Genomic DNA, 72,089 nt, shown 5'->3' on the forward strand with positions numbered 1-72,089 from the left:
GGAGAATGATTGAAGAATGGATGGAGAGAAGAGGACTTATGGGACATATGGGGAAGGGGGAACGGGGAAAGGGGAAAGCATTTGGAATGTAAACAAAGAATATAGAAAATAAAAAAATATATATAAAGAAAAAAAAGAATCTAGTCTGGAACCTACAATGGCAGCAAAAAAAGGTAGTCTCAGATGAGGAAAATCCAAAATAGCTTGAAACTCAGCAGGGCAACCCACAGAGATACAGTATTCTGAGTTAAGAATCCAGATTGTGATTAACGATGCTACCATAGAGTAACAGCATAGGATAGATTATATGGTGCATTTCGTAGAGTTTGAAGAATTAAAGCATGTACATATGTTAATGAGTCATACATTTGATTCATTCTTAGGATATCAATATGCTTTTGCCTTATGTTCTAAAAAGGCTGTTTCTGAGAGTGCACATCTATTAGAGATGATGGCAGTCTTGGACATGCCTTTATGGAATAAAGCCGATGGTGCTATGACATATGTATCCAATAAAATACAATAGTGGTTTTAGACATTATGGCATAGAAAATGCTACAGATGCACCTTACAATCTTATAGAAAGTAAAATCAGAAAACATTCTGATTTTAATATTTTTTGATCTTGTGTTGATTTTGATTTTTTAAACAATAGTTTCTATTTTTCAAGCATGTTAAAGAATTATTTGTTTTGAAATCTGAGTGTTGGTGCTCTTAATTTTTTTTTGTGCTGACAGCAAGCATCTTTTTTGCCTGACCTTAGGATAGACTCCATGTTTCATAGAAGGGCTGAAAGCCAAGGATGCTAAAGGATTAAGTCACAGCCTCAGTGAATATGCACCACCCTTGGATGTGTTTTCTTCATTAGCTAATGATCTCTCCATGCCTGCCATTCTCCTTCATATAGTTGCACAAGAGGGAAGGAGTTGCATAACCTTCACATCTTTTATTAGTCAAGCAAGGCACAGCTTATCATGATTAAAGGGGGGGGAATTAAATAGCTAAAACAAACACGCTGAAAAAAATGAGAAACTTTGTTCCTTGCCCTTACTGTAGTGTCAAAGGAAAGAGTGCGTTCATTGATTTGAGATTTTTTTGGGGGGGAGGTATTTTCTTTCCTTCTAAATGTCAGAAAATCAAGGAGATTCAGTCGGAATAAGGTCCAAAGTCAAAATAGCTTGTTAAAAATTATGTGGAATCTATTATTCAGTTTTTTCAATGAAATTTTAATTTGAAAGCCATCAACAATTTCCCAAGATTAATTATCTTTCTTGAGGGAGAGGATCATAAAAGTCAATTGTAGGCAAAGTTGCAGAGCAAAGAGTTATGATTTTCCAATTATTGTCGCATGTGAATTTTTTTTTTGCCTTTTATTTGACAATAAGCTGTATTTAATGTGATTTGGCCCGTTCTCTTGACACTTTAAAAGTCTATCAAGTACTTTTGTCACCCTCCTGCCTTCGCGTTTGCCTTTGGATTGCCTACTTGTGATTAACAGGGGCTTGGAAGTGTCTTGTTTGGGACTCAATCAGAATGCAGCTGTTAAATAATGGTACAGCAAGCAGCTGACACTTTGCCGGGCGCACAGCTTTTCGACAAAATGATTACATGCATTGCACATCAATCACCTGAAGTAACCAAAATAAAGCCAGCCTAATAGAACAATATCTCATGATAAATACCTTTCCTTGAAACTTCCCATCTTTGCTTCCGCACTTATATATTGATAAATGAGGCTCCTTCACCTTGATGAGCTGCTTCTGTGAGGAGGAGGCCCAGGATACTGTGACAGCTTCCTGCTGAATTCAGGATTATACCTAGATGTTTGAGGCAGTTTTCAAAGCAACATCTTCTGCCTTGGTATATTAACTGCAAAATCAATAAATACCAAGAGCTAGCTCAAAGCTTAGAAGGATAGCTGTCTGCCCTCATCAGACGGAACGAGGTAGCCAGCTACCTGTTTTGTGCTTTCGGCCACTCTTCCGTGTTTGAGTACAGTACAGGCTGTTCCTTGTGCATCCTTGCCTTTCTGGGCTAGGCTCATTGGGTTCAGAGAGTAAAGCTCAGCCTAATCTTCCCACTTCAGTAGCTTCTTCCCTCTCTGCAATGAGAAGATTGATGCTTTTTCTCGAGCTTGCTTTTTAGAAAGACAGCCCAAAGCAGCTATTGTAAACCTTCACCCAAAAGCTAGAGGGAGCAAAGCATTCTTGGCCATTGCAGGGGGCAGATGGGGAGCTGCACGTTTAAGATAGCCACATTTAAGGCCAGCTGGCTATATGACGAAACAACTTAAGAGTAAACGAATGCTTAAAAAAAAAAACAGCCTAACATAATTGCTTCATAATATACATAGTTATGTTTATAATCTCACTAGTAGATTTTTGTCCATAGGAAAGCAATATTACCTATAGAAGACTCTGCTTAGGACAGATAGGACAGAATGCTGAATTTATATGAAAAATGTAATTAAAATGTTAATGACATTAGGAATTTGGGATTTGAGTTCATTATCATTGAGAAAAGCAATAGAAACGGTATACTTTCTATTTCTTTTTTAAAATTGTTTTTATCTTTAATCCTTTTTAAAAGTTCAGTCTTCATCTCCGTCACATAGCATTTTTCTTGATATAGACTATAAAGTCTCCATATATGCTATACTGTGAAGTAAACATTGTGTCTGTTACTCAAGTCAGCATTCAACTACTTTTGGTTTGTCTTATGAGGAGAGCAGAAACATATTCAAAAGTTTATGGTGATCTCATAAACAGTGCAAAAGAATACAATTAACATCAATGAATTTAGCACAGTTAATATTAGCAAATCATAAAGTGATTAGTTTAACATGGTATAAATTCCAAAAATGTATATATAAAGAATTGCCAGGGTACCTTACCTCATCACTCAACAAATGTAATTATTGTTTTAGAAATTAGCATAGGATAGCATTAGTTTTCAGAGGGCAACATATGTTTGAGTAAATTCTGTGTAAATTATTGTGGTCCTCTGTGGTGTTCATCTTTAGTCAGTAAATATTTTCATATTCTGCTAAGATAAGTTTATATTTGGACATTTACTGGCCTTTATTCTTTAAGTAAGATTCATTACTTCCTGTCAATTTATCCTTTAATGAGAGGTTATTTTTAAGGAGAAATTACAATGCTAGCTATATTAACAGGTAGAATGAGTGTAAATTATTATTTAAGCTGTGTATTGAGTATTAAACATGAGTGAATCATGAGACGTGATACTAACCCAATGCACCCCCAAGTAAGGGATCATATCTAAATATACTGAAAAAAGCAGAAACAGATTTATTTCCTTAAATAAATGCTTAAAGACTAATTACCAACTTTCTGAGTCTCGGGAATTGTTTTTTTTTTTTTTTTTTTTTTTTAATTGTTGTTCAGAGTACTTGTAGAAACTTCAAATGTTGATATTCAGATTTCATGGTTCACTACCAGGAGGAGCAATCCTGTAAACTCTGTGACAAATTTTTTGTTTGTTGTTTCATTCTCTCCTCTGAGATCAACTCATCAACAAACCGTAGAAGAAATATTTGACAAGGTCATGGAGAGGGATTGCAGTCAGGAAAGATATGCTGAGTACCACCCTCTCCATGCCCACCAGACACAATTCACACAATTACAGCTTTAGAGTAAAGGAAGAAAATAGATCAAGAAAATATGCCAGAGAGTCATTTGCAGCTTGAAAATATGGAACCATATTTTTGATATTCTTTTTTGGTAAAATTACATAAAATTACACTACAGCCTGCTTAAAATAGTACGCTCCAATATGCATGCTGGAACACAGGGTCGTCACTGTCATTGTTAACATCATTATTACCAAAGGCATTGTCTATGAAATGTTGTGATTAAGACTTTTAAGATCTTTAGTGCCTCGAAAAAGTGCTGCGAAAGCATTGTAACTGAGCTCTCTAAACACACAGATGGCTTAATTGAAGTTTACTTAAGGGAAGCACTTCCTAAGCACAGGATCCTAGAAGTATATATATATATATATATATATATATATATATATATATATATATAATATGTAAATATAAATTTATTTAAATTTATATTTATATATAAATTATATTATAGTATTATATATAAATTTATATATTTATGTATATAAATTATATTATATTATTATAATATACAAATTTATATTTATGTATATTTATATAAATTTATATTTATATGTTATATTACATTATCACAATATATAAATTTATATAAATTTATATAAATTTATATAAATTTATATATTTATATAAATTAGATTATATTATATAAATGTATATATTTATGTATATTATATTTATATATTTATATAAATTATATTATATTATATAAATTTATATATTTGTGTATATTATAAATTTATATATTTATATAAATTACATATATATATAAATATAGCCCTAAGCTAGGCTGTGGAATGTAAGGACTATCACATCTTCAGTGAATGTTCTCCATGTGCTCAACAATGTCTGAAGTGGCATTGAAAACCTTCAAGCTTGACCTAGAATTAAAGTCCCTCCCAAGCCCCTGCCACCCACCTCTCCACTAGTTAGTCCTTTCACATTTCTGGTGTTTCTGAATGCGTAGAACCAACCAATTGTGCATGTACAAGCAATGTATTGAAGCATACACTTGGTTTCTTGTCATTACTCCCTAAATGATATTTATGACTTATGTCACATTTACATTGTGTCTCTAAGTAATCTAGATGATCCACACAGGAGAAGAGTGGAAGGATAATGGGCATAAACTTAAATGCAAATGCGACAACATTTTATATTAAGAAATTAGTATCCATGGCAGGGGCCTGTGTCCAGTTCTGCATGGATATGACTCTGCTCCAAAAATAACTACACTCATTACCTTGCTAGTCTTTGCCTTCTTTTGGATTTGATTAGAAGACTCAACAGCAGAGAAGCCATGGATCTACTCTTTAACTCTCTTATCTCTGTTCTCTTTCCTCTTTAGCTCAAGAACAAAAACCATGTTCAGGAAGAAAGATGGAACATGTGCATTCTTCTATAGGTCTTTTTCAGAGTTGATCATGTGTGTGTGTGTGTGTGTGTGTGTGTATGTGTGTGTTTAAAGGCTTTTTAAAGGAAAAAAAATTGTCTTTACTCAGTTGCTTTGTATTTTGTCTTCCAAGAATCAGCTCAGAAAGTTAATCGATTCTGACTAAGGCTGATAGTTTGAGACGTGAAAGGAAATCCATGGGCATTTATTTGGAAAAGCCTGAACCATCAAAATCAAGCTTTAGAGATTAATCTGTTGTAACAGATTTGTAGGAAAATAATTTTTTAAAGTATTCTATGATCATGTCATCATGTTTTTACATACCAGACTCATCTGGGTACAATGATTGTTGTTGGAAATGCAAATACCATTAAGGGACTTATTTTGCTCTGGAAGACGTTCTGTGGTGGGCTTTAGTGACATTTTCTGGGATATTTATATTTCACTGTATTTATGTAGAGAAAGAGAAAATGGTTCCAGCTTAACACATAAAAATTTAATCCAAATAGCTTCTATTTTAGCTCAACACAATTACATGTAGCAAATCCATTCAAAAACATATTTTTCTTTTACAATTTATGATCAAATTAGAGGCTTTGAAATTAAGGATTAAAGAGTTAATACCAGTTATCAAATATTTGTCAATTAGGACTTTATTAAATTAGCAGAATATGTATTACACATTTCAGAACTATGATCTGTAAAGTAGTCTATGTGGGACGTCCACAGATGGACCATCCATTTGTTTCCTTCTACCGGTCTTTTTTTTTTTTTTTTTTTCATATCCTGATGCTAAGGTATCTGCAGAATTTAGTGATATAAAGATGTTAGCCTGTCAGGCAGGAAATCCTCTTTTAGGTTTCTCGTATCTACATCTTAGAAAAAGTGGGAGTTTGCAGCAATTTATATTTCCTCAAAAGCATGGTCCGTTTGCTATGTATTTTATGAGGGAAGATTATCTAGCTTATCTGTTTTACTGAATATTTGCTTGTGTTTGAGAAAATTCAAAGGAACACTGATATTCTCTCTCTCTTTCTCTCTCCACACACAGGTATACTCAGATGTTCACATGGATAACTATGTATTAATTGTGTTAGTTATTTTCATATGAATTATTTCACTTAATGTACATACACATTGTACTGAATAAAATAAAGGATGTGTTTCAATTACGATAAAATTGAGCATTGTAAAATAACAGGAATAAGAGTTAATTTTCCCCACCTTCATAAAATTAGTCTGATTAGAGCTAATCTTGGATTTGCTGATTTCACTGAGATAGACCACCTGCTGATTTCACTGAGCTAGACCATCTGCTTAAGAAGTAACAAGAAACTGAGTCAAAGAAAGAGCTCAGAGAGACAATGGTTGATTCTGCCCCAATAGTCTCCATTCTCACCAAAGAATCTCTATAGAGAAAACAGTGATTACTTTGTAATTTATTGGTTCTTTCTTTCTTTTCACATTTCTTTCCACACAGCAATATCTGTGCTGACATAAAAAAAAAAAAAAACTTATTGTGTGCTATGTGTGAAAAAAAGGTGTAAGACAGCTGCATCTAGTACAGAGGTACTTCCCCTCATACTGGTGTTAATGGAATAAATGAGTATGAATAACAATAGAAAAATAAAGGCAAAAAATGTGTTATGGTGTTATGACTGAGTGCTAGGCATCACACTGCCTGAGATCACAGGCAAGTCAGTGGTCAAAAATTTTAATTCCAATCCAGGAATTAAATTAATTTCAACCCACCTTTAATCCCAGGGTTTCTACCATGCCTTTAACCATTTAGTTCACAGATAAAAGACACATGCAACCTTTATATTTACAATAAGCCTTAATTAGCACTAAAACTGGGCAAATATCTACCCTCTATGTTACTAAAATCTACTTCCTATTGATAACCTCAAGTTTTTACTTACTATGTTTCATCTGGGCTATCCTTAACTCCAATTTCGCAGCCATCGGGACCATGTTGTTTTGATTCCTAGCCCTATCTTTCTCTTCCTCCTCACCTTCTTCTCTCCCCATGGTTGTCCTTTGACTCCTAGCCACTCCAAACCCATCTACCCCTAATCCCTCCAGTAATTGGCTTTAGCTAATAGTCAATTTTATTTAACCAGTCGTTTTAAATCAAGGAACAAGATTTGCACAGCAAAACCTTGTAAACATTAGAAGTCACTCATAGGCCTAAACTTTCAGATATAGAATTTAGCCTTACAACATATAGCAATAGACCAAACCACAATACAACTCTAGCCTAGATTCTACTGATAACCTAGAAACTTGGATTAGAGACTAGAATGATCAGGATTTGCATGAGTAAGATCATGAACTGTGAGTGATTGACTAAGGAACAATTTACATAACAGCTCAAAGCCACAGGAACCAAAACATTTAGAAATCATAGTTTAGTGAGTACTCGGGTTTGTATGTGGTTGTCTCTCCAAGGTTCATGAGTGCAGGCTTTGACCTCTGTGTTCCTATGTTGGGATGGCAGGAGATTTAAGAAGTGATGCTTACTAAGAGGACATTAGCTCAGTAGAACACAGGCCCTTGAGGGATTATGGAATCATAGCCTCTCTGACTTCCAATTTGATGTAACCACTCCTTCATATGTGCACACCTGTGGTCTGTTCACTATGAAGTCCTCATGGTGCGGGGGGTGCTGAAACAGTAGGATTGCTCAGTCTTACAGTTTGAATCTCTGAAATAGTTAACTAAATAGACTGCTTCTAAAAGTAGAGATAGCCTGTCTGAAGTATTTAGTTATAGTAATGCAAATACAAATTAATGAGATGCAAATGACGATTTCCACACCAAATGTTACAGAAGACATAGTGACAAAAATGCAGAAATATAAATAGAATGTGCTGAGCCACTTTGTTTGACTCTGTGTTTTAGAGTAATAGCTATGCATAGGTGCAGCTGAAAGAATGTCTCTCAGTTTTGCTAGAAATAATTATTGTTTCAAAACCGGTAAATAGCAGAATTGACCCACTATGTAAGCCCCTTTATCCACATTCTCTATTTTCTCCTTTTCAAGTAGGGTTATCATATTTTTTAAATGAAAATTTAATGTCTATGTGGAGAAGTATCAAAACTGTGTCTGTCTAGACAAATGCAATTTTCTATTTCTGTGTTTATTGAAAAGCTTAGTTCACAGGATATGTTTACTGTTTGAAATCATACACAGGACTTGCCATCACTTCTAAATTCAATTTAGATAGTTTCTAAAATAATTTCCATATCTTTAATGAGTTTTGTAAATCACCTCTGAGAATGCACAGGCTAATATTCTTTGTGAAGCTCCTGGAAGAACAATACTCAATAAAAGAAAGCTATGCTAATGAGTGAATCACATTGGAATCTTCTTCTCACTGTATGTTTTCTGTTACTTTAATCAAGCAAGTGACAAAGAGAATCACCACACATATTGTGCAGTAACAACAGCAACACCTGCAGAAAAATGAAGATTGTGACAACTGACAAATAGAAGACACTGAGTATATAAAAATGAGCCATATGTTATCAACACCAAAAACTTCCTCAACCTACAAGAGAAAAGGTTCCTATTACCATTCACAGTTGTTCACTGTAATAGAGCCTGAGTCCAGTCAGTGTAAGGATGGCCCCTGCTTTGTCTGGCACTGAACAAACATGGGTAAAAACCTATGATTAGAAAATAATTTTTCTCAGAGAATTATTAATCAGAAAAAAATGTGCTGTTGGAAGAAATATGTTCTTACTAAAGTGGAATAATTTTTCTATTAAATACACCCATTGAGACTTCCTCAGCGACACTTAAATGCATATGCTCATGTGCCAGATAATTATAATGTCCTTTGAATGAGACATCAGGAGCCTCCAATATGCACGTTCCAATATCAAGCCATCAGTACTGTCCTGAAGAATCTTTGTTTTTAAGGCAAGAAAAGAGATGAAAATTTGACAAGAACGTAACCATCTCAGAAAAATCACTTTCAAAGTGTGAATGGTGCTTAATAATTTTGACATGAGAAAGATAGTTAAACTCAGATTTTTCTCTTCTGAATTATGTGTCATTAAACCAAAAAAAAATGTCAAAAATTAAATTAAACCACATGTCAAAAAACTCTTCAGCTCTTCTCAGATACCCTTTGTCCTCTTGATGGACATATAGAGCTTCTGTAAAATGTATCCTTTTACATAATGTCTTAATTATTTCAAAGAGTTAAAATTAAACTGAGTATCTGACTGTTTCATAGACCTACTCAGGACCGATGATGTTTGAAATCCTTAGATTAACAATGACCTTGCAGACCAGACTTCCATTACTTCAAAAGCAGACTTGAATTATACAAGATATGAGTGGGAAAGAGAAAGGGGGAAGCGGGAAGAGAAGAAAAGGAAGACTGGTGACAATGGTCAATGCAATTGAAGATGTGAACTCTGATATAGAGGAGGTTGCTGAATTATTTTAGGGTGTAAATCTGTTCAAATATAATAAGCTGTGTGAAACCTGCTCAACAGAGAGTTGATACTCAGTGGGTGGTTTTGTGGATTTTTTTGGGGGGGGAGCATTTAAAAACTGCTTAAAAAAGGTTTTTTGATTAATTCACATTATTAACATATTCACTTTGCCGTTTATAGTTTAGTTATATTTAGGAAGTGTGTTACAGCACAAGAATGAAAAAATAACATACACAAAATAATCTCAAGAGTTCTCTGAATTTTACATGTAGAAAAATGCCCCAAGGACACATTACTTTCACTCTCCTTCATCTTACCATATATCAATCTATCTTTAAAAAAAGTGCAATCGCCGGGTGGTGGTGCAAGCCTTTAATCCCAGCACTTGGGAGGCAGACGCAGGTGGATTTCTGAGTTCGAGGCTAGCCTGGTCTACAGAGTGAGTTCCAGGACAGCCAAGAAAACATAGAAAAACACTGTCTCAAAAAAAAAAAAAAACAAAAACAAAAACACAAAACAAAAAAGTACAATCAAATTTTATAGACGAACAGGATTTTTCCTGTTATACATGTGGCAAATGCGTTAGAAAAAAGAAGGAATATTTGATAGCAAATTAAGTACATCACTGGTTTCATCTATAAGAAGAGAATTAGATGACCTCTGCCACTTCTAGTTTACTAAGTATTAGAATCACTCTGAGGATGACTGATACTTAGCAATGACAAAATCATATGTGTTGCCTGAAGTTTGGTAACAGGTTTAAAAACTTACTATAAAATAGGATACCTATGATAATTTTTTCTGAGAATTTAATATTAAATATTCAACGAAGGTGGGATTCTACTTAGTCAGTTTACATGGTTTCAGTGTTCTAATAAAGCTAAGTTGGCCTACTTTGTGCATGTACTAAAATGTGCCTTGGGATCTAACTAACAGGAGATGAACACATAATTTACTTCTGTGAATTTTCACTCACTTCTTCTATATAACTTCTACTCATATCACTCTGTGAATTTCATTGCCTAATTTCATTGCCTGTCTATTGCTGGGAACTGGTATCCAGTTGCCAGTGTTCCTAATTAGCACCACAGTCAGTTTTGACACACATGTAGCTCCTCCATTTTATTGGGAGACGTCGGTGTAATCAATAGCATTCATTATAAATGAAACTGTCACATCCAAGTCCTCAACTTATGCTCTTAACACCTTCTCCTTCATACTCCATCACTCTTTTTGCTCAATGTTCAGTGTTGTGTAGCCCTAGGAGAAGTCATATGGTAAAGAACAGAGGCTTTAAGCCAAAAGTCATGAAGGAACTATGGCCTGCCAACAGCCATGGAAGTGAGCTCAGAAATCAATTCTCTGGTTGCAATGGGGCCAAAAAATTTAACTGGAAACTTGTGAGCAATCCTGAGCCAGAATCACAGAGCTAATACGCTTGGTGATTCCTCAGTAACAGAAACTGTAATAAAATAAAACTTTCCACTTTTAAAGTAACTAAAAATATAAAATGTTAGAATCATTTTGGAAATAATTTTTTTAGGGAGCAATAGCTATTGAATATGGCTATAATAATAATAATATTTAGATACGAAAGCAACCTTAGAATTTGGAGGTGGAATTTGACACAAAAATGAGTAAACCCTTGTCTCTTAGAGATGTTATTGGAAGCAAGATGGTCTCTGATAGAACAGCAAGGGAGCTCTTTCAGAACATGAGAAAAACACCATCAGAAGCCTAACTGGGGATTCTTGTATCATTCATTACAGAATACTTAACAATTCTGTTGCCTGGAACTTCAGGGAATGTAGATTCTGTACTTAACACACAAGGGATTCTTTCTGAAGAGATCTCGAAACAGGATGCTGCATGTACTATTTGGTTCCATCTTGGGTGATCACAAGAAGATTAAGAGAAGAGAGAAAGTGCAATATAATAAAGAAAAGGCAGTTAAACAAAAGATATCAAGCAATCAAGGTTTTAGATTTTTCCCAGTCTTTGTGGAGAACACAATAGACTTGAAGGTATGACTATAAAATCTCTGTTAAGACCTAGAAGATCAAAGATTCTATCTCAGAGCATTCTTAGGTCAGACCAAAGGTCCCCCCAGTGGAGTGGAGGTTGTGTAAGCACCACCCAAGTAAGATGGCGCTTCTAGTAATTTTAAGAGCACTGTCCTTTCCAACATCATCAGCCTGTAAAGAGAAAGGATTTTCATTGAGCTCTCTGTGGATGTGAGAGTTTTCATGCTAATGAAGTAGATTCCAAAAACCTCACAGACCTTCAGTAAGGTGTTTAAAAGAACTCTAAGGTAATAAGAACCCAGTTTTGACTAAGGAGGGTAGAGAACAAAGTGAGATGCATGCACAAGATACAAATTCTATTGAGAAAGCGGGCTGGGAAAATGGCTTAGCTACAAATAAATACTTAATAGTTTCCACAAAGAGGGGGGTTTGAGACCCAGTCAAAGACATTCACATGCTTGGAAGTCTGCAGGAGTTCTTTATCTCCAATGCATGAGAATATCTTGGATCCAGGGATGAAGTAACTTTTCCTTTTGTTCTCACAGGTCTGAAAGGCTACATGTGAGTGATTGTACTCAAAGAACCATACCGGGGAACTCTTTCTCACTCATAACTAATTAGGGGATATTTACATATACATGTATTTATCACTTGTAGAGGAAACACCGCTTTGGAACCAGAGCAGCAGAGCATGGTTTCCAGACAGCAAAAAGAAGCTCTAATGACTCCTGCCAGTCCTCATTGCCTTGTGCTTGCCCTTGCAGATCTTCACAGTTCAGTTCTGTCTATGACAAAGAGCATATGCAAGTACTGATAATGTCAGACTTAGAGAGTAGGCCTTATAAGATGTCAGCTTCCTTACTGGGGACTCTTGTTTCATCCTTACTCTCTGTTGCTGTTGAATCCTGTGCTTTTTTAAAAAAAAATAAAATGAAATGAAAATAAATTCTTTGCTCATACAATACATCCTGACTACTCCCTCCACTACTTCCATATCTATACCACCTCTCTTCTTCTGTTTGCTGCTAGAAAAGTATAGGCTTCTAGAGACAACAACCCAACATGACAAGACAAGATACATTAAGACAAGGCCAAGATCTTCATATTAAGGCTGTATTAGGCAACCCAATAGGAAGAAGAGTCCCAAGAGTAGGAAAAACACCCTCCCCACTGTTAGGAGGCCCACAAAACTACTAGCCATAATATAAAGGTAGAAGACTTGGTATAGACCTTTGCAGGACCTGAGCTTCAGTCTCTGTGAGACATGTACACTCTTGAATTGATTCAGCGGGCCATGTTGTCCTGGTGACCTCTAACTCCTCTGATCTCTAAAATCTTTCCATCCCATTTCTACAGTCCTACCTGAGCTCTAAGGGGAAGAACCTAATGGGTATTTGCAATTAAGACTTTCTTTGTGCATAATGTCTGGCTATGAATCTTTGTATCATTTCCCATCTGATGCCAGAGAAAATCTCTCTGATGACAAGACACCAATCTATGAGTATAGCAGAATATAAATGGGAATTATTTCATTGATTATTTTTAAAAAGTTTCTTGCCCATTATGCTTGATTCCACCCACTTTGGACTATCTAGGCTTGGATTCCTGGGCATTCAGAAAATATAGGTCATAGGCTCCCTCTCATGGTGTGGGCCTCAAGTTAAACCAGAGATTATTTGGCCAGTCTCACAAGTTCTGTGCCACCATTGTCCCAGCATATCTTGCAGGCAGGAAAGATTATAGGTTGAGGGTTTTGTGGCTGTGTTGGTGTCCAGTTTTCTCTTTCCAAAGCCTGCAGGGTACCTTCCCATTCTAAAGAGACGAGAACACAGGGATAGTGGCTTCTGGCAAGTACTCACTCAACTTCTCTATGGCTAATAAGCTGTGTGGATGGTGTCCTGATTAATACAGCTACTCTCTCAGGTTGCCGAGAGCCTTCCTCTGTCTTAGTATCAGCCTGTGTTGTTTAGAGCTCTCCATGGGATTCCCCTCCCCTACTTTATCAAAAAATTAACTGAATGCCCACCATTGGAAGTCTTGCCTGGCTACAAAAGGAAGCCAGTTGAGGTTCTACGTTATCAATTTCTAGGAGATTCACTCTCATGGATTCAAAGAAATTTCCCTGTACTAGGTTTTCAAGGTGCTGCCAAATGCCTCCCAGTTGTTTTGTCTCTCTCTCTCTGTACTTTCTCACTCCACCCCATATCTGATCCCTCTCTCTCCCTTCTCCAACACTCCCCAGGCCCCCAACCCCCACTGCAAAATTGGTTCTATTTTGCCTTTCAGGATAATTCTTGCAAAATGCCCCACAAAGCTCCCCTATTTACCCAAAGTAACTTTTCTGGGTCTCTGAATTAGAGCCTGACTGTCATTAACTTAACAGCTAAATCTTACTTATAAGTGAATATATAGCATAATTTGTCTTTCTGGGTCTGAATTAACTCACTCAGGATCATAGTTTTTTCTAGTTGTACCATTTGCCTGCATAATTCAAAATGTCATTTTTTAAACCACTGAGTATTACTGTATTGTGAAAATGTACCATGTTTTCTGAAGCTGTTTTTTGTTAGAAGGACATCTAGGTCAGTTCCAGGTTTTGGCCATTATGGACAAAGCTGTTATAACACAATTGAGCAAGTTTCCTTATGGCAAGATAAAATTATGTCTGGAGGGAGATAGTGTACTGGCTGGCTTTGTGTGTCAACTTGACACAAGCTGGAGTTATTACAGAGAAAGAACCCTCAGTTGAGGAAATGCCTTCATGAGATCTATCTGTATGGCATTTTCTCAATTAGTGATGTAGTGGGGAGGGCCCATTTTAGGTGTTGCCATCCCTGAGCTGGTAGTCTTGGGTTCTGTAAGAAAGCAAGTGGAGCAAGCCAGGGGAAGCAAGCCAGTAAGAAGCATCCCTCCATGGCCTCTGCATCAGCTCCTGCTTCCTGACCTGCTTGTGTTCCAATCCTGATTTCCTTTGGTGACGAGCAGCAATTTGGAAGTGTAAGTTGAATAAACCCTTTCCTCCCCAACTTGCATCTTGGTCATGATGTTTTGTGCAGGAATAGAAACCCTGACTAAGAATGATAGATCCCCAGTTTTCTGAGGAATTGCCATATTAACCTCATATGGAAACAAACAAACAAGTACAATATAGCTAAAACAATTCTGAACAATAAAAGAGCACTGGAGGTATCTCCATCTTTTTCAAAATGTACCACAGAGCTTTAATAATAAAAATCACATGGTATTTGAAGAAAATGAGACATATTGATCAATGGAATCAAACTGAAAACCCAGACATCACCCCAAATGCATATTAACACATGATTTTTGATAAAGAATCCAGAATTATACAATAGAAAAAAAAAGTATGTTCAACAAATGATGTTGGTCAAACTGGATGACTACATGTAGAATAAAGCAAATAGATGCATATTTATCACCATGTACAAAATTCAAGTCCATGTGGATCAAAGACAGATATACTGAACCTGATAGAAAAAAAAGGTAAAATTGTCTTGAGAACATTGGCACAGGAGACAGCTTTCTGAACAGAACACAAATAGCACAAATAATTCAACAATGACTAAATGGGACCTCATGGAAGTGAAAGCTTCTGTGAGGATACCATTAACAGGACAAAACAGCAGTCTACAGAATGGGTGGTTGTTTTCACCAACTCTGCATCTGACACAAGTCTAATATCCAAAATATATAAGAAACTCAAGAAACTAGATAACAAGAGAAATAATCCAATTAAAAATGTGGTACAGATCTAAGCAGAGACTTCTCAATAGAGGAAATTCAACTGGCTGAGAAACACTTTGTTAGACATCTTTAGCCATCAGGAAAATGTAAATCAAAATGACTTTGAGATTCTATCTTACACCTTTCACAATGGCACAAGTGACAGCTCACACAGGGGAGGATGTGAAGAAAGGGGAATACGCAGCCATTGCTGCTGAAACCTTTTCAGTCACTCTAAGCACCCTGTGTTTTTAGGATGCCAACTACAAAGTTATGTATCTCTATGACTGGAACAATATAAATCATCCATTCAACAAAGAGAAAAGAGTTAAGGCTTGCAGATAGCAACAGATGAATGCTTGGGACATATTTTCCAGTTGTGTTCTGTGATGACCAAAGCCTTAAACAACTTTGACTAAAATCTCCTTTGAGGACTCTGGCCATAACTTCCAGTTAAGCTATTCCATGGTTTTGATATATAAACTATGCAGTAATTAGTAGCTATGTTTGAGAGACACTTGCTTCTCATCAACTGACAATTAATGCACTGTTATTATCGGGATTTTTTAATCATTTGTTTAATGTTTGGTGCTATGTTTGGACTATGGCCAAGACAGGTTCAGGGACGATGGAAAGAGAAGAGCAGACAGCACAAGTTTCAGTAGAGCATCTCCCAAAGGCTAGCAATCCTTGGCAAATGGCTTCCTCTAAATTGCTTTAGGCTCTGTCCTCAGAATTCGAGTAGAATTTTTGTTAAAGAAATAGTCCAGTCTTTTTGAGAAACTGAGAAAAGATTCTCTTGACTTGAATAACTTTACATATTTTTGAGGGAATAGGAAATGCCATTCCAAAAAACCCCTAAAAACAAACAAACAAACAACAAATAAAATCATTTGTCTCCATGAGGTTTGGTTTCTCCATGGAATTGAAGTCAATTCTGATCCTAGATGGAGTTGTAATCCTTGGAGTAATGCTATTCTAGAGTTTAAAACTAATGACATGAGGAGAGTTAAAACTGAATTACAAGGCATCCAGGAGATGGTTCAGTTGGTAAAGTACTCACTCTGCAAGCAGGAGGGCATGGGTTTGAGCCCCACAACTTGTTCAAAAAGGACATACACATGGGAGCATGCTTGCAATACCAGCAGTGGGGAGGAAGGGACAGGTGGATGACTGGGCTAACTGCCCAGCCTGCCTAGCCTGTTGTTGAGCTAATCACTGATTGGTCTCATCTCACAAAGCAAGGTGAGTGATGCCCAAAGGTGCAACAATATTCATGAATATCTATGTGTGAAGACACACACACACACACACACACACACACGAACACATTGCACATTTATAAAAATGTATTCAAATCTAAAATACCCCTTAAAAAGAGACTGAGCATGAGCCTTTCTCATTGGTTTTGCTTGTGCAGATGTAAGGCAACTACTTGAAATAATGAAAGATCAGGAAATGACCATGTTTTGTAAGGAGTCTACAGAAATTTTAAGAGAGACATGATGAATTTTGTTTGTAGAAATAAGTTTTCAATAGCATTTTATCTGTAAGAGTATATCCATTCATATTTACATGTGGACAAAAAGTCTTTTATGTTTGTGTCCATTTTCATGTGTCACCTCCCATCTTCCAATTTATATTTTGTGATTCTTGTAATGCAGTACAAAAATATCTAGATGAAGGGCCCAAAAACTTGAATTCAAATTCTGTTCTTTGGCTTTCCACTTATATACATACATAATACATAGAGTGACTTTCTTAAAATTTTAATTGTTACATCTGAGAATTTCTGTGTCTTGACTTTGGGAAGAATCACTTAGTGTTCTGAGCTTCAGATTTTAATTGAAAAGTACAGAAATTACCCTTTGTGCATTGAGTTTTAAAAGCAAACTTTTATTGCTTATAAATCTCTTAAGCCATGAAGTATACTCTGTACTGTTCCTTCCAAATGCTGAGATAATTATTTTTTAAAGAATAGGAGTTCATGCTAAAGGGCAAAGTAATTAAGATAAGAAAAGTGATATAAAACCTAAAGTGGCACTTGGGTAGCAAGATGCAGTGCTGGAGAAGGGGTGCTGTTAATACAAACTGGGGTGTTAGTGCTGGTAGTGTGAATGAGGGTAGAACACATATAGGAGTCTTTGTGTTCACTCACAACTTTCTGTTCAATTTGAACCTGGGTTACTATCCTGCCTATAATTTAGTCTATGATGTTACCCGAAACAAAGCTCACACTGGTAGTATTCACTGGAAAGGTGAAACTTGGGGGGGGGGGGAAGATATAATTGTGACGTTGACATTGAAGTATAACCAGAGTTTTTATATTTTTCCGTGTCCAAAGCAAATGAAGACTGACTTTTATGTCTGTGCATAATACATTCCACTGATAAGAGAATTCTCACTGATGTGTATGCTACCTATAGCTCTTATTTTTATCTCCTGTATCAGAAATTATATATGGATAGAAATGGATGAAGATGACATTAGAGGTCTTGCTTTTGTTCTTATTTAGTGCAAGAAGAAATAATCTTTTAACATTCACCTAATTACTAATAACCTCAAGAGCCACATCATTTACAAAGTCATGTCAAGGTTATAAATCTTCAAGATTCAAAGGAGGCAATTCTGTTACACTTTCAAAGACATTGATAAAGAAATGACCACTGGGGTGGCAAGATCAGAGAACTCAGTAGCAGTTAACATATTGCAAGATCTAGCACCTGTGACAGAGACTGGATGTTAGCTGTTCAAAGTGAGAATTAAGTATGGATTCATTATATACACTGAAGGGATGTTGATCATGATGCCTAGCACTGGGTAGGAGTGGCAGATTCAAGAACTGATAATGGAAAGCTGGAAAAAAAGATCTGCTATTCCCATAGCAACCAATTCTTTCGAAAAGTAGAGAAACCAAGCCTTGTAAACTATTACCATGAAAGGTTTATGTCCTTAGTAAGCCTCTGGAACGGCTTGACCACTCATTTACTTAGTGCTTGGAATGATTTAAACAATTGGAATCTGTCTCTGCTGAGCACAGACATACAGGATCTTTAAGTTTCTTTATTTGTGTGTGATGCTTAACAGGGTGCTTGACATACTGGGAATGTTCGGTAACTGGCACTGGAGGCATTAGTACAGTTTCTCCAAGACTAAAGCATAGGATTTAAGCGTCTCACTATCCAACCTCTAAGAGCCTCTTTCTAGATTCAAGCAGAACTGCTATTCATTGACCTTTGATAATATTGCATATAAATTGCATATACTTTTTTTAATAGTACATAATGCTATCTGGGTCTGAGTTGTCCTTCTGATCACTTCTGGAAAAATAAAAATCAATGTGTAATATTAAATAATGCTACAACCTACTCGTTTTTCTCCTTGCAACACTCTTCTGATTATTACCTCCTCGCATCCGATTCATCAGTCTTGAAGATAATTTCCTCCCTTCATAAAATATTAACATTCTTTTTCTGTGTGACTAAAATTGTCTTCCAGCAACTTCTTCCTGTCATTAATTAAAATAATGAGTAATGTAATATTAAATGTGTAATTCTCTGACAAGCACTCAAGTGTTTGCTGAGAAGTCCCTTTCTGCCGAAAACATCTGGAAAATAACACGGTAAATTAAAAAGCTGATACTTTAATATACTACAGGGTAATCCCCAAGTCGAGGTAGGCAGAGTGCCAACTTGGCACATCTCTTGCTCCTGGCACTGGGCCATGGCTTCCTCATTTTTCTTTCCTTGATGCGCTATATGAAGACTTTGCTTACCCACTCTCCATTTGCACTACATTACTTACCAGACAAGAAAATGACTACAAACACATTCCGACACAGGCTAGCTTTTCTGCTCACGACAGACAGTGTCTCACAGAGGCTCCGAGATCATAAATATTTTAGGTGCTCCGATAGACTTGGAAGCAGCTGTAGTTAGTAAAAATAGTTGCATGACTCGTGCCCCAGCAGTAAAAGTAAATCGCTCCTTTTCATTGGTTTTATGTCCTCGGCTAGATGCATTTTAATGGGCATTCAGGTCCTCTTTCAAGAAGCCAAAGTCCTTTCCTTACTTTACCCCATTTCTCAACTTTATGTTTTCTGAGTGTTAAATAGTGTATTAAGAGCTTAAAGCTTTAAAATTCACTCATCCAGCACTTTTTGAAATGAGTTACTCTGTTTGCCTGGGACTTTACTGTTCTGATTATAAGTGCTCATAGTCATAGGATGTTTTATAGTTTGTAAAGAACCTTTATAATAATCCTGACACATTTGATCCTCAAATGTATGCAACCCCAGTTTTCATCAGAAATAAAAAACTCCGAGTACTCAGAGATACTTCCCAAAGTGGAGAGACAGAACAGATACACTTTAGAGAAAATCAAACTTACATTATGATAATGATTCACACACTGGATAGACATAATTGGAAAGGAAGATGAAGTCTAGGATTCAGATATCTATGTAGCCTTGCATCCACTGATGTTTATAAAGCAATGTGTTAGGTAACAAAATGCAAGTGTATAGCAAGAAAGAAAAACACAACTAGATTCTGTCAAATCTCAAATAAAATACTCTTGAGAGATTCTTTGTTTCTATCAGATAAAAATTACTTATACCCCTCAAAATTTCCCTACTTCCTACTCTTGTGGTGTGGATCATTTCCTACTTCACATATTTGTTTAATGTGGCTGTATTTTTTAATTACTTTAGAATTTTATAATTAGAATAACAATTTAAGAATGTTTTTTAACCAATTTGCCTTAGATGTTTCCATAATACCTTGAATTCTATCTTGAATATAGAAGATAATCATTAAGTATTTTACATCAGGTATATTAGTTCATTCTTCATAATTCTCAGCTAGGATTCAAGCCAGCTTCCTTGTGTAATGAGCTGTGTTCTGCATCACAATATTCAGGGGAAGACAGAGTCTAACTAGAGGTTAAATCTATCTATGAATGTGGAAACTGATGCCCTTTGCTGCTGTCGTTCCCACACATATACAAGATAAAGCACAAAAGGGGCTAATGATGCTCAGTGTACAGATCTGTTTATTCCTAACAGAAAGAAGTATTTACCTGTCATATTGATGCCATCTATGTTGCTGTTTAGTACATGGATGAGCTATAAGTTTCTATATTATGGATAGATACAATCTGTATATGCTGTGCTTTGAGTTAATTTCTATAAGGGAAGCACTACATTAACTCCTACAAAGATAATTAAAATTACCCTTAACTTGCTCCTCAGTGACTTACTCTCAGACTATGATGATAACATGCATATGATACTGCCACTTATTTTCTGACCCACAATGAATTATGTGTTTCATGTACATCTGACTTTGCTCCATATTTAAACTCTTTAAGAAATGTGAAAATACCCTATGGATGCTAAGGAGTCTAGGTCCTTCTTATAAGTAAACACTAGAGCAACTGTGGCCAGGGCATGACTCCATACAGTCACTCTCACTGTTCTCTTGAGACAGCATTCAAAGTACAACATTAAGATTAACCCATTAGCTTCCTTCACAATTCTACTCCAAATTTACCTGGGAATCTTTTCATAGATGCCACTTTTTATTAACCAAACACTTACGTAAAGGAACCCACTGAAAAAACTAGAGACCTCATTCAGGACTCATCCTTCCACTCATTCGTTCTACCTCTAGCTGCCCCAAACCTCTTTTCATTCGAACTCTCAAGAGCTCCAAACTCAGCATCCCTGGTCTTGACGCTCAGTGCTCCCTCTCAAATATCCACACATACACTAATTTGTTGCTTAAAGTTTTATAATCTCCAGACTCTGAAGAAGATAGATGTACTGGCTGATTTTGTGTGTCAGCTTGACACAGGTTGGAGTTATCACAGAGAAAGGAGCTTCAGTTGGGGAAGTGCCTCTATGAGATCCAGCTGTGGAGCATTTTCTCAATTAGTGATCAAGGGGAGGGCTCTTTGTGGGTGGCACCATCTCTGGGCTGTATTCTTGGGTTCTATAAGAGAGCAGGCTGAGCAAGCAAGGGCAAGCAAGCCAGTAAGAAACATCCCTCTATGGCCTCTGCATCAGCTCCTGCTTCCTGACCTGCTTGAGTTCAAGTCCTGACTTCCTTTAGTGATGAACTGCAACGTGGAAGTGTAAGTTCAATAAACTCTTTCCTCCCCAACTTGCTTCTTGGTCCTGATGTTTGTACAGGAATAGAATCTCTGACTAAGACAAATTGGTACCAGCGTAGTGGGATATTCCTGTGACAACCTGACCATGTTTTGGGGAGGACTGTGGAAGGACTTTGTAACTTTGAGCTATAAAAGCCATTAGAATATTAAGAGCTTTGTGGAAAGTTCTGTAGGAGCTTGGGAGACAATGTTAAGAACAGTACAAAAGATGGAGGCCTGGCTTGTGAAATTTCAGAGGGAAGATTAAAGACTCTTACAGTGACCATGTTTTGATTGTGAAGATTCTGTGGTTTTAGTTAGCTGGGGCTGAAGAATCAGCTATGAATAACAAGATACCAGAACCACTAAAGCAAATCTTTGTTTTACTGGGACTATTGATGCTGATTAGCTGGAGCTAAGAAATTAGCAGTGATTAAGAAGAGACCAGCATCACTGAGGTGAAATCTTCTGGGAGGTGTTTTCTGAGAGCACAGAGGCTGTGTTCCAGAGATAGCCACAGTTGTATTTTGTGCTGTGGCTGGACTTGGTACTGTGTAATAGTCACCCAGGTGGTACTGGTTTTAAAGGCATGAAGGGATCATGAAGAGCAGCTGAGGCTCTTGGCACAGTGAGAGGCCACGGAAGGCCATTGGTGAAGGTGCAGCCTCAGTTGCAATTGATGGCCCAGGACTTGAAGGGGTCATGCATAGGAGCAGAGGCTTGTCACCATGAAGAGAGCCTATGAGAGGCTATTGGTGAAGCCTAATTACAGTGGAAGATAGCAGCATTTTGGAGATGCCAGTACCATGCGATGACCACCAAGAACAGCAGCAGCAGTGGAGAACAGGCAGTTGAAACCTAGAAGATAAGCTGTGTGCTGCAAAGGGCAGAGCTGAAGAAGTGACCCAAGTCCTTGGAGGAGCCAACAAGATCATGAGTTGGATCCCAGACATTGAACCATTGGAGTTTGAGTTTTGCTTTGCTTGTGACTGTGCCGTGATATGTTTCCCTCATGGAGGAAGAAAGTATTTTAGTGGAGCCCACAGTTGAGAGACTTTGAATTTTTAAAAGACTTTGAATTTTAAAGATATTGGACATTTTAAAGTGATTTAACTTTTAATATGTAAAAACTGTGGGACTTTTATAGTCATTTAGATCTTGGGGATGAATAAGAAAGTAAGGGTTGAGGCTTAATAGTGATGTGTTTGTGTATCAAGTTGACAAGGGGTCAATTGTACTGGCTGAGTTTGTGTGTCAACTTGACACAGGTTGGAGTTATCACAGAGAAAGGAGCTTCAGTTGGGGAAGTGCCTCTATGAGATCCAGCTGTGGAGCATTTTCTCAATTAGTGATCAAGGGGCGGGCCCTTTGTGGGTGGTTCCATCTCTGGGCTGGTATTCTTGGGTTCTATCAGAGAGCAGGCTGAGCAAGCCAGGGCAAGCAAGCCAGTAAGAAACATCCCTCCATGGTCTCTGCATCAGCTCCTGCTTCCTGACCTGCTTGAGTTCCAGTACTGACTTCCTTTAGTGATGAACTGCAATGTGGAAGTGTAAGTTCAATAAACTCTTTCCTCCCCAACTTGCTTCTTGGTTCTGATGTTTGTGCAGGAATAGAAACCCTGATTAAGACAGTAGACTAATATCCTCTACCTAAATTCCCTTTCATTGTAACATTTTTCAAACAAGTATATAGTACATTGGCATCATCCAGCTATGCAACGAAGAACGACTCCTTTCTTTAAGATTACAACACTTGGCTGAGTAAACCCTGCTTGGCTGAGTAAACCCTGCTTGGCTGAGTAAACACTGCATACTTGGATCTATATAACTCTCTCACTACATATGACAAGCTGACAGGAGTCAGGTGAATCCAAAGCCATTTCCAGGGCCTTGATGCCTGGAAAAGGAACATATCCTCTGTCTCAAACCTGGAACATGCTTGCCAGAGCCAGTAATAACCTGGGGCCAGAGCCTTGTGAACTGTTCTCTATGGCCCTGTTATGTCCAGAAGGGACAAAGCCATTAAAATACAGAGACTGTAAGACTTGTAATGTAATTGCATCTCAATGACACCATAATAAAGTGAAAATAATATAAACTAGACTTACTTAACACACTAGGCCTAGGAAGAAAAATGACTTAGTTTATTTAAACATAAGCATTTCTACAACATTGATATCAACCTAAAGTTGTATTGCCAAACTCAAGGCTTATTTTAAAAAATAAAGCATGCAATATCTCAGGAAATATATAAAATACTGTCCTAAAATTGAAAATATATTGTAGGGTTCCATAGATGCCTGCAGCTATTACGAAGTGGGTTTCTGGAACAGAAGCTGAGGAATAAATAGGGAAGAGGGGCGAAAAGAAGTATGGCTAAGACAATATTCACTGATCAAAGCCAGAAACTTTAATGGCGCCAGACCTTTTAACAGTTTGGGCAAACCCTTCCCCCCAGACTCCAGGCTGAGTTCCGGTGGAAGTTGTCTAGCTTCTCTTGGAGGTCCTCGTCTTGACTGCTCCTGCAGCTGGGTGGGTCACCTGCTTAATTCAGGAATTCCTAGACCTGAAGGAACAATGAACTTAACCTTTACTTCGAGCACTCGGCCCTAGGTGGAGCAGGATCCTGGCTATCTGGGAGAAGTTAACCTTGACCAAAGTCAAACTCTGACCAAGTGCAAGACTGCCCCAATATGGCTCTGTACAATATATAACTATAAAGGGTATATACTCACATCATTATAGAGTCAAAATAGTTGGCTGTAGCTGCATATCATGGCACATACCTGGGATACTGCTGTCTTCATGGCATTATACAAAGTGGAACTCATTGTAAGCTATCAACATCCAGTGCTACAAGCACACAGGAGACTGAATGCCTCAAAATTCAAAACAGAAATCACTGTCCACATTACCCTATAAAATTTTTTTGTATCATCTTCTAACTAAATAAAAAAATGCAATTGGAAAATACACACCAAAAAGCACTGTTTTTGTGAGCATTCCCATAACCACCTATCTAGGGTTATAATCATCCATGTGGTTTTAAGTACCATATTTTATGTCTGTAGAAGAATATTTGTCACAAGCCTCGCTAGGTTGAGACCTGTTATGCCTTTTCAATTTATTTTAGTGTGCAGCACAGCATATGTTTATAATAATCAATAATGAACAAAAAAGATTTAACAAGTAGATAGCATTAAAGTCCTCCATGTATTGCTTCCTTCCCCTCTATCTCAATGATGCAGGGGAAATTAAGTCACATTGATGCATGGTAAGAGATCTGCTGACGTCCTGCTCTCAGCTTGTGTGTGTGTTTTTTTTTTCTCCCTGAAACATTTTTTTTAAAAAAAACTATATATGAAATCATAAAATGTTTGAGCATAAAGAAACTTATGTAACATCTAATCTTCATTTTATATCACCAAAACGGACTGAGAAAGATTTACGGTTCATTACAAGAAAATGTCCTTTTATTTTTTTAAGATTAATTTAGATAAACTATTTTAATCACACCCTTTACATGAACACAGTTTTATTTTAGTTTTCTCTGTGCTTGTATTTATCCCATTTTTCTTCACCAAAGATTTCTTTCCTATGGCATATCCTGATTACACTTTTCCCTACCTGTATTTCTCCCAGGTCCCACCCAGATGCAGCCCCTTTCTGTCTCTTATTAAAAAAGCAAACAGGCTTCTAGAGGATTATAATAATATAATAAGTATTATATAATACAATGTGATTTATGCTATGATAATATGAATACACGAACATTAAAATAGGAAACAAGCAAACAAACAGATTAAAAAAGAACCCAAGAAAGGCACAAGATATAGATTCAGATAGTCACCTATTTGCACACTTAGGAATCCCGCAAGATACAAAATTGGATGCTACACTATATGCTCTAAGGAGATGCAAAGTAAAATGAGAGAAAGAGAAATAGACAACGCAAACTTTGGGTTGCATGAAAAGAAAGAACTGATTAAATTGCCTCCTTCTCTTGTATCCATTAGAATGATCTCAATAAAAATAATCATAGCAGGTCTGGGAACATATTCTTTTATTGACGTTAAGCAAGGATGTAAAGTAAATGGATAAATTGATCAATAGAAAAGGGTTATAAAAATACCTGCAAAGACTCACAGGCTCAAAGGCAGCAAGGCTGTGTGTAAATCCACGAAATCTCATATACGTTGAGAATTTAAATTTCTACCAGACAGATAATAAGCACTTACATAAACATCTGTAGATCTCAAGGGTCCAGAAACTGAATCTATCATTTGGATGATAGAATGTTGAGATAGAAAAAAAAAACGCAAATAAATATTCAAAGTAATATTTTCCAGGTCATTAAAATGAGGGCTATTTCAATACTTAATATTACATAAAACTTTTACTTGATGAGAATCATCGACGGACTAAGTTGCTTAAGCAAAAGAAAATGGCAGGAGCTGGCATCACTACAGCTGGGGTACAAGCCTGGAGAAAGTGAAGTGCCTGCTCTTTGGGGCTCTATTAGAGAAAAGAAAAAATGTAAAAAAGGAGAATATACAAGGAAAAAAAGTTGAAGAACATGACCAAACAATTAACATTTGATAACAAATGCTTCTGAATTGTATGTAGCTGTTAAGAGAATAAACCTGAATGCTGAAAAAGCATTTGACAAAATTCAGCATCCTTTCATGCTTAAAATCTTGGAAAGAACAGGAATTCAAGGCCCATACCTAAACATAGTAAAAGCAATATACAGCAAACCAGTAGCCAGCATCAAACTAAATGGAGAGAAACTTGAAGCAATCTCACTAAAATCAGGGACCAGACAGGGCTGCCCACTTTCTCCTTATCTTTTCAATATTGTACTTGAGGTACTAGCTCGGGCAATTAGACAACATAAAGAGGTCAAAGGGATATACAAATTGGAAAGGAAGAAGTCAAACTATCATTATTTGCAGATGATATGATAGTCTACCTAAGTGACCCAAAAAACTCCACTAGAGAACTCCTACAGCGGATAAACAACTTCAGGAAAGTGGCAGATTATAAAATCAACTCAAGCAAATCAGTAGCCTTCCTATACTCAAAGGATAAACAGGCTGAGAAAGAAATTCTGGAAATGACACCATTCACAATAGCCACAAACAGTATAAAGTACCTTGGGGTGACTCTTACCAAACATGTGAAAAATCTGTATGACAAGAACTTCAAGACTGAAGAAGGAAATAGAGGAAGACCTCAAAAAATGGAAAAACCTCCCATGCTCATGGATCGGCAGGATTAATATAGTTAAAATGGCCATGTTGCCAAAAGCAATATACAGATTCAACTCAATACCCATCAAAATCCCAACTCAATTCTTCATAGAGTTAGAAAGAGCAATTCTCAAATTCATCTGGAATAACAAAAAACCCAGGATAGCTAAAACTATTCTCAACAACAGAAAAAATTCTGGGGGAATCAGTATCCCTGACCTCAAGCAATATTACCGAGCAATAGTGTTAAAAACTGCATGATATTGGTACAGTGACAGGCAGGAGGATCAATGGAACAGGATTGAAGATCCAGAAATGAACCCACACACCTATGGCCCCTTGATCCTGGACAAAGGGGCTTAAAACATCCAATGGAAAAAAGATAGCCTTTTCAACAAATGGTGCTGGTTCAACTGGAGGTCAGCATGCAGAAGAATGCGAATTGATCCATCCTTGTCTCCTTGTACTAAGCTCAACTCCAAGTGGATCAAGGACCTCCACATAAAGCCAGACACTCTGAAGCTAATAGAAAAGAAACTGGGGAAGACCCTTGAGGACATCGGTACAGGGGGAAAGTTTCTGAACAGAACACCAATAGCTTATGCTCTAAGATCAAGAATTGACAAATGGGACCTCATAAAATTACAAAGTTTCTGTAAAGCAAAGGACACCATCAAAAAGACAAATCGGCAACCAACAAATTGGGAAAAGATCTTCACCAACCCTATATCAGATAGAGGGCTAATATCCAATATATACAAAGAACTCAAGAAGTTAGACCCCAGAAAACCAAATAACCCTATTAAAAATGGGGTACAGAGTTAAACAAAGAATTCTCACCTGAAGAACTTCGGATGGTGGAGAAACATCTTAAAATGCTCAACTTCGCTAGTCATCAGGGAAATACAAATCAAAACAACCCTGAGATTTCACCTTACACCAGTCAGAATGGCTAAGATTAAAAACGCAGGAGACAGCAGATGTTGGCGAGGATGTAGAGAAAGAGGAACACTCCTCCACTGCTGGTGGGGTTGCAAATTAGTACAACCACTCTGGAAATCAGTCTGGCAATCCCTCAGAAAACTGGGCATGTCACTTCTGAAAGATCCTGCTATACCACTCCTGGGCATATACCCAGGGGATTCCTCAGCATGTAATAAGAATATATGTTCCACTATGTTCATAGCAGCCCTATTTATAATAGCCAGAAGCTGGAAAGAACACAGGTATCCCTCATTAGAAGAATGGATGCAAAAAATGTGGTATATCTACACAATGGAGTACTATTCAGCCATTAGAAACAATGAATTCATGAAATTCTTAGGCAAATGGATGGAGCTGGAGAACATCATACTAAGTGAGGTAACCCAGTCTCAAAAGATCAATCATGGTATGCACTCACTAATGTGGATATTAGCTTGGAAAACTGGAATACCCAAAACATAATCCACACATCAAATGAGGTAAAGAAGAAGGGAGGAGTGGCCCCTAGTTCTGGAAAGACACAGTGTAGCAGTATAAGACAAAACCAGAACAGGGAAGTGGGAAGGGATGGGTGGGAGAACAGAGGGAGGGAAGGGGGCTTATGTGACTTTCGGGGTGTGGGGAACCAGAAAAGGGGAAATCATTTGAAATGTAAATAAAAATATATCAAATTAAAATTAATAATTCTAATAATTAATATATGATTAATTTCATAAAAACTGGAAAAAATGGATAATAACAAGGTGTTATAGATGTGTGGATATGAACCATAGGAAACAGTGAGATGCTTGTAGCCCAAGAACACCCTCAGAGATGACTTTATGGTATTATTATGAGCTTGAAGCCAATAAAGCAGTCATTTGCAAGAGAGATAGAAGAAATAAAAAGTAAAAGCTTTCATATGGCTTTTATCAGATGTTGGCTCTCTGACAACATGCCCATCTGGGAAGTTATGCAAAATTATACATATTTACTATTACTCTATGATTATTTATTGAATATCAGCTAAATTTTAGATCCCATAAATGTGAGGAGGGAATAAAGTGTGAATAGATTTTTCAGATGTCCAATTAAGTGCCTAGTCACACCACAATTTGGTGGTGAAAATATGGTTGTTCTTACTTCATAGGTATTTGAGAACATAGAACTGGTTCTCCTCATTTATTTATAACTCAAATGTCACTTAGCAGCTCCTTAAAGTGTTTTAGAGATACACACATCTCAGGATAAAATAACATTTATTTCTATGTTAAATTGTAAGTTTTACTAAAAAGGCTACATCTTTATAAAACCCACATATCTATATATGATGTAATCAGTCTCTCCGGTCTCTATCTTCCCCTGTCTCTCTGTCTCTGTTTCCCTCTCTCTCTCTCTCTTTCTCTTTCCCTAATTGTGTACACGCGCATGTGTGTGTGCGTGCGTGCATGCGTGCGTGCGTGCGTGCGTGTGTGTGTGTGTGTGTGTGTGTGTGTGTGTGTGTGTGTGTGTGTGTCTCATATGAGAGTTAGACTGTACCTGGAGCTCCCGTTTCCCCTGTCAGGCTAAAGGGCCTGAAGCTTCCACACTCCTGCCTTCCTCTCCCATCTTCACTAGGAGCCTGAGAATTAGAGGCACATGCCTCAGCACCTGGTTTTGTATGGCTTCCGGGAATTCAAAATCAGTTCCTCTCACTTGTGTAAGAAGCACTGTATCCTCCAGACCAGTTGTTTTGAACCTTCCTAGTGTTATACCCATTTAATACAGTTTCTCATGTTGTGGTGACCCACATCCATGAAGTTATTGTTGCTGCTCCATAACTGTAGTTTTGCTACTGTGACGAATCATAAAGGAAAAATCTGTATTTTCCGACTTTTCTCAGGTGATCCCTGTGAAAGGGTCATCCAAGCCCTCTAAAGGGCCTCACCCACAGATTATGTACTGCTGCTAGGCCATGTCCTCAGCAACACCTCGCCCCACGTACTTTCACCTGAGGTCTTAGTCAACACATATTTTTTATCCCTCTCTCAGTATCTTTCTGTCTTTACATTTTCATTCTTTTTCTAGTTTCTCCTTCTGGAAAAATTCTTTTAGCAACTTTTTCATCTTTTCAAATTTCCACATTCTTTTTCTTCTTCAGGGTGTGCATTTAAACATCCCTGATGTGTGTCCCTCCACTTTCTACACTGGCCAGTATTTCCTCATCCTTTGGTGTTCAAGTTAAGAATCAATTTCTCTAAGAGATGTCTAACCTTTGCCTGACATGTACATGCCGTCAGAACTACTATTTGATAAAACTTACTTTTTGAAACACTCTTTCAATTTCAGTAAAATCAGAAAAATATCATACTTGTTTAGACAAATTGTTCTTCACTGTGAATGGTTATCATATACAGAAGCTTGTAATTTATGTAGACAAGGAAAGTGAATTATTGAATGAATGGATCAATAAATATTTAGATTAAAATTGAATTAGCATACATATACATATATACATAAACACATACACACATATATACATAAACATATACATATAGATGTATATACACAATATATATAAATATATTTTACATATCTTGTATATATATCTACAAGATATGTAAAAGATACCCCTAAGGTTTTAGGTAACATGGAATTACTATACAGAAACAAGTGAGATGGAGTCCTTTATATTAACATGGTAGAGCAGTATATTAAGTTATGTAAATGTGCTCTGGATAGTTCATGTCATCTTGACACAGGATAGAATCGTTTAGAAAGAAAGAACATCATTTGAGCAAATGTCTCCACCAGATTGGCCTATAGGCAAGCCTATAGGGAATTTTCTTGATTAGTAATTACTGTTGGAGGATGTTGGTGGAAATGCCACCCCTGGTTTGGTGGTGATAGGCATGTATGAAAACATACTAAGTCAACAGAGAGGAACAAGCTAGTCAGCACTACTCCATGAACTCCGTTTCAGTTCCTGCCTTCTGGTCTCTGCCCTTAGTTTCTTCTCTGACTTCCCTACATATTGGTGATGTGGAAAAACAATCCCCTTTCCTCTCTACTGATCAAATTGTTAAAAACAATTTATGTAAACAAGTATGATATTTTTCTGATTTTACTGAAATTGAAAGTGTGTTCCAAAAAGTAAGCGTTATCAAATAGTAGTTCTGACTGCGTGTACATGTCAGGCAAAGGTTAGGCATCTCTTGGAGAAATTGATTCCTAACTTGAACACCAAAGGATGAGGAAACTCTGGCCAGTGTAGAAAGTGGAAGGAAGTTGTTTTAGGTCATGATGTGTTTCACAGTGATAGAATCCCTAATTAGGCAATATGTGAATGACATTCCCATAGGTGTCTTCCTTTCAGAAATGAGCACTCAGATACCAATAAGAATGGAAGAAAGCACAAGTCCCCACGAAGCTAGGAGAGCTCCTGAAAGTCTTCAAGCCTGGCTTCAGTCTCAGGTCATTCTTTTCTAGGTAGCAAGGGAAGTCATGTTTAGCTAATACACAGGACAAGCAATGCATCAAGTAAATCACTAAATGATCCAGTATGGGCTAAATGGTTTTTTCCCTCTTATTCTACTTCAGGCAGAAAACCCAACTAGGTCTTGTCTCACTGTAGATACTAGAAGTTTGAACGAAGTAGAAAGTCTCACTCTAAGCTTCAGATGAGCCCCTCCATGTGGACTTGATGGCCATGGTTTTACCCCAGGAAACTAAGAGGAAGTGAATGGTTGGAGAGGTTCTAAGGCAGAAGAGTAGCAGCACTGCAGGCTCGGCCATGGAGTCAAGGATAATCTTGTAGTTCAGGCTTTGTTAGCAGTTCATTCTATTAAGTGACATAGTCAGAAAACGCATGAACAAAAGGCAGAACATGGATGATTTTGGAATTTGTGAGTTGGTCTGAGGGAAATAGAGAGTTGTAGGATACCTTTGAGACAAAATTATCATATTAGGTAGATAATAACTCTGACAGTAATATACACAATTTATTACAGAGATTGAAAGTACTACACTAAAATATCAAGGTATTTAAAAAACAATTAGAAGTAAATAAATTCAATTTCATGTTAAAAACTATAAATTTTATGTGTGATTACTAATATTTAATTGCATCCTTAATTATTTATGATGTATATGTCTGTTTACATACAATACTGAAAAATCTATAGAAAACTCACAAATTAACATTTAGGCCAAGTATGTAGCAGATATATATTCAAGTAAAGATTAGGGTGAGACCATTTTAAATATTTGTCTGTGAATTGATTAAATATTTAAGTTTATACATGTGCAAATGGTTTATGCAGACAGTTTCTATTGCATTAGGATATGCTTTGATACAACCAGTGTTGTTCTGGTACTAACAGGCAGGAAACTGAAAGGATATATGACATTTATGGCTTGAAATTTTTCATTATATACATATTGATAGGAGGAATTTCTTTACTTGGCTTCTGACTGGGCGTGTTTTCCAGTTCATTGTGGAAATGTCACAGAGATATCAAAGAATGCTATTGAAGCAGCTGTCTTTAGTTTGAAATCCTTGACTGTCTGATTATTTCACCCTGATTAAGCAGCAGTGTATGCTAACCTTGGTGAACATATTGCCTGTAGTGTCAATCTGCATCTAGTACTATGACAGCTTATAATACAACAACAGCACAAGGCCAGGCTAGTTCTGGAGTGGGGCAGTGAGAAAAAGTACTGTTGTGGTCGGCAGGGTGTACATTTTTCTTAACACAAACATTACCATTTCCAGAAGCTCACGGCTCCTCTTTCCCCGGGCACTTTAGCTTTTATTTACAGAACGAGGTAAAGATGTGATGTTCAGTCACAGGTTTTTCTAAGTGTTACCAACTGCAAAATGGAAGAATAGCTTAATTGACACATAAGAACTTAAAGCAGCACAAGTTCTTCCTTCAGGCTCTGATACTTAGAAGCCCAATGAACCAAATAATTGAAGGGGGTTTCCCAGTGGCTTGTACATACTCAGTGTACTGAGCCACTTAGAGAGCTAGCTTGTCTATGTGTCTATTCTGAGCATGGCTTAGCCCAGACCACTTTAGGAACTAATTTTTTTAGGTGACAAAAATATTGATCTGTCTGTCTATTCATTGATTTTTAGACACTGACTTTGAACTTGCTCTTTTCTTATATGTGAGTACACTGAAACTGTCTTCAGATATCAGAGGAAGGGCATCAGATCTCGTTATGGATGGTTGTGAGCCACCACGTGGGTATCTGGGATTTGAACTCAGGACCTTCAGTAGAGCTGTCAGTGCTCTTAACCACTGAGCCATCTCTCCAGCCCTGAACTTGCTCTTTTCTTGTTCTGCTTTTTATGTGCCACCACACCTAGCTCAAAGGAACAACTACAACTGTGGAGAGACTTTTTCAATGAGATTGGCCAACCAAGTGATGAAAGTGGAGAACCAGCCAGAAATACCGTGGGGGAAAAAGTCAAAGTGAAAACTGAATCATCCCTGGGAACAATTGTAAAGGATGTAAAGGGTGAGAGAGTAAATAATCAACATGTAGGTAAGAATAAAAGACTTAATTGGAGGACCAATTACGGTTTTATTTTTTAAATTACTATTATTTTTCATGAGTACACTGTAGCTGTCTTCAGGCACACCAGAAGAGGGCATTAGATCCCATTACAGATGGTTGTGAGCCACCACGTGCTTCCTGGGAATTGAACTCAGGAGGAATGGATGAGCAGTCAGTGCTCTTCACCACTGAGCAATTACTTTAATGAGCTGGAGAGTGGACAACCAGAACTGAAAATGACCAGGGGTGGAATTTCCCACACACGTCATCTTTTTCAGGTGTATTGAGGTTCATCCTAAATTGTCACACAGAATAGTTACTAACTTTCTTACACCTTGTCTTCTGTGATTCATCATTAGGCTCGATTCTGAGTTCATCTCTTTGACTGACTAGCGGCCTTACCCTCTCACAATCTAGGATATGAATGCCCGAACCCACTACATGATGAACTCTTTGTTGGAGGTCTGTTACCTACAAAGACATGTCAACAGTCACCCTTTTTGGTACCCTAACAACTCCTTGTCTTGGTCTCTGAAATAGTGCAAGAGAATCCTCAGCACCTGGCCAGTGTACCATCATGTTCCTTTCATCTTTCTTTCACAACACATCTATGGCTTCCATCTCTCTTTCTGGTTGAATTAAATGGAATGGTAGTTAGCATAAACAGCACAGAATTAAAGATAAGGATGATATTAAAAAAACATTTTCAATTATTTTGCTTTAGATGCAAATTTCTTATGTCTAGGGAGTTTCCTGTGTGGGTTTTGAATTCTTTTGTTTAGAAATATCCATTTTAGTTCATTTACGCGTGTGACAGCTGCTCTTATACGTTCTCTTGCAAAGAATATTTTGTTGTTTCTTGTAGTTGCTTGTGTGTCTTATCTGTGAACGTTGCATTGTTAACTCGCTGGAAAATTTTGAATTGTTATTTGCACCTGTGTTAATAATAACTATCTCAGAAGCAATTGTCAAGGAAGATAAAGCACTTTATTGAGGTTAAGTTTCCCCAAGAATTCCCAAGGTATATTAGGTACTGGGTACATGCTGGGGTGATGAGTGTCACCAATGCTTGCTAGCCAGCAAAATTTTAGAAAACTGGGGCCTGGAGATATAGCTCAGTTGGTTGAGTCCTTGAGTAGTGTGCACAGAAGTTCTACAATTGAGACCCAGTACCATAATTTATAAACCATGTGTTTTCTAATCCCATAACTTTAGATATAGAGTCAGGAATATCCAGTTCTTCCTCTGCTATTTTCAAACTTGAAACAAAAATAGGCTCATGATACAAGGCTTCAAAAAAATAAAATATAATTGATGTCTGTTATAAAGGGACAATATGGGGATCGACACTTAATGTGGCAACATTGATGACTATACAAAAACACCTTGAAAAATCATGTGGAAGATTTTATTATTTTTATTATTGTGAAATGGAATCAAGAGCTTACAAGACACAGACATATACGGCCATTTAGCATAGATACTCTGCTTGTGCAACTTTAATACTCACTGATGGGAGTCATTTTATCATGGTCTAATTATTGATACAATAAGATCTGCACCATTTCCAAAATAAATGTCCGTTTATCTTAACTTGGTTTAAGAAGACAGTGAAGCATGCGTGTCATTTAGAGAGGTTTAAAATTAATATTTTAAGATTAAAAGATGCGCTTAAGTGAAGCAATTTAGAAAAACTGACAGGAAATAAAAGTCTCTAGACAAACATTAATTTCCCATGAATGCCATCTCAGACAAGAGGAAGAAATAAACCTCTTCGGTCTTATAAGTTAGTAGGCTCAACTTTTGTTTTGCATGACTGCTCAGTATACAGGTACCAGGTCACAGGTGGGAGAAGTGGAGGACCATTATACAGTGTAAATGTTTATAATATATCATAATTACCGACACACCTGTGGTAAGGAACTGAGGTACTGAGGCAGGCATGCTGAAAATGCTTAGCGGGGAACAAGCAACAAGACTCTCATTTTCAAGCTGCCCTTGGATGGTATCCAAATTACATGTTCTGTAAGCTGGAAGAGCCATTTGCAAAGTTCTTGACATGTTTGTCTGTAGTGTTTTTCTGTGCTCCACCCACCTGCCAGCCACTTCCCCAGCTCCTAATATTTGATAACCATGAGGCTCAGAAATCATAAAGTCTTTGCCACCTTGTTTGCCCTTCTGAAAACTGCTTGCACTTAACTTTCAAATGCAAATTGATTAGGCATTTCCTCGACTAAAAGGAATCTACAATTGATAGATTAAAACATTATGAAACATTATAATGTCTACGTTAATAACTTTTGTACAGTCTCCCAACATAAATGAATTATGAAATATTGTTAAGTCATAATTACTTCATTTTGTTCCTCAGTTACTTGTTTTACACATAATTTGTAGTGTATGAGAAATACTTCGCAGGAATGTGACCTAAGATAACGTGGTCTAACAGATATGTATCTGGTTCCAATCATATCTGTAAGATTCTAGGAGGATCAACCTCACTGAAGTTAAGAATATGCTTTAAAACCTATTCTTAGATTATTTAAATAGATAAAATATCTAGAACAGGGATTGCTCAGAGGGTAAACGTTCTTTCAGCTAAGTTGAGGATCTGAGTTCAATTCCTGGGTTCCATATTTAAAAATCAATTCCTGCCAATTAACCTCTGATCTTCATATATGTACTGTGACTATGCACCCAGCTCCCCCCCCAAATAAAATAATGTTGAATTTTAAAGGAAGTTGTGAGACTAACTCAAAGCTCGTCAGAGAAACGACCACAGGTTTTTATGATGTTCTGATAGGTCTGCCTGTCAAAATCATCTTCTGTCTCACTTTTCATATCCTTGCCTCCATCTACTTTACATTTTGTACTTTTTCCTTTACATGTTTATATATAGTGAACACGTAAGCATTTCACAAATCATTTTAATGTTAGCGTAATAGTAAACAATGTGTATGATTTTTACCTTGGAGTAGCCTATTCTTTCCCACCAAAAGCCATTTACTTATAGAAGCAAACTTTAAAATCAACGAGTCCAATTCTCCAGAGAAATAGAGTCAGAGATATAACAGAAAAGCTACATCTTGCTTGTAGAAAGTCTCAGAAGTAGTTGTGAATAACTAAGCCAGGTCCGATCATACTTAATTATGTTCTTCTCGGCTTTAAAGTTAACATTTAAAACTGAAACTGGACTCATGGGTCATAGGTGCTGTAAAAGAAATTTGCAAATGCTGCACAGGCCAGTGGGGCTGGAGGCTTGATATGGTTTTAAGAGAGAGGAAAATCCTTACTCAATGAACCCAGTGAGAAAGAAACACAGCCCGAGGCTATAGCAACAGGGAATTAATGAGCCACGGGACATAAAGTCTAATAGAGAGCAAAACATATTAATGAGCTTGAAGTGCATGTTCACCCTCAACCAATTAGTCTGTGAAGGCCTGCCTGGTATCCCTCTCTCTGATACCTCTTTAATGCATCTTACCCATTGCTGCTGCAGAATCTTGTCATTTCACAAGTCAGTTGCGTCATGGAAAGAATCGAGTCTGGAGTGTTTTGTCTTGTAACACCATTCAAAGTTAGATTTAAAGCTATCTTCTCACTCATCATAAATTTCTCTTCCCAAAATCTAAATGGATCTCCAGTATGGAACTCCCCTAGAACAGAAAATCTACAAAAAAATTTAAATAAATAAATAAATAAATAAATAAACACATGGTAGTCTAAAGAGCCAACTCCAGAAGAGGGGCCTTGTTGGATGGATTAGTCATGGGTTGAGACTTGTGTTTGAGAGGAATTAGAGCAAAACCTGGGGGTCATGCGGACTGTCTTTGCAGAGGCACCTCCAATCTCTTCAGTTTGCCTTACTTAAACAGTGTCTCTTCCGATCATTTCACCCCTCCTATGGTTTGTTTGCCTATCAAAAAAAGAAAACCGTGATTCGTTCATTTTCAAAAATTTCCCAGAAAGGGCAATAAGGGAAATGAATCCCCAGTGACTAATGCGCTTTATTCTGTTGTTCAGCCAGACATTTTACCACATTGCTGTCTAAATAAATCATTCGTTTATAAGTTCCCTTGGGTTTTTAGACAAAAATGATCTCTTAAAACAAAATGTTCTTTCCATCATGTTCTGTTTGTTCAAATCCCACTCATTCATCAAGAGCTAACTCAAACATCAAATTGGCTCTACCTACATGTTTTGCCTGTGCTTTTTATAAACGCCAACTTGTATTGTGCCTGTGAAAGGGAATAATTAACTACTGAGTGGTTAGAAGTTTGCTAAAGAAAGGGACAAAAGTGAAAATGTTGGTGACGATGATAACAGTGTTTAGATCAAAGAGTTGTTTGGAGAATTAAACACACTTCACACTAAGTAATATTGATTACTGGTTATGGACTCATGCTAGTAGGTGACAGTTTACAAACTCTAAATCCCACAAAGTTCAAACGTGGTCTCTCATAGTCGAGCATGCATATGCTGAAGTATGATGCTACTCCATTGTTGAGGACTGTTTTTTGTATATTCTGAGTGCCTAGACTCACTGCAATAGACGAAAATGCCGAACTCTTGCCATTCATGTGTCAGAGTCAATTGTGAGACCCATCCAAGTCTGAAGTTGCAGATACAGATGGCCGTGAAATGAGGAAGAATTAAGTAGTGCAGAAGCTCACCAAGCTTTACTGAACCACAGGGAATGGCTAGCACAAGATGGGATTTATCAGATTTGTTTGGAGTTTTGACTTTGCCATATGGGTTCAGACAAAACTGAAATGCAAAACAGAATTCTAAATCATTCAAAGCTGTGAATGAAAACTGGCAAGTTTTGTAGTCTCAACGATGAGGTAGAGAGACCAAGAATTAAAAAGGGAGGTGGCGCATAAAGAAAAATAGATCCAAGTTTCTCTAACTCATGCTTGAAAATGCCCTGTATACAAGACATGATAATCAAATGTAAAAGAAAACAAAAATTAAAAATATTGAAGAAAGTAATTTTGTGGAACTTACATCAAGAATTGGGAGTGGAGTCCTTTCATCCCTGTCTTTCCAGATATACTTTTAGTCCTTTGCAATATTCCTGCAGGAGCTTCCTTCCTACCTTATTCCCTGGGGACTCCACCTTACTGTTTGGTACTGACTGTGCATCCTCTCGACTCTTTAACAAACCTCTCAGATTGCCATTATCATCCATCCCCATTCCTTTGTACCAGCTGCCAATCTACACAAATACTTGTAACCAGGGACCCCTGACCCCCCAGTGGCCACACTAGGTTTGGGACTCGGGTATTCAATTTCACTATCTTTCTAGTCTCTCCAAAGTTACTTTTAGTCCTGTTTGAAGGATCCAATGCTCCTACCTACCTCCCCTTTCTTGGAGGAACCATTGTTCCTCTGACTCCCACTGATTGTCTTAGTCTTTCTTCACTAGCTCACCTTTATTCTAGTGTCTCACCCACACACCCACAGCAGCACTCTTTCCCATGGCCTCTGAAGCCCAGGATCCATCATCATCATCATCATTATCATCATCATCATTATCGTCATCATCATCATCATCATCATCATCATCATCAAAAACAACAACAAATAGATTACCAGCTCAACAAAGTCAGGATCAGATTTCTTCACCAAGAAGTACTTCAAACACTCAAATGCCTAGATTCCAGAACAAACCAAAAGCATAAACAACCAAAATAAAATGTCTCCTTCAGAAGCCAGTAACTGTATTGCAAAGGCCCTGAAAAACGTAATTTAGCTGATGCAAAAGACAAGGACTTGGAAGATAGCAATTATGATATGTTCAAAGACCTGAAACAGGATAAGAATAAATGCCTTAATGAAGATCATTTAAAAAAACAAATAAACAAAACCCCAGGTGAAGAAGGTTTATGGGACATATGGGGAGGGGGGATCTGGGAAAGGGAAAATCATTTGGAATTGAAACAAAGAATATAGAAAATAAAAATATTTTTAAAAAATGAAAACATTTTAAGACACAAAAGTAGAAATAAAACCTCTAAGGAAATCCCAACGTGAAATGAAATGAAATAAAACTTAGGATATTAAACAAAACCTCAGCGGAAAGCTTTCACACCAGATTATAAGACATGTAAGAGAGACTTTCAAGTCCTGAAGACAAGGTAGAAAATGAATAGCTCATTCAAAGAAAATGTTAAACAGAAAAAAATTCAGGCTTAAAACATCCAGGAAATCTGGGACACTATGAAAAGATCACACCTACACCTACAAATAATAGGGACAGAGAAAGCAGAAGAAACCAGGGTCAAAGGAACTGAAAATATTTCTAACAAAATCACTGGAAGAAAAGAATTTTTATTTAAAAAGAGCCAGGGCCTATCAAAGTACTAGGAATTAGAAGCATATGGAAAGCCAGAACAAGAAAGAAAATCCTTCATGACATATAATAATCAAAACACTGAACGTATACAACTAAAGGAGAAGAGTAAAGGCTGCAGGTGAAGAATACCAGGATACATGTAAAGGCAGTCCATTAAAATAACACCTGACTTCTCACAGAAGCTCAATGCTAGAAGGGTCTGGATGGATGCTCTATGAACTCTAAGACACCACAGACACCAGTCCAAACTACTATACTCAGCAAAACTATCAATCATAATCAATGGAGAAAGAAAATGATTCTATAATGAAAGCAAATTTAGGTACTATCTATCTACCCACCTCTACAGAAATTAGTAGAAGGAAAATGTCAGCCTAAACAGGTTAACTATAACAAGAAAATGTAAGAAGCAAATAATCCAAGTCTAGTTAATCCAAAGAGGTGGGTAAAACTTATACAATATGAGCAAAATAACAAGAATCAATAAATACTGTTCACTTACAATTCTCAATATTAATGTTTTCAACTATCTAGTAAAGAGACAGAGAGTAGCAGATTGGATTGAAAAACATTCTCCATCTTTTTGATCTGTGAAAGTATACATTTTACCATCAAGAATAGACATAACTTCAGGGTAAAAGAATGGAAGAAGATATGCCAAGCAAATGAACCCAAGAAGAAAGCAGTTATAGATATTTGAATAGCTGCCAAAATAGATTTCAAACCAAAACTAATCATAAAAGACAGAAGGAGATTCTATATGCTCACTAACAGGTAAAAAAATCCACTAAAATGATACTCAATTCTAAAAACTTGTGCACCAAACACAAGGGCACCAAAGTTTATAAAACAATAGTGGTACAGCTTAAATTCCATATTGCCCCTTACTCACTCATAATGGGTGACCTATATAGTCTACTGCTACAAATATCTAGGTTATTCAGACAAAAATAAAACAGAAGAATACTAGATTAAATAATGTTATGAATCAAGTGGACCTAACAGACATCTACAAAATATTTCCTTCCAATACTAAAGAATATAATTTCTTCTCTGATGTTCAAGAAACTTCCACCAAGATTAACCACATACTTGACACAAATAAAGCTTGAACAAATATAAAAAATTGAAATAACACCATGCATCCAATGCATCCACCATGGACTAAAGTTGGATATCAAGAACGATAGAAACATCAGATGTATACAAGTTCAGGGAAACTGAAACATTCACTATAAAAAAAAAACAATGGGTCAAGAAAGAAATCAATGGATTTATATAATTAAATTAAAAATATAACATACCCAAAGCTATGGAACACAATGAAAACAATTCTAAGACACAAGTTTACATCACTAAGTACTTACATTAATACAACAACAACAAAAAATCCTGGAGCGTTCTCATACTATTTTCTTAGCAACACACACCTGTAAAAAGGAGGAAAAAATAAACACAAAAAGAATAGATATTAAAAAAAAATCAAGTTCTGGAATGAAATCAATAAAATGGAAATAACAATAAAAAGCAATAGAAAGAATCAATTAAATGAAGACTTGGCTCTTTGGGAAAAATCAACAAGATAGACAAACTAAGCAAAATTAACTAAAACACATAGAAGGAAGGCACAAATTAATATTTGGAAATAACAAATATTGAGAAAATTCAGAGAGATAAAAAAAGACATACTATAAAAATGTTTATTCTGCTTCCCTGTCAATAGGCAGAGACACCTCATTGGTGGTGGTGTTCTTATATGAGTCAGGGGCAGAGCAAATGACAGTTATTTCTTCATCCTAGCTTGATGTCTGACTTGGTGGTCAAAGTTGTTTTATGCCTATGTCTCATAAAAATCAATTCAAATCTAGGCAATACAATTCGGGAGGAAGACAGATATCTGGGGCCCATCATGATAACCACAGACCAAACCTCCAGAACATAGCATAGTTGGTCTATAGACACATGCTAGTCTTATGCATCACATAGCACAGATGGAAGATGTTGCCCAACCTTTAGTGGTACCACAGTATGCATGCATCTCATTGTCAGAGGGGACAGAAAGAAAGGTTGAGCAGTTTAAGCATTATCAAGAAAGATGGAACTGGAGACTCATGGGTGGAGAGGAAACTTGGTCTAAGTGGCTAGCCCCACCACCTGGGATTATGGTGAGATGCCAGTAAGGGCCATGTCTGACTGAGTTCATGGTTATGCAATGCAGTGGCAAGGGTCAGTGATGATGTCCATGGCTCATATTACCAATAGAGAACATGAGGATGTCCCTGAGAGGGACAGCCCGTAGGGACCACCTGGATATACAGGGACTGTGCATAACTGTCCCTGCTCCTCATTAGATGAGGAACTCTGCAGAGCTGGTTCCATCTCACAGGTGGCACGAGTGGGAAGAGTGGGTACTATGCCTCTCCCAGGCAGCTCAGTAAAGCTGGTTCTGGTGTCTAGTGGGCCCCAATTGAGGGTATAAATGTGAGAGATCTGATCGTGTCACTTGGGATGGATACAGAGGCGAAGACACACACTTAGTCCTCTCGACCTTATCACCTCTGCCCACAGTGGCATAAGCTCAGGCGAGCTAACCTTGTTCCTCACCAGCTGCAGCACTAAGGAGAACAGGGCCTAGTACTTCATCAGGAAATATCAGTAGTGCCAGCCCAGGTTGACAAGGGTCAGGTGAACCAGCCCCTAGAACAAAATGAGAGAGAACTGTTCCTGCCCCTCCTTTACCATGAGCTAACATGGGTGCAAGGGTGATGCTGCCCTCTCCCAACACATCCCTCACCACCTGAGGGATTTGGGAGAACTGGCCCTGAGGTCATGAGAACAGATGAGCTGACCCTTCCCCTACCTAGCTGCAGGGGAAAAAAACTGCATGGTCTTGTTGTTGGTGGTGGTGGTTGTTTTTGGTTTCTTTGTTTCGTTTTGTTTTTAATTCTTCTTCGTTTTCTTTCTTTTTGTAAAATTTTATGGATTCTTTGTGTCAATATTGGAGCTTCGCTGGAACTACTCACTGTTATCCCAGCATTGTTCTGTGAGTTGAGGACAGAGAAAAGCAGGCTCCTGCACCTTGCCTAGGCAGCCTAGTAGGGTTGACCCTGGTTTAAAGTAGGCAGGTGAGCTGGATGCAAAAGTAAGAGCATGGAAGTGCTGCTCCTGACACTTACCTAGCATGAGGTGGTACGGGAGCACAGTTGGTGGCCTCTCCTCCCATCCTTCCTCCCCACCACCAGTAGCCAGGAAACCTGATCCTAGATACATGATAGCACAAGAGTTAGGCATATCTCCACACTCGTTCTAGTGCCTGGGAGAGCTGGCCCTGCACCTCCCCTTGGCAAGATAGTGGAAGTGGTCTTGAGGGCACAGCTAGGGTGAGCCAGCCAAGAGATTTTGAGAATCAGAGAACTGATTCAACTCTTCATAGGCTGCAGACTTGAGAGAGTGAGTCCTGAACCTTCACTGGGATCTACAGCGGAACTGACTCTGGAGACATGGGTGTGGGCAAGCTACCCCAAGTGTATGAGAGTAGGACAGTTGATCCTGCCTCCTGGTGATGGCCACATTCGGAGGTTTAGCCAGAGAAGTGCTGGAGAGCTCACCATGGTGTTGAGGATGAGGGTAAGCCAGTAGGCTGACTAGCTCAGCTAAGTCCTGGGACCAGATCTAAGACTCTCAATGGGTCTGCCTCAACATCTTAGACCATTCATGCATCTTTATAACACAACAATGCTGGGATAACAGGGAGAAGTCCCAGCAAAGATCCAATATTGACACAAAGAATCCATAAAATTTTTAAAAAAGAAAGAAAAGAAAGACGAATTAAAAACAAAACAAAACAAAGAAACCAAAACAACCACCACCACTACCAACAACAACAAATCTGTATTTTACCAATCTGGAAAAACTCAAGGCAAGGCTAAATTTCTTGATATATGCCAGCTACCAAAGTTAAATTAAGATCAAATAAGCAATTTTAAAATACCATCCTTAGTGTAATAGAAGCCATAAATAACCTTCCCATTTAAAAGAAAAGGAACCAAAAACCAAAACCAAAACCTCAGGGCCAAATAAATTCAAAGCAGAATTCTAACATGCATTCAAACTAGAATCAACACCAATACTCCTCAAAATGTTTTGCAAAGTAAGAATTAAACCAATCTTCTGTCATTTTTTTATTAAGCCATATTACCTTGATAACAAAACCACAAAACCCTCCATCAAACCCAAAACTATACACAAATATTCCTTATGACTTTTAATACAAAAATATCAATAAAATACAAACTGAATACAAGAATACACCATAAAGATTATCTATCATGATCACATTGGTTTCATCTCACAGACACAGGAGTGGTTCATTATATATAAATCAAAAAGTGTAATATAGCACATAAACAGATGGAAAGACAAAAACCACAGGATCATCTCATTAGATACAGAAAAATCTTTTGGTGAAGTCCAAAGTTCTTTAATAAAAAAAAGTTCTTTGAGAGACTAGGGAAAAAGGGACATACATAAACATAGTAAAAAAAAAAAAAATTACAGTAAGCCAATATCAACATCAGCCTAAATGGAGAGAAGGTCAAAGAATTTCTGGTACAATTGAGAACAAGACAATGATGTCCATTTTTCTATATTTTTACTGAACATCTATTCAATGTTGTATGTGTAGTCTTAGCTAGAACAATAAGATATTCAAAGGATATCACTAGATACGAACAGTATAAGAAAAAGTTAAAATATCTTTTTTGTAGATAATATAATTTTATACCTATGTGATCCTAAATACTCCATCATTAAACTTCTATAGGTGATAAACATTTTCAGAAAAATAGCAGAATGCAGAATACAAAATTAACACACATACACACACACACACACACACACACACAGACGCCTTCCTATATACAAATGACAAACAGACAGAGAAACAAATCAGGGATCAGGGAAACAATAGCTTTCACAATACTAAAAAAAAAAAAAAAAAAAAAAAAAAAAAAACCAAACCAACCAAACAAACAAACAACTAAAAAACTTTGGGATAACTCTAACCAAGCAAGAGAGTAAGACTTATATAATAAAAGCGGTAAACATTGTAGAATGGGATATGAAATTAAAGGGGACACCAGAAGATGGAAACATCCCCTATGCTTATGGGACAGTTGAAGATTAAATTGTAAAAATGGCTATACTATCAAAACCAATCTTCAAATTTCATGTAATGCCCACCATAACATTATAATTCTGACACAATTCTTCAGAAAAATTGTGGAAAACTCACAGAAAAACAAAACTCAAGTTCATATAGAAATAACAATACTAGAAAAAATTTAAAAATCACAAATAGTAAAATAGTCACTGGAAGTAACACCATTCCTGATCTCAAATTATACTACAGAGCTATGGTAATAATAATTAAAAAAAAGTGTGCTATTGGCATAAAAACAGGCATATTGATCAATTAAGTCAACACACAAAAACACCTAATTTTTGACAAATAATCCAAAAACATTCTGGAAAAAAGTATAGCCTCTTCAATAGAATGGTGGCAATCAACTTTAATAACTGCTTGTAGATGTACAGAAGTAGACCCATATTTATCACCTTGACATAATTCAATTCTAAAACCTTAAAATAACACCAAATATCCTAGATCTGGTAGAAGAGAAAGTCAAGAATAGTTTTGAACTCATTGTCATAGGAAAAGACTTCCTGAAGAAGATACAGCACAAGTAAAAAGAACAATTACTAAATGGAACCTCAAAAAGCAGAGGATCTTGTATATCCTTTGTCATACAAGGCAAAGGACACCATCATTTAGGCAAAATGACAGCCTACAATGGAAAAAAAGATCTTTACCAGTTATGTAACTGATAAAGGGATAGTACCTAGAACATTCAAATCCCTAAAATGTACTGAACATCAAGGAACCAAGGAACCCAATTTAAAAAATGTTCGACAGTATGAAACAGACTTTTCAAAAGATGAAACACAAATGCCTGAGAAACACTTAAGGGAATGTGCAGCCTCCTTAGTTATCAGAAAAATACAAATTAAAACTGATTAATACAAGGGAGAACTCATGGATATCCACCATGGAAATCAGTGTGGTGCTTCCTTGAGAAGCTGAGAATAAATAAACCTTAAAGTCCATCTGTACCAATCTTGGGCATATACCCACAGGACTATACACTCAACCACAGGAATAATGGTTAATAATTCATGTCCATTGCTGATGTTAAGAATAGTCAGGACCATAGAGGGCCCTTGGTCCTGAGAAAGCTAGATGCCCCAGTATAGGGGAATGCCAGGACAGGGAAGTGGTAGTTGGCAGATTGGTGAGCAGGGGAAGAGGGGATGGGTTAGGGAAGTTTGGGGGTGGACCAGGAAAGGGGACAACATTTGAAATGTAAATAAAGAATAAATCTAATGAAAAATAAAATTCTGCTCAGAGTGAGGAAGGTCTCACAAGCTTCTACAGCTATTGAGAGTTCATCTGGAGATTGGATAGTAAATTTTGCTAAGGGTATAGCCTTTGGTAAATTGACCATGCTCCCGTAGGCGCCTACTACTGTGCTATACAGGCAGCATAAGTTGGATTTAAGGGGTTATTTAAAAAATAATAAAAGAGCCTGACATTGGCAAAGGTTAGTAGGGAGGGGAGGGGAAGATTTGGGAGGAGTGAGGGAAAGAGTGGATTTGTGGGAGATGACAGTGATAAAAATATGTGATATTCTCAAAGAATAAATATATATATTTTTATATTACAAAAATAATAGTCAGAATTTGGAAGCAGCCTAGATGTCCATCAACTGGTAGATAGATATCCAACTGTTCTTAAAACAGACATTATGAAATTTCCATCTAAGTAAGTGGGAATAGAAATAAAATCACCCTAACTGAAGTAACCAGACCCCCCCCCCAAAAAAAAAGAGAAAAAAAGAAAGATGCTCTATTATTTCCTATTTGTGGATTTACACTTTAAGTTTCTAACATATTGCTACAATCCAAATAACTATAAATTGGTTAAAAACATAGGAGGAAAAGTATCTCCCAAGGCAAGAGAAATAAAGAGACAGTATAAACTATAATAGGGAGATCAAACGGGGATGGTTGTAGAGAAGGGTAAAGGAAGAAATAGAGGGAGTGACAGTTAATACTAATGACCAATTGAAAACCATATGGAAACTTAAGTACTGTAAAAGCTTCCTAAAATATACACATATAGGAAGGGAAATCAAATGGAATCACTAAGTAATAAGGGAGACAATGCCTCAATTAAACATAATATGCAACCAAGTAAAATCTCTATTGCCAGGACTAAGTTACAAGCTGTTGATCAGTTGGCCAAAGGGGTAGCCTGAAAACACCTCAACCTTCACAGGCTATTTGTCGAGGCTATTGTATTTTTATTCCACCTGATAGCAAGGCCCTCTTACAGAAGACAACATGTATGTCATCAAATATGAAACATTGAGCTGGTGGCTAACTAGAAGCTTCACCTCTAATGGCTAGTGTTCATAGAGATGGAATGTACTATGCATGCTACCAGAGGAGAAAGGTATTCATCAGTATCTCCCAGCTACAAACCCTGTGACATGCAACAATGACAATTCTGCAAGATATATTTGTTCAGTAGTGGTATCAATGTTATTAATATTGATTTAAGTTCCAGTCAATGAGATGAACCCCATATCTTACATTGTTAAGGTAATGGTTGTCAGGACCCTTATATTATATATTTCATAGTCCTTATGGGAAAACATACTATTATTCTGTTAAAGAAACGTATCAGTGTGATAACTCCAAATGATATATTGCTACACTCATAGGTCAATGACTTGCTTAATCCACATCAGAGAAACAAATTCTTACTGTAATGTAACTTAATACAGAGCATCATAACCTTATAATGTAGAGCATGTGAGACTTTGTATAATTCAGTCCTAAAATGGATGTCTTCTTCACAGCCTTCCCAACAAGGCTACACAGAAGGTCCTACACAGAAGAAGAAGTGGAAATTTCTTGAGGTAACAGATGATTCCAAGGAAACAGTGTCTTCCTGACACAACAGGACTGATGTATAGATACTCACAAAAAGTATAGCAGTATATACAAGACCCGCATAGCTTCAAGCTAAACTTGTCCTGTACTGAGGGGTGGAAGAGGACATGGCATTTTATCCCTAAGAACTATCTACAGTGGATACTGGCAAAGGAAAATTATTTTTCTCAATGTAGACTCACTGGCAATGTGAACCACAATTCAGGCTCCATGCTTAGCAGTTGGTCAACACAAAATAAACTCAAATTGTATATTGTATATTTTAACTTCATTTTGCTTTGTTTTAGCATTTTTTTAATCTTACTGGTCTTTTGTTTGTTTTGATTTTAATTTTTACGTTATTGTGCTTTTTTTTATTTGTTCCTTAATTTTTGTTTGTTTTGAAAGGGGATGGAGACAAAGAACATAAATGTGGGCTAAATCTTGGGAGAATTGAAGGAAGGGGAAATATCTTCCATATATATTTTAGGGGGAAATTTTTAATAAAATGTTTTAAAAATCATAAGTGTAGTTGGATGACCTCTTATAATGGAAATATGAATGTGAATCCCTTTATAATTTCATCCAATAATCATCATCTTCTTGGTAAATACATTTTATTTAAATGTATTTAATACATTTAAATGACTAATTGTGTATTAACTAGGTACATTGGGATAGTTAGCCTAAAGGTCCTAGTTGTGAACCATGCATGCAATGTCTTAAAAGCATTGTCATATATACATTGATGTTCTTCATATTTTTCTCTTTAAAACAATTGTGACAGATAATAAATTTTAACTATTAATACAGAGCATAATTTTGTCATTACCCAAACCTTTGTATTTATTAACTTTTAATACATATGGATAATATTGTTATATATTCAAATATATGTCATGATCATATGTATATTTACAGTATCCATATGTAAAGGATTTTTTTCATAGATTTTTATTATGTTAGTTAAAATGACACCATGAAAGATCCTTGTTTTAGTTCTTATGTGACTAAAAATGTTAAAATTATCATACAGATAATTTTATACACAGCAAACTGTGTTGCTGCATGTGTTCTCCTTTGTGTCTGCATTTAATAATTTTGCTGCTTTTGAAAATTTTTGCAAGCACTCTACAGTTTGAATAGTTTGTGATTTTTCTGTTCTTGTTTACATGTGTGGCAAAGAGAATTGTTCCTACTGAGGGATGAGGACTATATTTATCTGTAGGTACAAGCACAACTATTTAGATTGTATTTGGGGTTATACTGGTATAGTAAAGTGGTAGTTGTTGGGTCTCCACAAAAATCCATGACTTCACTAGTCATAGGTAGTTTGTTTTCTAATACCAGACATAACTTTTTTTTTCATAGAGTGGGTCTTAAGTCTAATTAGAGAGCTGTTCATTACTGTCAAGGTATGGATACCATTATTACACTTTTAGGGTTATTGTGGCATGATCGTTGTACTTGTGTTTTGTAGGTGGTCTAGATGGTTGTTCACCTACTTTGGAAGCTTACATGACACCTTCTGGTACTCTGAACTTAGTTCTCAGAAGTAGCCATTCAGGTCAGTTATAGCCGAAAGGCGTCTAGGTTCTAGACGTGAAATGAGTTGTGTCTTTAGCAATAAGGAATTAAATACCTTCTGCCTTGGGGTGGGATCAGGGAAACCAAGTCACAGGAAAAGGCTGTAATGTGTTGAGGGGCTCTGTTGGACAACCATACCCAACAACTCAAAAGAAGGTTTCTCATGCCTGGTATTTCTGATAGGTCACCTTTGGCTTTTAGAAGGAGCATAGTCAAGATGATATGAGTGTTTCTCTCTCTCTCTCTCTCTCTCTCTCTCTCTCTCTCTCTCTCTCTCTCTCTCTCTCTCTCTCTCTCTCTGATTTTTTTTTGAGAAACCTAAGGGAAAACTCCTACATTTATACACATTCTGCCATTATTTTCAGGTTAATTTTTCTTTCTCTTCCTAATTGGTTTTGTATTTTGTGTTTATACAAATAAAAAAATCAGAGTAACATTAACTTAGTGAGATGAATGGAGAAGACACTTTGTTTCTTATTTTCTGGAACCAACATTGCAAAATTTATGTTATTTTGTTGTTTTCCCTACATTCCTCTTGACAGAGCTTTGATTATTCATTTAAACCTCTTCTTTTGTTTGAATATATTTTCTATGATAAATTTTCCCAACAGCAATGTTTTAGCTGTATCCCATAAATATTGATTTATTGCATTCCATTTTCACTCAGTTTGATGGTGTTATATTGCCCTGAGACTTCCTCTTTGAACCATGAACTATTCAAAGACTGTTGTTTGTTTTCCAAATGTTTGAAGATTTCCCTGTTACATTTCTGTAAGTGATTTTCAAGTGTATTTTATTTGATGTTATTAATTGTATTCCATTTGATTGCAAGTATTCTTAATTTCTTGAAGAATATTTTGTTCCAAAACGTGTTCTTTTACCGTAGGTCAATATTGGTATTTCTGATGTAGAAACTGGAAGACAATACATATTCAATCTTATTATCCATGTGTATATACCATGTATATCGACCAGATACTATGATGGTATTAAACATTATTCTTGTTGATTTTTTTATACTCATCAACTATTTACAGAGAAATGTTAAGGTGTACAAGTAGAATTGTATTTTTTTCCATTTCTCTTTTCAATTTGATCCATTTTAACTTCACTAATTTTACTACTGTGTTCTTTGGTTCATCAAAACCAAGGATAACTAAGTCTGTTATAGTAACTGATCAGTTTATGAACAATTATAGATATCACTTCTCAGTCTAGTGATTTTCTTTTCTTTAAAGACAATTTTTATTACATATTGATATAGTCATATCTCCCCTCACTGAATTAATATTAGCTGATTTACAGTGTACCAGTTTTGATTCAATAACTTATGAAATCACATAAGGTTGTACTGTGTCTTGAGATTTGCAAACCCATTTGATAATCTCTTTTCTAAATTGATTATGCTAACTCTTTATTTTCTGTGTGGTCACTCATACTAAGAGCTTAAGCTTAATTTTGTGCTTCATTGGAAGCATCCCCAGTCATTTAGGTTTTTTTCCCTGTTTTTAAATTCTTTGCTAACCTGTTAATTGCTTCAGTGCCTTTTGAAGTCTGTGATTTCAAGTCTTCCCCTTTGTACAGCATCTTACTTGCTTTAGATATTATATTACAAACTCCCAAATCATCTCAAACTATTTAAGTCATAGTTAATGCCTGCTGAATGTAGAACTACTTCTTTTTCATTCTGAATTTAAGCATATTCTCCATGTTAGTATTTAGAAGCACATCAGATAGTATGGCAATTTTTGTTTCAAATGTCAACATAAGAAATTCAGAGAACAAAAAATATCATTTTTATGGACAATTTTCTTTTCTCATTGCTTTTTTTTCTGATTTTTCAAATTTCTTTTTGAAATACTATATCATATATGTATATTTTTTAAACTTTTGGGCTGGATGGGCTGTGACATATTCTCTGAGTTTCCCTCATCTGAGAACGTTTCCATTTGTGGATATTTTTTCTGTGGAATTCCAGAATGAAAGTTTTATATGGAATACAATATTGATTTCTTACTACAATTATATTATCTTTTATTCTAATTTTTCCTAAAAATGCTGTTTCCTTCTTCTTATATTGAAACATGTTCTTCTATATGTAACTTTCAAAAGGTTGGGGATAATGTATTATATAGTTGATGTCTTCTGGTTTATGATTTATAGGTGCTTCTTTGAGTCTGTTTACTGTTAGTTTATAATTTTACCAAATTGGGGATGTATTCTTTCATTATTTCTTCAACTATTGTTTCAATTACTTCCTCTTTCCTTCTGAATTTCTGATTATAGGGATACTAAATTGCTTTATAATTGTTATATATTATATATGTTATATTTATTATGTATTTTAGTTATGTATTTCAATATGTCTTCTAATTCATTAAACTCATGTCTTATTCTTATATTGAAATATATTAGTATGCATGAAGTTCTTTGTTTAAAGTGTTTATTGCTGTTCATATCGAGTCATTCTTATTTTCCGTCCTTCAAGTGCATTAATTTCTTTCCCATTTGTTTCTTCCATATAAAGAGCTATCCACTGAGTATTCTATTTGTGGTGTTAATACTTTCAATTCATTTATCCTTTATACATTCTTTTTTCATGTCTGTCAGTGAGTTTCCATTTGTTATTAGCTGCAAGTGTGATCACTTTTACTTGTTATGAGTACTTTCAAGTACTTGTCGGATGATTCTAATATTCTTTATTATCTCAATGTTTGAATATAGTAATGGGTGCTTGCTTCAATTTAGTTTAAGGTGTTGTGTGGTTTTTGAAATGCAAATAGATTTATGGAAACTCTATTATGATATGCGCCTCTAGATATTAAATTTCTATTTTATCTGTCTTCCATTGGCTCTACTCTGGTATAAAAAGAAAGTTATGGCAGTCCATTCTTACCAGGTGCATGCAAACATCCTGGGTCCCCATTTGGCTCCATTTTATCCAAGAGTATTATCTCCTTATTGCTGCTGAATGGGACTTAGAGCTGTGGTTCATCACTTGTTATCTATTGATAACTTTCTGGGGAGATGACAGTGGTACATCTTGATATTTCTCCATTTTATATCAAAGTTCAAGGAATGTTGTTGTTTCTGAGATATGTAGAATTTCCGACATAATTCTTAGTTCTCCTGTGGCACCATCTGGATATGGTAAGAAGAAATTGAAGATAAATTGTAAGGTTCTTCAGTAGTTCTCATAGAAATAGAAACTCTCAACTCTAATATGATCTTTAGAAGGTATATTATATTATATTATATTATATTATATTATATTATATTATGCAACAATACTTGATCTTGTCAGTGGGGGTCAAGGAGTTCTTATTTGTTTTACAGTCCCAGGTTACAGTTCATGATGGCAGGAGCATCAGCAGAAGGAGCTTTAGTGAACTGTTCATAGGATATCTATAGTCAAAAGCAAAAAGCAACAAATTAATTCTGAGTGAATACATTTATGCTATCTTCACCTTACTTTCCCCATTACCTAGTTATAAAACCCTTGCCTAGGTAATGATGGCACCTAGAGTGACGGGATCCTTCCCACTATAAATAGCTCAGTCCAGACAAATGCCCATCGATATAACTAAGGGCCCACTTAATTTAGAATACCTCATTAAAACTCCTTTCCCATGTGATTCTAGATTGTCAAGTAGACAAACAAACCATCATAGTCTATCCTAGTTAGGATAGAGATGGGGCTGTATAGTCTTTTATAATTCATTTAGCTAAATACAACAGTTGATGATTAAATGATTTCTGTTTTACTAATTTATGTCATTGGGAGTCCTTTGGCTGTAGATGGATTTTGGTAATTTCTTGCTTTTATCTGTATACTTAGCATTTTTGAATTGCTGCCATCTTCATCACCAAGCCTAGGATTTACGATGCTAAAGAAAAGTTAGGGAAAATAATTTCATAGTACCCCTTGATATATGGAGTTTTTAATCTGTATATTTTCTTAGCTTTAAAATTGAGTCTTGTTATAAGTACAACACACAGAATTTGCCACTGTTTTTAGCAAAAGATATAGGGAAACATATTTATTCAGTTTTTATTAGAGGGGAAATCTCTTCTTTCTATATAAAATGTTTCTGTTTTGTATCTCATTTCTTATTTTTCTAAGTTTATCAGTCTACAAAAAACCTGTAGAGTTTATTTTTCATTTTAACATATACCCTTCATTAGACTTGGTTTGGATTCTGACTGTAGTATTTAGATTTTTTTACCTTTAAAACTGAAAATAAATGTAGCTATTAGCAGGGTACTACTGAGAGTTATATAAAGCACTTTTTAGGATATCTCACAAATAGTGACTCAAAATAAACACTATTAACATTAACTGACACATTAGTTTGTTTTTTCAGTTGATATTAAACTTCACTAAAATAATACAACAAAAAGCTGCTATTTACACCACATGGATTTCTTCAGTTGAGAGTAGAAATTCATCGGTAACCTGAAGCTGGAATTGGATAGAGGGATTATGATCAGAATTTTAGACACAAATCTCTATTATAATTATTCGTTTCAGCATCCACCGAAAGTCCCAGGCTAAGGAGCAGAAGGAAGCAAGCCAGCTCACACATTTAGTCTTGTGATAAATGACTTCATGCTGAGAGGATTCCACTCTGATTCGGAAAGCGCATTATATTATAGCAAAAAGGGAAATGTCAAAACAGCTCCTGGATTTGAGCTGCAAAAGTGCCCATCATATGTCTTCATCAGCCTGTCTTTTCGCCAAAGCTTCAAATATAGACTATTCTTGTGCTCCAGTTTATATATTTCTTTGGAGGCTTAGGAAATGTCCTAACGATAATCTTGAATGTTTCTGAAATCTTAGGGTTTACTCTTATGCTGAAGAGTTTTGTGCTCTGATCCTGTTCAATATAACAGGCTGTGAAGAGAATTCTGAAAAGGACAGACCTTAAGAAGGGCCTTGAAATATTTTATCCATGTTTGAGCTGCCAGAGTTCTGGTCTGTGCTCTGTGTATAAGCTCAGTAAAAAGACTCAAGGGTGCCCCTGGTGTCTCCACTTCCAGTTTTGGGGAAAACTGAAAACTGTGAAGCAATGTTTTGAAAAGATCATATTATAGAATTTGAAACAATTTCAGTAGTTATGAATATAATTGGTTGTTGTTTTTCTTTTTTTTTTCTCCAAGTGAACAGAAAGCCTTTTTATTTACACTCTTCTTTTTCAGGGAATAGATATGTCACATAATTCATCATTTACCCAGAGTAAAAGTAAAGCTACTGTCACATAGAACTCTTCAAAAACAAGGAGCTTCTAAAAAATTCTTTGTTGAACATCCCATTGTATTTTCATATCCCATTTCTCTTTCTGAGTTGTAATTCCTCTTAGCAGTGAGCAATGGAACCTCTACGACAGGGGAGATTACAAGTTTTGAGACTGGGCATGGATGGGATTTCCATTCAGGTGTTCCATCTTTCTAAGACCCACATGTCTCATTTTCTCAGTCCATAGTCATCATGGACTGTTCCTCAGTTTAAATTCTAGGATAAGTATCCCATTAAAAACTGATAATGGACCTACAGGGACAAAAATGAAGACGAAACTGAGGGAAAGGAGATCCAGTGACTGGCCCATCTTGGGATCCATCTCAAGGGGATGCTCCAAGACCTGACACTATTACTGATGCTATGATGTACTTGTTATGTTGTACTATGATGACAGGAAGCTAGCATGGCTGTCCTCCAAGAGACCCAAAAAGTATCTGATTGAGACAAACTCAGATACGTAGATCCAACCAATGGACTGAAGTCAGGAAACCCTGTCATTGAATGAGGGAAAGTCTGGAAGAAGCTGAGGAGGAGAGCTACCCCATAGCAAGACCAGCAGTTTCAATTGACCCAGATCACTGAGATGTCTCTGATACTGAACCCACCAACCAGGAAGTATACTCTAGCTGGTCTAAGGCCCCCAACACATATATTTAGAAGACTAGAGATGTGAGGGAGTGGGGAGATCTGATAGGAGAGTGGAGGTTATCCTCTTGGAGAAATAGGTGAGGGTATGAATGGTATGAGGAACTATGGGAGGGCAGACTAGGAGGGGTGCAATGACTCAACTGTAAAATATAAGAGAAAAAATTAATAATGGTTTTGAAAAGATTTTTGACAGCAACATAGTGCATCACTGAGGCCAGCTATACAAATACCTGAATCATCATTTGAGATCTGAAAGAAAATAATGAACTTAGCTGCCTCATGAACACTTGGTTAATTAAGATCTTCTGAAAGATTAATTAACATGGAAGCTTTCTTTTTTTGGAGATTAGATTTTTACTAACTTCTTGCTGTGCGTATATGTCCATTTTGCAATGAGAATTTTTTAAAAAGATTTTCCTTATGACAAAATAGAGGAACTTTAAGTGCATAGTTTAGAACTCCACAATGATACAATGAAATTAGAGGTATTTGTTCCTACCATTTTGTATACCATAGGTGAGGAAATAAAAGCTCATAAATGCCATATGACAGCTTAGGCATGGAGCTTAGATTTTAATCTAAGAAAAGCCGTCACCAAGTCTGCATCATTAGCTCCTCCTCTTACTGACTTACTTTCCCCTTTCTTCTTAAAAGAATATCTGAACAAAAAAGCAATGGCTACTGGTATTGGTGATCAAACTAATCAAGTGAGAGAGCACCCTGCCCGAAGACACAGGAACTCTACAAAATCTATTTTAATGTTCTAATCCACCTGTTCCATTGTTTGGAAAGAAAACCAATTTTATTTTGTGTGTGTATCTCAAACTGACCATAATCCTACTGCCTCACTCTTCTGATCATTTACTTATAATCTTCTGAAGACACATTTGTAAGAGATTTAGATGAAATAATCTCAGTTAGAGTAATAAGTACAACAATTCCTTTCATTAGCCAGTAGTGTTCTTTTTGGGTGGTTTTGCCTTCTTAAATAGATTCTGGGTTTGATGCTCTATAATATGCTATAATGTGGTTTTCTTCATAAATGCCATTGATTTAACTAGAAAGGAGAAGTTTACAGATTGGATAATTATATGAGTACAAGCTAACCATTTAGGTGATTGGCTTAGAATTTAAAATATGATAGTAATGGACCAACAAACGCCTTCTGCAGTGGTATTGTTAATGGATAGAAATGTTAAGGGCAACTACTGTTAAAGTTTCTTTGTGCATGTGGGTGTGCGTGTGCGTATGCGCGTGCGTGTGTGCGTGTGCGTGTGCGTGTGCGTGTGTGTGTGTGTGTGTGTGTGTGTGTGTGTGTGTGTGTGTTATTTCCTGTTGTTGCAGAAAGAAATACTCAGCTCAAAATTATCTGGACATTCTTCTAGGTTCTGTTTATTGTCCTATTATAATGCTAATTCCTTGCCCAGAAGGAGTTCTGCTCAGCCTGATTGGACACAAAGAGAATGATTTCAGGCTAAGCATGTAAGGAATGTGGTATCTCCATATATAATGACTTTCCCTCCCCCTCTGATATGTGATATGCTATTCATGAGTCTTCAAATGGGGAAGGCAGAAGGAGAAAGAAGGCAAAAAAAAAAAGGAGGAAAACAAGAACAGAAATGGGAAGGGGAAAGAATGGGAGGGATAAGAAGAGGGAGGGGAGGAGGAATAGAAGGAGGAGGGTGAGGAAGAAGAAGAGTTATCATAGATATCATAGACATTCACATTGCTTTAGAGTTATCGCCAAGCTCCTCTGACCTCCATAACTAAAAACATTCTTTTTCTTGCCTCACTCTTATCTTCTACTTGTGTTTTTTGCCTTTTCACTCAGCAAGTAGTGGGCCCATTGTGTTCAGGAAGCAAGCCACTAACAGTTCCTCAGGATTTTCAAATAAAAAACTATGCTTTAGAAAGCTGCTCTTTTGTTGGGTTTGCAGATTATGTATTCATAAGTTAATAAAAAATAACATTGCAGTAGATGAGGATATTTCTACTCTCTTTGACCATTTCTATCTTATTAGAATTTTAAACATATTAGTTACTAATTAGACAAATCTAGATGATAATCACAGTGATTCAATTTACCCAATATCATTTATTGGACCAAGATATTCATGACTTGGAAAGGATAATTAACTCATCAAAAATGTTTTGCATTTGCAAGAAAAAGACAGGAAGTACTCAGGGGTTATGCTAAAATAAGCAACTGAAAATTTCCTGGTAACTTACTCCATGTATGCAAAGTACAACAGACTTCCAATAGTTATCCTGCCTGGGACTAAAGCAGGAATTCTCAGTGGAAAAACAAAACAAACAACAACAACAACAACAAAAAAAAAACCTTCTTTAGATATTTTAAATTTCATGTGAGCTCAAAGGTCTATAAATATTGGGTTTGCTAATATCTTACATTGGGTTTTTTTAATACATTGCACTGAATCAAAATAAAATCAGTCCAAGAAAGCCAAAGGCTGCATGCTCTCTTTTATCTTTAGACAAAAATATAAAACCTAGCTGGGTGGTGGTGGCACATACCTTTAATCCCAGCACTTCAAAAGCAGAGGCAGGCAGATTTCTGAGTTCCAGGACAGCCTGGTCTACAGAGTGAGTTCCATGATTGCCAGGGCTACACAGAGTAACCCTGTCTCAAAAAAAAAAAAAAAAAAAACAACAACAACAACAACAAAAAAAACAAACAAACAAACAATAAGAATATAAAACCTAAAGTTGCCAAAGAGGTCAGGAAATTAGAGTGAGGCCACCGTTGGGAAGAAGAAAGAACACTAAGGAACAGGACACTAAAAAGGAGAAAGTGGGAGAGGACTTTAACTGCAGTGAAAAGGAAGGGTGGTAAAGGGGAAAAGGGAGGAAGGAGAGATAAATACACCAAGTATATTTGAAAAAGCAATAGGAAAATATGTTCTGTTATTAGCTTACTTAAGTGACACACACATACCATACATAAATGTGTGCTTCATATATACATATATGTGAATAATATATGAATTTTTAAATGCAATTATATCACATTGGGTGCTCTGTATCAAGAGCCATGTACTGAATAACAAAAATATATCCATGGCAGGTGTGGGAAATCTCCCCTTGAAATAGTGGTTTGGGGATATGTATCACTCAAAATAGTATGTGCTACTCGCAATATTTTGGTCACCTTCCATAATTTGGAAGTAAAATACTCTATTATTGAAGATATCACACTGTTCAGACACAGATCTTAGAGGAATTGAGCTGGAATTGACTTAGAAGCCTCTTGCCTAAGGACTGACTTTCATGGTATTGGAAAATACTATGAAAGCAGCTAGAGGAGAGGAGCAATCAGTTGTCCTAAAAAACTGTTAAGTTTACAAATCACAACAATGAGCAGCCCAGCAAGAATTCCTAAATGGTATAATAGTGGCACTATTATCTTGGGAGTATCTAACACTTGTCTAGTTAGACTTATGGTCTACTCAATAGGAAGGAATACATGCCCGGTAAACTGCCCAGGGATGTGAAGGTCAGAGATATTAAAGAAGAATCTACTGCTGCCATTTTGCTAAACAGAGGTCATTTCTAATTGTATTCTATATGCATATCCTGACATCCACAAGTAACTGTAGCTTGCCCTTTCATCAGCAAAGCTTGTTTTTTTGTTTTTTTGTTTTTTTTTTTTACAATAAATGAAGGCTATCATAGATATTCACAACTCATCAAAATGTAGGAAATAATGGGGTCCCCAGCCCCAGCTTATACACCTCCAATCCAATCCCTACATGTATGGCTTGATACACATTAAGGTATGGGGATGGAATGATGGTTAGAGCCAGAGGACCTGGATATCTGCTGCTATAGTGTGTCCCCTAGAAAAGGTAAGATGCATCCATAAAATGTCAACAATATGCTTACCTGAACAAGACTGATATTGTGGATGGGAGAAATTCTGTGAAACTATATTCCCAGAGAGAGATAGTTACAAATGGACAATGACTGCTGAAAGAGGAAGAATTGGTTTCCTCTGGGGATGAGTTCCTACATAAGTGGTTAGCCCTGGAAACTAATACAAAAGAGCAAAGCTAAACATATATTTATATGTATGTATGTATATGTGCATGTATATATATATATATATATGTATAGAATATGTGTGAAAAATGATAATTAAAAGGGAGATCATAAATTTGGGAGGGAAGGGAACACAGAGGTGTTGGAGGGTAATAGACTGGTAAGAATGATGTAGATAAAGTGCTTTTGTATAAGATTACAAAATGTCATTTAAAAAAATAGATTTAAAAAATAAATCCTCACCATTGCTAGTTTGAGCCTGTCTATTCAGAATACAATTTTCACTTCAAAGGAGATAAAAAATTCATTTGTTTTGGAGGCAAATATGAGTGACCATTGGTATAGAGTAGAGATTTACATGCTACAAATTCCCTGTTCCAATGTTGAATCTGTTTCATGAAGTTTCTATAGTAAAAGAAAAAAAGAAGTTATAGAACTAAACACTTTTCAAATAACTTGGAAAGATAAATATGAAGTTAGAGCAGATCAGAAGACTCTCAGCTTCAGAGGCTATTTGAAGACATGTAGAATTTTGGTTTGTGTAAATAATGGTTTCTGTTAAATTACTACATTCCAAACGAATTTTATCTTTTCGTCACAGCATGTTAGGTCTGATAATGAATTGGACAAGGGTTGGCACTTTAGGTGTATAAAGAAAGCTCAAGATACATTGTAATCAGGCTTTGGATCTGGAACATTCTATGCTTCTCCTTATTTTTTTTTATTGAATATCATCTTCATTTACATTGCCAATGGTAAAACCTTTCCCAATTTCCCCCCTCCCAAAAGACCCCCAAAGACCCCCAACCCCTCCTCCCACCCTCCATGTATATGCCCCTCCACCCGACATACTCTCACCTCTCCCCCTTCAATTTCTCTTTGCTGAGGCCTTTATTGAGCCTTTACCTGAACAAGGACCACTCCTCCCATTGATGCCTAAAAAGGCCTTCCTCTGCCACATTTTTGGCTGGAACCATGTGTACCCCTTGGTTGATGGTTCAGCCCCTGGGAGTCTTAGGGCATCTGGGTGGCTGAAATCATTGTTCTTACCTGTAAACCCCTTCAGCTCCTCTGGACCACCCTCCAGTTCTTCCATTGGGAACCCTACGCCCAGTCCAATAGTTGGTTGCTAGCATCTGCCTCTGTATTTGTAAGGTTCTGGCAGGGCCCCTCCAGAGACAACCATGGCATGCTCCTTTTAGTATACACTTCTTGTCATACATAGTAGTGTTGGGGTTTGGTTACTGTTTATAGGATGAATCACCAGGTAGGGCAGTCTCTGGGTGGCCTTTACTTCAGTCTCTGCTCCACACATTGTCTCCCTTACTGCTCCTGTGAGTATTTTGTTCCCTTTCTCAGAGGAACTAAAGCAGCCTCACTTAAGTCCTCCTTCTTGAGCTTCCTGTGCTGGGTGAATTGTAACTTGTTTATTTTGAGCTTTTGGGCTAGCATCCACTTATTAGTGAGTGTATACCAAGTGCATTCTTTTGTGATTGGGTTATCTCGCTCAGGATGACACTTTCTAGTTCCATCCATTTGCTTAAGAATTTCATGAATTCATTGTTTTTAATAGCTCCATTGTGTATATATACCACTCTGTATCCATTCCTCTGTTGAAGGACATCTGGGTTCTTTCCAGCTTCTCGCTATTATAAATAAGGCAGCTATGAACATAGTGGAGCATGTGTCCTTATTACATGTAGGAGCATCTTCTGGGTATATGCCTAGGAGCGGTATAGCTGTGTCCACAGATAGTACTATGTCTAATTTTCTGAGGAATCACCAAACTGATTTCCAGAGTGGTTTTACCAGCTTGCAACCTCACCAACAATGGACAAGTGTTCCTCTTTCCTCACATCCTCTCCAGCATCTGCTGTTCCCTGAGTTTTCTGTCTTATCCATTCTGACTGGTGTAAGGTGGAATCTCAGTGTTGTTTTGATTTATATTTCCTTGATAACTAAGGATGCTGAACATTTCTTTAGATGCTTTAGAGCCATTAGAATTTCCTCAGTTGAGAGTTCCCTGTTTAGCTCTGTACCCCATTTTAAATAGGGTTATTTGACTCTCTGGAAACTAACTTCTTGAGTTCTTTGTATACAGTGGATATTAGCACTCTATCAGATGTAGGGTTAGTAAAGATCTTTTCCCAATTTGTTGGTTGCCATTTTATACTATTGACTGTGTCCTTTGCCTTACAGAAGCTTTGCAGTTTTGAGGTCCCATTTGTCGATTCTAAGTGAAAGATCTATATGACAAGAACTTCAAGCCTCTGAAGAAAGAAATCCAAGAAGGTCTCAGAAGATAGAAAAATGTCCCATGTTCATGGATTGGCAGTATCAATATAGTAAAAATGGCCATCTTGCCAAAAGAAATCTACTGATTCAAGGCAAACCCCACCAAAATCCTAAATCAATTCTTCATAGATCTAAAAAGAGCATTTCTCAAATTCATCTGGAATAACAAAAAAACCAGTATAGCAAAACTATTCTCCACAACAAAAGATCTTCTGGGGGAATCACCATCCCTGACCTCAAGCTCTACTACAGAGCAATAGTGATAAAAACTGTTTGGTATTGGTATGCAGATTTGTGGGAAGATCAATGGAATAAAATTGAAGACCCAGAAAAGAACCCACATACGTATGGTCACTTGTTATTTGACAAAGGAGCTAAAAACATCCAGTGGAAAAAAAGGCAGCATTTTTAACAAATGGTGCTGGATCAACTGGAGGTCTGCATGCAGAAAAATGCAAATTGACCTATTCTTATCTGCTTGTACAAAGCTCAAGTCCAAGTGGATCAAGAATCTATACATAAAACCAGATGCACTGAAGCTTATAGAGGAGAAAGTGGGGGCGAATTGTGAACACATGGGCATGGGGGTAAAGATCCTGTGCAGAACACCAATGGCTTCTGCTCTAAGAACAAGAATCCACTCTAAGCTTCCTAATCATTGACATACTCATCTGTTATCCTGAATTGCAGAAAGTCTCAGATTCCTGGAAGAGTTGGCTTCCTCCTGGATCTTTCATTCACAAAACAACACACATGGAACTACAATCTCATTTAGTAATTAATGTTTTTTTTAATATTTTCTTTAAAATATTCCCTGGGGGTGTACTGAAGAGTCCACCTGAGGATTCTATTATGGAGCCTTACTTTAAATCAGTTCTTAAAGTGAAAATTCGGAAAAACTGACTTTGTCACAAAGCAATTGAGTTTCAAACAATAACAGCATGTGAGCTTGGCAAAATGGTTTTGGGCAAGGTAAATGCTACAAATGTCACATTTTAACCAATCATAATGCATCTGACTCTCACTTTTTTCTGTAAATCATTTGACTGCTTAGTACAGAAGTAATAACAACACCTGACTGAAGCAGAACCCTTTAGGAACTGACTCGAATCCATAACTAAAATCTAATGTTAATATTTCCTTTAATAGTCACCAAGACTAAGCAATTAATTTTCATAGGCCTTTCTCTTTTGGTTTTATCTGTTTCCTCCATGGAAGATATGGACTATATCATGACAGAGATCTGTTATTGTTCTACTTTGTTTTGATTTGTTTCTTTTTACCTTCATGTCTGTATAAACGTAGGAACCAGATACTCACTAGGTCTCAATCAACTTTATCCAGCAAGTTGGAATTTTTAAAACACATTCCCAGAGAACTTATGTATCAAAGTTGATATATGAACGCCCGTAAGTCATGAGTCAATCAATAAACTTTAGTATTTTACTAAATTCACCAGCATGGTAATATTCAAAAGATGACAATTTTCAACAGATTCAAGTTTAACAGAAAGATGTGTATATCAAACTTCACTATTTCTTGAGTTTTGAATTCCGTAATTCTTTGCAAAAAAACTTGAAGGGTAAATAACCTCACAGTTCTCTGAAATAGTAAAGAATTTCTATTTAAAGGGGGGAAGATCCAGAACAGGGAAGTGGGAAGGGGTGGATGGGGGAATAGGGGGGAGGGAAGAGGGCTTATGAGACTTTTGGGGAGTGGGGAGCCAGAAAAGGGGAAATCATTTGAAATGTAAATAAAAAAATATATTGAATAAAAAAATAAAGTGGGAAAATACATAATTAAGCAGAATTATATTGTAGCTGCTGTACCTAAGGTGTTTCACTTCTTAAGTGTTTCTGTTCTTGTCTGTCTTCATAGTTTGGTCCACACCTCTTGGATCCTCTTCAAAAGGACCATGGTTTCTCTCTGGTAATATTGAGAGATAGTCTTTAAGCATTGACTTTTGATTATAAATTTTGCATAGAAACATGCATTTCACGTACTGATTCAATAGAACACTCAGTTTCCTTGACTACCAGAAGACTTTCCCCAAAGACTCATTTGATTGCTCAACAATATCTCTGATTCATTTGAATTTACTATTTCAGAGAACTGTGAGGTTATTTTCTGATTTCCTAATAAATTCCCAACACTAAGCCCTACAGGCATAGTAATAAATATGGCAAATATAGTCCTTACTTTCACTAATCTTATAATCCACTGGCTATCATATATTTTTGAGGAAGTAATTATACGAATAATGAATTTAGCAAAGAAGGTCAAGGTGTAATGAAAATATAAATATTTTACACACAATACTAAGTGAACACGTGCCAATTTAAATGTAATTTGCTAATTAATGATGAAGCCAGAAATACCAAAATTGATCAGATGAAAATTTAATTTATAAAGTCAATACTCTCTTTCAAGCAAAAGTTATTCTAGTTCTATAAGCAGTAAGTTTGTCTTGATCTGGACTGAAAAATTATTTGAGAATATAGGATTTCCTGCTTGAACATGAATGAAACATTGTTTTAAGCTTGCCAGCCTTCAAAATGTAACACCACATCAGTTCTTTTCATTCTTAGCACTCTAGACAGGGACCAGACACAATCCCATTACCTCTCTATGGTCCCCAAATTGCTGTCTACAGATCTCAGGACTGGATGCTCTTCATAATCATGTGAATCAAATTCTTAAAAGCAGTCTTTTCTGCCTGGCCAGTTTCTTTGCAGAACTAGATAATGACAATAGACATTTGCATGTTTTCAGTTGTTTGTTTCTCTGCTAGGCTCTCACTATGTAGCTCTGGCTGTCCTAGAACTTCTGTTTATGTCAGGCAGAACTTTTAGCATCTCCCTGCATCCTAACTGTTGGGAATAAAGGTCTGCCCTACCACATCTAGCTCATCCTCATTTTCTTAAGATCTGAATGCCTCATGATCATTTCTAATTGGTTCAGTATCCTTTTGAGTAACAAAGAAAAAGTTAGATTTCCAGTTCCTCCTGCACCTCCAGCAAAGGCCTTTCAACTTTCTCTGTTTTTTCATTTGTTTATTTGATTGATTTGTTTTTTGTTTTTTTTTTGTTTGTGTGTATGTGTGTGTGTGTGTATAGGTGTTGTACATATGTGCATTTTTTATATTTAAACTTTCTTATGTTGTACAGTTAAGATGTTATCAGGCATTTAATTGCTTTGAAATATAAATGCACATATTTCTTAAGATAATGTGCAATGTTATTTATTCAATCATTCTCTTTAGTTGAATACTTGGTATATAATATCTTTCAGTCTTAGTATAATATGGATTTTGCACATTTATAAAAATATAATCTATAAGTCTAGGCCTAAATCTCTAGAAAATAATTAACACTAAAGGATATAACTTTTTTTATTCAATATATTCTTTTTTTTTAACATTTCAAATGATATCCCCTTTCCTGGATTCCCCCCTCCCTGAAAGTCCCATACTCTCTTCCCTTGCCCTGTTCCCCAATCATCCCCTTCCCGTTTCCCTGTCCTGGTATTCCACTACACTGCTGCACTGAGCCTGTACAGGACCAAGTGTTTCTCCTTCCTTTTTCTTGGGTACCATTTAATATGTAAATTTTTTCTTGGGTATTCCAAGCTTCTGGGCTAATATCCACTTATCAGTGAGTGCATACCATATGTGTTCTTTTGTGAATGGATAGCCTTACTCAGGATGACATTCTCCAGTTCCACCCACTTGACTAAGAATGTCATGAATTTGTTATTTTTAATAGCTGAGTAGTATTCCATAGTGTAAATATACCACATTTTCTGTATCCATTTCTCTGTTGAGGGATATCTGGGTTCTTTCCAGCTTCTGGCTATTATAAATAGGGTTGCTATGAACATAGTGGAGCATGTGTCATTATTACATGCTGGGGAATCCTCTGGGTATATGCCCCGGAGTGGTATAGTGAGGTCCTCCAGTAGTCTCATGCCCAGTTTTCTGAGGAACCACCAGACTGATTTCCAGAGTGGTTGTACCAGCTTGCAACCCTACCAGCAGTGCATATGGGCACAGGGGAAATTTTCCTGTACAGAACACCCATAGCTTATGTTTTAAGATCAAGTATTGACAAATGGGACCTCATAAAATTACAGTTTCTATAAAGCAAAGGACACTGTCAAAAAGACAAAATGGCAACCAACAAATTGGGAAAAGATCTTTACCAACCCTACAGCCAACAGAGGGCTAATATCCAAGAAATACAAAGAACTCAAGAAGGTAGACTCCAGAGAGCCAAATAATCCTATTAAAAATGGGATACAGAGCTAAACAAAGAATTTTCACCTGAGGAATATCAAATGGTTGCACCTAAAGAAATGTTCAACATCCTTAGTCATGAGGTAAATGCAAATCCAAACAACCCTGCGATTTCACCTCACACTAATCAGAATGGTTAAGATCAAAAACTCAGGAGAAAACAAGTGCTGGCGAGGATGTTAAGAATGATGTAACTCTTAAGGAGGAACAATATGAATCAACCAGTATCCCCAAAGCTCCTAGGGACTAAACTACCAACCAAAGAGTGCACATGGAGAGACCCATGGCTCCAGCCACAAATGGTGCAGAGGATGGCATTGTAGGTTATCAAAGAGAGAAGAGGCCCTTGGTGCTGTGAAGGATCATTGCCCCAGTGTAAGGGAATGCCTAGGGAGGGGAGAAGGATTGGGAGGGTTAGTAAGAAGGGGGAGGGGAGATGGGATAGGGAATTTTTGGAGGGGAAATAGGAAAGGTAGATGTTGAAATGTAATAAAGATGTCTAATAAAAAAGTCATTTAGAATATAATCTTCAGCCTATATTTGATTACATCTTAGTTTTATTCCCCACTATTTTCTGAGACTTGTCCTACACCTGCATTTTCAAATTCAGGAGCTCTTTCCTATCAAAAGCAAATAAAAGTTTCTCACCCCAGCAAACACATCGCTCCATCATGATTGTGGATGAGTAGGGAAAATGACCTTTGAGAGATTATTCTTCCTCTTATTCCCTTTTGGTGAGTTGAAAGAAATACCATAAAGAAGAGGGAATGTTAATAATTTAGAAGAATCCACGATAGGGAAAAACACGCTTGTTAATATAAAAGGAAAGAGTGGAGGCATAGTTACTACACTCGCTTCACTAGTGACAGGCAGGCCATTTAAATCATTCATGCTACAGAGAAAAACCACTGATCATTTTCATATAACCTCTTCACTGGTTTTAACAAATTCAATCATCAAGTGCAATATCTCAGAGACAGGCAGCAAAAAAAGGAAAATGCTAAGGTGCCCATCTTTAGAGTGTAATTTTGAATATATGTTGGGATAGTAAAGCAAATTTGTAATTAGCACAGGAAATATAATTTTGTGCATGCAAAATGCATGCATTTGTGTGTACACATTTATGTTTGTGAATGAATGCAGTTGCACAGGGGCCAAGACATGCATGTGGCTGCCAGAAGACAATCTCCTACTATTCTTCATGGGTTACATTGTTTTGAATAAAGGTATACTTGCCATGTTTTCTGCTGCCTACTCTAAGTGAGTTAGCTCAGGGCCATTGGGGATTTTTGTGCCTCAGTCTTCTACCTCTCTGGAAGAACCTTGGGTTTACAGACACTTTCTGTACTGCATGTATGTTTCACAGGGGCTCTGGGTATTTTAACACCCATCTTCACATTTATGAAGAAACCATTTTGCTCACTGAGTATTGACAATAATTTTTATAAAAATATTGATATAGCACAAGCATTTTCTCAATAATTTCCTTCCTGCATAGGAAACAAATTATTCTAGGCATCTCAAAGATCCATGTTCTCCTAGGTTATAAAATGAAATATGTCCCATATTCTCTGAATATATTCAGTGTATCACATTTTTGATTCATTGTATGTAGAGCTCATCTATATAGAGAACCAACTAGATATATGTTTTATTTATATTATTTTTATTTCTTTTATATTATTAAAAAATTATGAAGACCTCATATATAACCAGTGTATATCCATTGTATTTGCTCCTCCATTTCCCTCTAACTCCTCTTATGCTATCCTTCTCCCTTCCAAATTCATATCTTATTTAATTATTATTCTTATGAAAAATACACTCATTCAGAATACATAGAAGTTAGATACATACATTCATACATATAGGATACGTATGTACATATGTATTGCTGAATGTTTGTATGTACATACATACATACTGCAGATTTTATTTAGCATAATTGATATCTACACATATCCAGGAATGACCACTAGGGACTGGATAACAAATGTCACAGCTTTATCTCTGGACGAAACTGCTTCTTCTACTCTCAGTGTTGTGGAAATTATTTAGTCTCAAATCGGAGTTTCTACCCCACGAAAGATCATTCAGTTCTCAAATAAAAGACACAGAGCCTTTATGTAGCCTTACTCAATACAAAAGCTATTAAGTCTACTTCCTTGCCGATAATCTCAGAATATGACTTGCCATGTTCCATCCAGGCTTCTCCTAACTCCAATTGGCCAGCCTTCATGACCAAGTTTTCAAGATGCTTACCCCCATCTCTTTTCACCTTCTTCTCTCTCCTCATTTCCTTGAGGTCTCTTCTTAGACTCCAAGTCCTGGAACCCAAAATCCCACCTGTTTCCTGCCTAGTTATAGGTGGCTGGCATCTTTATTTACTAGTTGGGGATAATTTAGGGGCAAGGTTACATAGCTTTATTTGGGCTTACCTGAAGATTCTCTCATGCCTTGGGCACCCAGGTCTTGGGGGCAAGTATTTAGCATTACAGTACATAGCAAAAGACCAAACCTCAACAACTCAACAGAATTTGGTCACTCTTCATCTGGAGATAAGATATGGCAGAATTTCCACATCTATGTCTGAATGTCAACTGGCATTTTTAATAAACCAGTCTTATTAAGACAATCATATTGTTGACATTTCTTGGTGGCATTTTCCCCGTCCTGTCAAGAGAATGGAAACTAGCAGCAGATATCCTGTTCTTCTGGCTTTAATATCTTTCTATCCTCTCTTTATTACAATGTTACTCCATTTAAGTATGTATGTATATATGCACCTGTTTGTATATATTTGATATTTTAAGTAAGGTTATAAAATTATGCTCTTCGATATAGCCACATCTTCTGCATATATATTTTGGCTTCTACTTTAGTAATTTTATGGAACTCCTGAGCATGGAAATGCATTGATCTCTGACTCTTGAGCTATCTCTTAGGCTCTTTTCCTACTGTTTGTTTAGTTCCATTCTGACATATTACGTTTCGTTTCATCTCCAGGTGGTATATTTTATTTTAATTGTCTATTAAAAGCCTGTTTATAGCTGGGCAGTGGTGGCACACGCCTGTAATCCCAGCACTCTGGGAGGCAGAGGCAGGTGGATTTCTGAGTTCAAGGCCAACCTGGTCTACAGAGTGAGTTCCAGGACAGCCAGGGCTACACAGAGAAACCCTGTCTCGGAAAAAAAAAAAATCCAAAAAAAAAAAAAAAAAAAAGAGAGAGAGAGAGCCTGTTTGTATTCTAATGATGAAAGAGAGAAAGAGAGTGGATCCTAGTGAGAAAGTAGGTAAGAAAGAACATGGAGGAGTAGAGGGAGGGAAACCACAAATAGGATATATTATGCCAGAAAAGAAAACCTAGTTTTCAATTTAAAAAACCCATAGCCTTATCTCCTCTTCCTCCTTTCCCACTGTGTTACTCCTGTTCTTTCCCCAATTAAAGTTTCTTCACTTTCCATTGTCCTCATCATAGTACCCATCTTCCACTACTGCCCATCTGGAGCTCCTTTCCTCCATGCACTGCAAATGGTCACCTTCTACTCTCTCTGTACCACCCCATGATCCATCTCTACTTTTCTCATTTCTTTGGTTACTTCAGGTTATATACTCAAGTGGAAATATCAGGGAGAGGATCCACCCATGAGAGAGAACATTGTCTAAATGTACTATATTTTCATTATCCATCAATCAGTTGCAGGGCATTTAGGTTAATTCCGTATCATTAGGGCATCTTTTTAAAATTAGTCTGTACATGTATATGATGATTGTTTACATCTATCCCTTTATGATGCTAAGAATATTTATGGCTATATCTTTCTAAAAACACGTATTTTGATTCATCTATGTGACTACATATTAGATGATGTGCTTTGTTGATGTGTATGTATATTTTCAATATTTTGAAAAATCACTAAGGTGTTTTCAAAGTATTTGCCCTATATCATATCTCCACAGCAGCATGTATGAGTTCCAGCTGTTCCACATTTTTGTCAACAGTTAATATTGTTAGAGTATTTAATATTCAATTTTCAAGTGTGTAATAGCAAGTCACAAGAATTTACTATGTAGACAACAGATGGACTGTGATGTTGAAGATTTTATATATTTGTTGCTCAATTCCTTTCAAACACATAATTTATCTTACTTTTCACAAGAAAATAGTTTCAAATTTAGATATGGTGCAAAACCTACTATAAATAATTTATTTTCCACATTTATATTTCAAATAACACCCAACATTTTATGACATTTCTTCTCTTTATCTTTCTTACCATGCATACTTGTGTGTTTTATGTTTTCCTTAAAGTCTTTGAAGGCAAGTTACATATGCCTTAGTTTTCCTTCAAAATACCCTATGGTGTACTTCTTAAGCACAGAGGTAACTTAATTTAATAACTACAGTTTATTAATGAATCTTAGCAGATACAGAGTTGACAACATATTCTGTTTTGCTTTCTAATGATTTTTATTACAACTTCCCTGGGGCTTACTGGTTCAGTTGAGTATGGAAGGCTGTTTACCTTAAAATGAAAGTAAAGAAGAAATTTTTATTAGATATAATCTTTATTTACATTTCAAATGTTATCCCCTTTCTTGGTTGCCCCCCAGCGACCCCGCTAACCCATTCCCCCTCCCCCTGCTCACCAACCCACCTACTCTGTCAATAGGCAAAATGGCAACCAACAAATTGGAAAAAGATCTTTCCCAATCCTAAATCTGACAGAGGGCTAATGTCCAATTATATACAAGGTACTCAAGGTATTTTTAAGAAAATCACATTATGGCTGAAATATTTCTCTATCCCTAAAATGTTCATTTTTGATCGTATTTTAAAAAGCATTCTTATATATCACATTTATCTTTAATATATACTTAATGAACAACTATTTTTGACAGCACTGGGGAACAAATTCAGAGTCTACTGCTGTATTTGTTTTTAACTGCTAACTATTATTGTAGTTAGAAATTAACCACAATGGTGATTGTTAAGTTTGAACTTATACTCTGACTATGAAGATTAACTTAGTCATTTATTTAAGGTTACATAGATTTTTTTGCATGTAAATGACCAAGTTTTTCATACCAAAAATAACTTTCCTTCTTTCCATAGGTATCATCATCATCAGTCATCTTCAATTATGCACATGTGTTTGTGTCAGTATGTGCAAGAACATATGAGTGAGCTGTAGTTACAAGTGGTTGTGAGCATGTAGTGTTAGAAATGAAATTTAGATCCTCTGCAAGAGAAGTCTGCTTATTCAATAGCAGAGATATTGCCCAGCCTCTATCTCTGAGATTTTTATTTCCCTAACTTGTCCTTTGACACAGGCTAGACCTTCCAATGATGATAAATGGGAATATTAAATGACATTATCTTTCCATGGTTCCTGATCTTATGATGTGATTCATATGAATTATTATTAAGTTGAGATTATCATGCTGAGATTTCTCGCCTTCCATTCCTAAATTACTGAGGGCTTTCTTGAATGTAGATAGAAATATTGGAATTCTTTTATTGAATCTGTTGAGGAGATTATGCAGTTCTTAGTTGTTTCTAAATGTTACGGTTAACTTTCACCTCTTCTCTACCCCTTTCTCTGCAGAAGGGACTGAACCTAAGGTCCTCATATATGCCCACATATACTAGGCAAAACTTTACAAGGAAACCTTAGTCCCAATTGTTTTCTTTTAGTTCTCTTCAACAGTGAACTTGAGTCTCATGAAGTTACATGGGCATTCCTTGACTTTGCTCTGTAGCCAAGACTGCCCCTACATTTGTGACTCTCCTGCCTTAGCTTTCCATTCTGCTGTAACTACAGATCTCTGCGACTAGGCCTAGCTGAAGTTGCATTCCTAAAATAAACCTTCCTTGCTGCTAGCAAAGTGTCCATCTTAGATAATTAGGAATTTAATGTGCTCATTCTGTTCAAATTTCCCTCTGTGCTTATGAACTGGAATGGCTTATTTGCTTATTGATTTTGTAATGACTTTGCTTCTGGTGCCTTTGTTATAATGGCCTCATAAATAAGCAAGGGAGCATTTTCTCCTTGTTTGTTGTATATGAAAAGAATAACAATATTCTTCTTACACGTGTCTTGCTGGGGGACAATACCAAGGATCCGATTCACTCTGAACTCACACTCAACCAACAAGTCTTTCTTCCCACCTAAGAATCAGCACTATATTTAGTAGCTGTTGTTTACCTCTGAATATTGCAAAATAGACACTAACTATTCCTTTAATATTCGTGTGTGTGTTGTTTCTTCTCTTCTACTGATAACCTCAGTCCTTTGCATGTTTTCTTCTAGTTAATCA

General features: G+C 36.6%; 1 non-coding gene across 1 annotated transcript; it reads left to right on the forward strand.

Moving 5' to 3' along the window:
* Positions 1-41,239: 41,239 nt before the first annotated feature.
* On the forward strand, positions 41,240-41,381 carry LOC127672249 (small nucleolar RNA SNORA48). Its single transcript, XR_007974906.1, has one exon. It is a non-coding gene; the product is annotated as a small nucleolar RNA SNORA48 (small nucleolar RNA).
* Positions 41,382-72,089: the final 30,708 nt, after the last annotated feature.

Source organism: Apodemus sylvaticus, chromosome 21 (assembly GCF_947179515.1).
Source record: "Apodemus sylvaticus chromosome 21, mApoSyl1.1, whole genome shotgun sequence".
Taxonomy (NCBI): Eukaryota; Metazoa; Chordata; class Mammalia; order Rodentia; family Muridae; genus Apodemus; species Apodemus sylvaticus.